Source organism: Bombina bombina, chromosome 9 (genome assembly GCF_027579735.1).
Source record: "Bombina bombina isolate aBomBom1 chromosome 9, aBomBom1.pri, whole genome shotgun sequence".
Lineage (NCBI taxonomy): Eukaryota > Metazoa > Chordata > Amphibia > Anura > Bombinatoridae > Bombina > Bombina bombina.
The window spans coordinates 133,798,759-133,870,847 of record NC_069507.1 but is presented as its reverse complement, the minus strand read 5'-3'; positions in this window follow the sequence as shown (position 1 = coordinate 133,870,847).

Below are 72,089 nucleotides of genomic sequence, written 5' to 3'. Positions count from 1 at the left end.
TACCCACAAACAGATTTGCATAAGAGGGGGCGAATTTCGCCCCCATAGCTGTTCCCTGACGCTGTAAATAATAAGCAGAATTAAAAATAAAATAGTTGTGGGTAAGTAGGAACTCCACAACCTCCAGGATGAATTGTTTGATCTCATCACTATAAGAGGTATTCCTATTTAGGAAAAATTCCAAGGCCCGGCATCCATGCACATGAGGTATAGAAGAATACAAGGATGTGGCATCAATTGTCAACCATTTATAACCTTCCTGCCATTCAAAATTTTGCAATATTTCTAAGAGATGACCTGAGTCCCTAATATAGCTATACAAATTCTTAACCAGAGGTTGCAGTATGCTATCTATCCATTCAGACATAGGCTCCAAAAGGGAGCCTATGCCTGAAATGATGGGACGTCCTTGCGGTGATGAAAGGCTCTTATGCGTTTTAGGCAGGTAATGAAATATGGGTGTAATGGCATTGGTTGATAAAAGGTATCTGGATTTTTCTATAGTGAAAATACCTAGAGACACAGCTTCTTCTAGTAGTCTCTGTAGTTGTTTTGAAAAGAGTGTGGTAGGATCTGACTCAAGTTTCCTATATGTAATACTGTCAGACAACTGTCTAGTAGCTTCTGTCATGTAGTCGGATTTATTGAGAACAACGACATTGCCACCTTTATCCGAATTACGGATGACAATGTCGTCATTCTCAGCTAAATCCCTCACAGCTTGTTGTTCTTGAATAGTTAGATTATGTTTATATCGGTAACTAGCAGAATTACATGTTTCCTCTAGTTTCAAAAGATCTTCCTCTATTCGCTTATGAAAAGAGTTGATAAAGTTCCCCCTAAAGTGTCTAGGATAAAAATTAGACTCATATTTCCTAGGAGTTGGTAGGCTCACTTGTTTAGAGTCAGTAATTTCTGCATTTAAATTATCTAAGGTTTCAATTAAGCAAATGTCTGAGAAGGAAAATAATTTATTCCAATCTACATTTTTATCAATGCTACTAGACAAGAAATTAGAGTTGGAATTGGATACATCATAGGTGGCTGTGTGCTCAGAATGAAAAAACCTTTTAAGTGTCAGTTTCCTGATAAACTTATTTACATCTATTAATGTTCTAAATGCAGAAAACTTGTGTGTCGGTGCAAATCCTAGTCCCTTTTTCAAGACCTTTTCGTGTTCCAAGGATAGCTGTGTGTTGGAGAGATTGATAACATTCAGAGTTATTTCTTCTTCCGCAATTTCTGTTGTTTCCCCATGTTGTCTTCTTTTTTTCTTTCTTGATCTTCTTGTGCGTTTCCTAAAGGGATACTTGGTTGATTGCGAGTTTTAGGGCGGGCTGCCTTATCACCATACGCTTTGTCCTTCTTGGATGTACCCTGTAAGGAGAGAGAGAGAGAAGAGGGATGGGGAGACACTGGAACAGATATGTCATCACTGGATCCCAAGGACACAGAGTCACGATCGGTAGATTCAGGTTCGGTGGATGAAAAGACCACCCTACGTTCTTTATCTTTTTTCAAAATCGGTTTAAGGGTTTTGCTGTCTTCCACATCATTCGACCGCTTCTTTGAAGGTTTCCTTTGGCGTCTGCGGAACCTTGACCAATCGTATACTCTGTTATTTTCATAGTCCTCGCGATCACGTAGAAATTTATTTCTCTTCTTTTCAGCAATTTCTGCATCTGCTTTCTTTATCTTATCTTTCATTTGTGATTTTAGTTCTGCATAGTGTTCATCGGTCTTACGTGTCTTTAGGTCTGCTTTGGTGGTCACTATTTTTTCTTTTAGATTATTTCTTTTCTGTTCTTTACTTTTAATCAGGACCCCCAACAACTTTAAAGAGCATTCATTTAAAGCTGTATTCCATTCATCCTGGAGGTCACTGTCTTCAAGGTCATAGTTTGGGTATTTCTTTATTCTGAGACCCCTGGGAATTCTTTTCACATCTATATAGTGTTTTAATGTGACAACATCCCACATAGACCGCAGATCTGACATTAATAATTTTTCCAATGTATGAAAAAGTTGTTTTAAATCACCTTCACATGTGGCATTAGCAGAACTTGAAAATATAGTATCAAATAACTGTTTTCTATTTTGAATATCAAAAAATGTAGCCAAGTTGCTACTTTCACCCTCCATGGTAATGTGTCTACTGTAGTGTAGAAAATGGAAATAACAAAAAACCTGTTGCTGCTCACACTGAACCCCTAATTTAATATTTAATATACCAGTTAGGTCTGTATAGTCACAATATCCAATAAATATGGTGTGACTTAGTTAAAAAATCAGAAAAGAGTAGATCACCCCCAGTACAATTCAAAGAGTCATCGTAGATATGAGCTGTTTGTTAATATATCAATTAGGCTAGACTGCCATTAACATGTTATTCGTTTACAAGTCTTTCTTCAACAAACAGGGAAGGGAGAGCCAAGATATAGCAAAGCCAAACGGTAAATCACAGGTATCAGTCCAGCGTTAGTAAAAAGGGAGCAAAGCAAACAAACAAACAGTCAGTTTTGCAAATAGCGCTGTTAACTTCATGCACCGTGCTTCCAGCGTTTATCAAAACTTGTAAGTTAGTATGAGACTATAAGCCAGATATGCAAAATAATTAGTAAGAGTCCAGCGTTAGTCAGAGACAAGGAAGCAGGAAGAATTAAACAGATTTGTATTTTGAAAAAAGCGCAATTTGCTTTGCGTATTTTACATCCATTAATAAAGGCTTTTAAACTTTTAAACGTTGAATGCTGTACCTGATAGTCGTCTTGACAAGTCCCACAGATGCTACGGAATGATCCTCTTGTAAAATGTCCAGGCGTCCGGTAACGAGCAAGCCCCAAAGTTTGTCCGTTGAAGCAGAGTAAAGGGAAAGCGGAGCTGCTGCAGAGTACTTCCACGTAGGACCGGGGGTGAGCGGGTCAAACAAAAAACTGGGAAGGGGTTGTGTGGAGCCAACCAAGGACGACCGCCAAAGACTCAGCAAGGAACAAAAAAATGGAAGGCTGCTGAGCAACAGGTAAAAAAAGACTTTATTCCATTAAAAATAAGGAAACACAAAATAGCAAGGAGGGTAGTTAGCCATCTAACATGTTTCGCGCTGGTGTGCGCTTACTCATAGATGCTAAATGCAAGTAAGGGAAGCTGATGCATTTAAAGGGGCAGGAACCAATAGGAGATAAATCTGTTAATTTTTGTATTACAATCAGTTTCACACATAAACTTTCTCCTTATTAATTACAATACTCAGCCCCATTAAGATGCATGAGGTTGTATACTTAAAAACAAAAACATATTACTTGTGAAAGTATAGCAATATTTGGCATGTTTAGAAAATTGCATCAATATTTACATCAAAGAATTATTACAAATTATTTAGAAAACAGTTTTTATGATAGAACAAGAAAAGGGAGAAAAAAGGGACTTAAAGATCACTATTTTTATATTGCCCAATTTGATATTAGAGCACAATTGATATTGGTCATCCTCATGTTTAAAACAGTGTAGGACCGCTGAAAACACGAAAAACATTTGAAAAATGACCATATACAACAAAAAGGGGAAGTTATAACCATATAGCATTACTTGTTCATCCATTGATGTAATTAAAGGGGTCACATAAGTGGACACAATACATGAATAAAAAGTGTGTAAAGAACATATGAAGAAAATATGCATGTATATGAAAGATACAAGATACATGTACATAAATGTCAACAGAGACTAAATTAATATGGAAATCTTTGTACATGAAATATCCACATACATGCTTCATATGTATATATTTATGTGTAAGTGTGTCACCACACATGTGATCCCATACAAAAACCTTTCTCTTGTGATCAAGTGTATATAGATTGGGGTAAATGGAACCTGTCCAAAATGTCACATAGATAAATAAACAAGTGCTGAGAACATACTAATATGAAAATATATGTATGAATATCAGTATACATTGACAAGCGTATAAACTAATCTAATCGACAAAGTATCTCATGTCCCACTCTAAGTTCATACCCAGTGGTGATTTAGATCTTAACTTATAGATCCAAAATAACTCCTTCTTATCAAGTATTTTTGACACATTACCACCACGCAGGGGAACTCTAGCTATATCTATGACCTTCATTTTAAAACTAGGTACATTAGTGAAATGAAAAAGGTTGACATGTTTCGCTACTGCAGAATCTTTATTAAAGTTTTTAACATCTCTCAAATGTTCCCTAGTACGATCTCTAAGGCTCCTAGTTGATTGACCAACATATTGGGCCCCACAAAGTTGGCAATCGAGTAGATATACTATGTAAGAGGTAAGAAAAGTGGCATAGAAGTCAATTTTAAAAGTTTCACCTGTAACTGCACTACAAAATGTGTTGGTGTAGTCCATGGTGTCACATGTTAGACAATTTTAAAGATGTGCCTTAAAATTACCTTTACCCCTGAGCCAATTAGTATCAGTCCTTGTATTGGATTTCACTAAGCTAGGTGAAAGCTTTGTGGCTAGTGTAGGTGGTGGTGGAAAAATTATTAATGTCAGATCTGCCCCTTTAAATGCATCAGCTTCCCTTACTTGCATTTAGCATCTATGAGTAAGCGCATACCAGCACGAAACTTGTTAGATGGCTAACTACCCTCCTTGCTATTTTGTGTTTCCTTATTTTTAACGGAATAAAGTCTCTTTTTACCTGTTGCTCAGCAGCCTTCCATTTTTTTGTTCCTTGCTGAGTCTTTGGCGGTCGTCCTCCGCTACTTGGTTGGCTCCACACACCCCTTCCCAGTTTTTGGTTTGACCCGCTCACCCCCGGTCCTACGCGGAAGTACTCTGCAGCAGCTCCGCTTTCCCTTCACTCCAGTTTATAATTTATCTCTCACAAGGTGGCAGACCTCAGATTTATTCATGTTGTCTTTTTTACAGCCTGATTAAAGGGACCTGACACCCAATTTTTTTTTTCCGACTTGGATAGATCATACAATTTTAAACAACTTTCCAATTTACTTCTAATTTGCTTGATTCTCCTGGTATTCTTTGTTGAAGGAGCAACAATACACTACTAGGAGTAAGCTGAAAGCCAATGGCAAGATGCATATATTTGCAGCCACCAATCAGGAGCTTCTGAACCTACCTAGGTATACTTTTCAAAAAGGGATAGTAGCTCAGTAAAAGCTGGTGACTCAAAAAGTGGAATTATAAAAATACTGTACACATTTTGTTAATAGAAGTAAATTGGAAAGTTATTTAAAATTGCATGCTTTATCTGAATCATAAAAGAAAAAAAATGTGTTTCATATCCCTTTAATGCATAGCCATATATTACCAAATATTTCACAATCACATACTGTTACCAAACACATACTATTACCAAGTATTTCATAATCACATACTGTACTATTACCAAACACATACTATTACCAAGTATTTCATAATCAAATTACTAGTTTTTCAAGCATTTTCGTTACACTCCTTTTGAAGTAGAAAAAGAAAGGATTAAAAAGCCATTTATACTTGCATACAACACTATTATAAAGATATGTTACAAGACTTAATGTGATTAAAGAATAATAGCACATTTTAAAATAAAATCTATATGTCAAACAAATGTAGATTAGACGGTCAGTATTTGAACAACCATGCTGTTATTCAAATTAAAAATATTTTATACATTTTCTTAAAGTTGGGATAAAATCATTTGTGTGAAAGTAATGTAGAAATTCAAAGAATTTGCGATATGTAATAACTCAGGGTTAATCTTGCTATTTTAATCAGTTACAGGAATACCATGTAGGAAATTCAGCAAAATATTCAAATTCAATAATGAAAATATTTGCAAATACCTAGTCATGAGCTACTGTGTGATACCTTACCGAAAGCATATAGCAACATGAAGGGATAGTTTGGATAATATAGAGTAAATTATACAATTTAAAGCCTCCAATATTTCTAAAAACATAATGGGTAGGGATGGGCGATTGTTTCTAAAAATTCAAAATTTAAAACGAATTTTGATACATTCGTTCGTTCGAATCGAATTTTGAATGTTTATATAACATTCTAACATTCTATTTTCGAATTTTCGTTTTCAAATTTTTCAATAAAATTCGAAAATATTCGTTTGAATAATAGAAACATAGAAACATAGAAACATAGATATTGACGGCAGATAAGAGCCATAGGCCCAGCAAGTCTGCCCGACCTTACCTAACAGTATAAACTTATCTAGTTCGTAGGATAGCCCTATGCTTGTCCCATGCATGTTTAAAGTACCCCACAGTGTTTGTTGCTACTACCTCTTGAGGAAGTTTATTCCATAAATCAATCACTCTTTCTGTAAAGAAGTGCTTCCTCAAATTACTCCTGAATCTACTACCCTTTAGCTTGAGCTCATGACCCCTTGTTCTTGAATTTTCCATTTTATGTAAAATACCCACAGCCTCAGTTTTACTAAACCCTTTAATGTACTTGAAAGTTGCTATCATATCACCTCTTTCCCTTCTCTCCTCTAAGCTATACATATTTAGGTCATTGAGCCTATCCTGGTAAGTTTTATTTTTTAGACCATGTACCATTTTGGTAGCCCTCCTTTGCACAGATTCAAGTTTGTTAATATCCTTCTGAAGATATGGCCTCCAGAACTGCACACAATACTCAAGATGAGGCCTAACTAATGGTCTATAAAGTGGCATAAGAACCTTACTATTTCTGCTGCAAATACCTCTACCAATACATCCAAGCATTCTGCTAGCCTTACTCGCTGCATTACTACATTGTTTACTAAGTTTTAAATCATCTGAAATAATAATTCCCAAGTCCTGTTCCTCGTCTGTAACAGTCAGTAAAGTGTCATTGAGTCTGTAATTAACATTTGGATTTTTCTTCCCTAAATGCATTATTTTACACTTTGCTGTGTTAAACTTTAGATCCCAGTCGTTTGTCCAATCCTCCAATTGTTGTATATCACTTCTCATTTTGTCTACCCCGCCTGGAACATCCACTCTGTTGCAAATTTTTGTATCATCTGCAAAGAGACATACTTTCCCCTGTAGCCCTTTGCTGATATCGCAGATAAATATGTTAAACAAAACAGGCCCCAGAACTGACCCCTGAGGAACACCACTAGTAACAGCCCCCTCTGCTGAATGAACTCCATTTACTAAGACACTTTGTTTTCTGTCCTTAAGCCAGCATTCCACCCAGTTCACAATTTTTGAATCTAGACCAAGGAGATATAGTTTGTGAATAAGTTTATTGTGTGGGACGGTGTCAAATGCTTTGCTGAAATCTAGATATTCTACATCAACTGCTCCTCCCTTGTCTAATACTTTTGTTACATAATCAAAAAAGTCAATTAGATTAGTCTGACATGATCTCCCTGAAGTAAAACCATGCTGATTTTGGTCCTCTAAATTGTTTGTCTTTATGTAAGTCATAATTCTTTCTTTTAAGAGGCTTTCCATTAATTTCCCTACTACTGAAGTTAAACTAACTGGCCTGTAGTTGCCAGATTCTTCTCTACTGCCCTTTTTATGAAGAGGTATTACATTTGCTATTCTCCAATCATCTGGGACAGCTCCTGTTAATAGTGACTGATTAAACAGATCAGTTAATGGGACAGTTAGCACTGATCGAAGTTCTTTTAAAACCCTTGGATGAATATTATCAGAACCCACTGCCTTTGTAACATTTATTTTTGATAATGCTAACAAAACCTCATCCTCTGTAAAAAGATTACTGTTAAGCTTGTTTCTATTTTGCGTAGCATCCCTTAATGTAGACATTGTATCTTCACAATCTTTAGTGAAAACAGAACAGAAGTAATTATTGAGACAGTCTGCAATCTGCTTATCTCCTTCTATTATTCTACCATCTACTGATTTCAATTTTACTAGTCCTACCTTATTTTTTCTTCTTTCACTGATATATCTAAAGAATGTTTTGTCCCCATGTTTTACTGACTGTGCTATCTTCTCTTCTGCATGAGCTTTAACCTTCCTAATTAACTGCTTAGTCTTTTTTTGTTGGAGTCTCCATATTTTCATATCATCATCTGCTTGTGTGTGTCTGTAATTTTTATAAGCTATCTTTTTTGTCTTTACAGCATGTGCTACTTCTTTGGAAAACCAAATTGGTTTCCGCTTTCTTTTACTTTTACAGACATGTCTAATACAGTGTGCGGTTGCATCTAAAATGGCACCTTTCACAAATTCCCACTGTTCTTGAACCCCTGTAATAAGAGTTTTCCCCTTTAAATAGTTTTTTAGGTATTCTCCCATTAATGAAAAATCTGCCGTCCTAAAGTCTAAAACTTTTGTTTTAGTCTGGGTGGACAGTTCCTGAACATGAATACTAAACCAAACAGATTGATGATCACTGGATCACTGTTTGTACTTATTAGATCTAATATAGCTTCCTTACGAGTTGGTTCCTTGACTAATTGTTCAAGTGATTCCCCTAGCAGAGATTCAAGAATATACCTGCTTCTAGCCGATCTAGCAGAAGGAATCTTCCAGTCTATATCTGGCAAATTAAAGTCCCCCAGTACTATAACCTTACCCTTCATGGTCATTTTGGTTATTTCATCTAATAACAGATTGTCCAGTTTTTCATCCTCCAATGGAGGCCTATATACAACCCCTATTCTAAAAACATTTTTATCTCCAATTTCCAAAGTCACCCAAATACTTTCCACCTCATCATTTGTTCCTACAATTTCAGTAACCTTTATATTTTCATTTACATACAAAGCAACTCCTCCACCTTTCTTTCCTACTCTGTTCTTTTTAAATAACCTGTATCCAGGTATGACTATGTCCCAGTCATGCAAATCATTGTACCATGTTTCTGTTATAGCTACTAAATCAAAGTTGTCCCTAGTCATTAATGAAATGAGTTCAGGTAATTTATTTCCTAAGCTGCGAGCATTTGTGCTCATGGCACGAATAATTTTTCTACTAGAATTTCTAGAATTGTTACTTGGACTAACAGTTTTGGCATGCTGTGGGGGGCAGGTGGATATATTAATGCTACCCCCCTTTATTAGTTTAAATGATTTCTAATAAAGTATTTGAACTCCTCTCCCAGATACTCTGTTCCTTTAGCATCCAAATGCAAGCCATCTCTCCTAAATAACCTAGTATCTTTCCAAACAGAGCTATAATGGCCAATAAAACCAAATCCTCGTTCCCTGTACCACTTATCTAACCAAGAATTAAATGTTGTTATTCGCTCCATCTTTCCTGCTTCCTGGTCATACACAGGTAAAATAGCAGAAAATGATAGAGTTGATGCCACAGTCTCTAAATGATTACCTAGGTCACAAAACTCTTTCTGAACAGCAGCAACATGATTACTAGCCAGATCATTTGTTCCTAAATGAACAATCACATCTAACTCACTTCCCTTTCCTGCTGCCTTAACAATTCTCAAAATACGATTCTTATCCCTGTGAGCAGTAGCTCCTGGAAGACATCTAACCTCCCTTTTTTCTCCTTTACTTTCACCTAAATACACATTCCTCAAAATAGAGTCACCCACTAACAGTCTTTTTCTCAAAAACACATCTGCAGTTCTTTCCTGTGTTATGTTACCTGGAGAATCAGGTACCAATAGATTTAAATGACCTGTTACAGCTTCAGAGGGCTCAGAAACAGCAATCTCCTCATCACAAGTGTATTCGGCAAGAGCAGCATAGGAGTTTTGCAATGGCAGAGGTTGTGGGCAATGCTTCTGGTCTACTGTTCTAATTCTTCCAGAGCCTACAGTGATCCATCTGCCTCTCCTTGCTGATCTCTGGGGTAGAGAGACTTCTTTCTGAGGCAGCTTTGTAGAGGTAACAGGTATGTTACTTACCTTAGCTTGAAGTTTAGCTATTTCCTCCCTTAACAGGGAAAACTGCTTACAAACAGGACAGCCCCTAAATCTCCAAAAAGTAGAACGATTAAAAAGTGCAAAACACCCATTGCACTGTATCTGAGACATTTTAAACTATGCAACACTTTAACAATAAGAAAAATGTAAGTATTATTTACTACTGAATAAGCCTGAATAACCCTGAATAACTCCTGAAATAACTCAAATATCCTTATGTATTTCAATGTTTAGAATGTTTAGCTATGTATTCATTCAATTTCGAAATGTAATATTCAAATTCGAATGTGACATTCGAATTCGAATGTGACATTCGAATTCGAATGTGACATTCAAATTTCAAATAGTATTTCTAGTCTACAACTGTGTTTAATAAATGTAATATTCGAAATCGAATGCTACATTCGAATTCGAATGTCACATTCGAATTTTAAATAGTATTTCTAGTCTAATACTGTGTTTTAAATGTGCTATTCGATTCGAATGTGATATTCGATTCGAATGTGACATTCAAATTCGAAATAGTATTTCTAGTCTAATACTGTGTTTAATAAATGTAATATTCGAATTTGAATGTGACATTCGATTCAAATGTGATATTTGATTCGAATGTGACATTCGAAATAGTGTTTCTAGTCTACAATTGTGTTTTATAAATATAATATTCAAATTTGAATGTGATATTCGAATGTAACATTCGAATTCAAATGTGACATTCGAATTCGAATGTGACATTCGAATTCGAATGTGACATTTGAAAACTGTAAATAACATTCGAAAATTTTAAGAATATTCGTTCTTATCAACATTCTATTATGTAAATCGAATTTCTACAATAACGTTCGTTCTAACATTCAAATTCGGATATAAACACATTCGCCCATCCCTAATAATGGGTCAAAATGTAAAAGACCCAAGAAAAATTAAAGGGACAGTCTACTTGAAAATGTTTATTGTTTTAAAAGATAGATAATCCCTTTATTACACATTTCAAAGTTTTGCATAAACATTTGTATCTAAGCCTCTGCAGACTGCCCCCTTATTCTTTTGACGGACTTGCATTTTAGACAATCAGTGCTGATTCATAAATAAATCCATTGGAGTGAGCACAAAGTAATCTATATGGCACACATGAATTAGCACTGTCTAGCTGTGAAAACTGTAAACATTGACTTAGATAAGAGGCGGCATTCAACGATTTAGAAATCAGTTTCAGCCTACCTGGGTTTAGCTTTCAACTAAGAATACCAAGAGAACATTGCAAATTTGATGATAAAAGTAAATTGCAAAGTTGTTTAAAACTGCATGTCCTATTTGAATCGTGAAAGTTTCATTTTGACTATACTGTCCCTTTAAGTAAAAAAATATAAATAACAAACTGTTTATATTAATTATGGAATGTGTTGTGTTCTCTTATGAGAATATAATGTATGTGATTCATAGCGTTTCCATTGTACATACATTAATCACACGTAATTAACAGTTTCTTAAGCTGTGATATATTTTAAATAGGTGAGAGAGAAAAAAAAGGAGGGGCAAAGTTTTTTTTGGACCTGACTGTCCCTTTAAGCAACTTTCTAATGTACTCCTATTATCAATGTTTCTTCATTCTCTTGATTTCTTTATTTGAAAAGCAGGTATGTATGCTCAGGAGCCAGACAATTTTTGGTTCAGCACCTGGGTAGCGGTTGGGGATTGGTGGCTAAATGTAGCCACCAATCAGCAAGCACTATCCAAGGTACTTAACCAAAAATGGGTCGGCTCCTAAGCTTATGTTTTGGAAAAAAAGTTACCTATTGGCTGAATTGATTCTTGCTAAAGAAGATAAAATGAAATCTTTTAGATATGTTCTTCCTATATACAGGGAGTGCAGAATTATTAGGCAAGTTGTATTTTTGAGGATTAATTTTATTATTGAACAACAACCATGTTCTCAATGAACCCAAAACACTCATTAATATCAAAGCTGAATAGTTTTGGAAGTAGATTTTAGTTTGTTTTTAGTTATAGCTATTTTAGGGGGATATATGTGTGTGCAGGTGACTATTACTGTGCATAATTATTAGGCAACTTAACAAAAAACAAATAAATACCCATTTCAATTATTTATTTTTACCAGTGAAACCAATATAACATCTCAACATTCACAAATATACATTTCTGACATTCAAAAACAAAACAAAAACAAATCAGTGACCAATATAGCCACCTTTCTTTGCAAGGACACTCAAAAGCCTGCCATCCATGGATTCTGTCAGTGTTTTGATCTGTTCACCATCAACATTGCGTGCAGCAGCAACCACAGCCTCCCAGACACTGTTCAGAGAGGTGTACTGTTTTCCCTCCTTGTAAATCTCACATTTGATGATGGACCACAGGTTCTCAATGGGGTTCAGATCAGGTGAACAAGGAGGCCATGTCATTAGATTTTCTTCTTTTATACCCTTTCCTGCCAGCCACGCTGTGGAGTACTTGGACGCGTGTGATGGAGCATTGTCCTGCATGTAAATCATGTTTTTCTTGAAGAATGCAGACTTCTTCCTGTACCACTGCTTGAAGAAGGTGTCTTCCAGAAACTGGCAGTAGGACTGGGAGTTGAGCTTGACTCCATCCTCAACCCGAAAAGGCCCCACAAGCTCATCTTTGATGATACCAGCCCAAACCAGTACTCCACCTCCACCTTGCTGGCGTCTGAGTCGGACTGGAGCTCTCTGCCCTTTACCAATCCAGCCACGGGCCCATCCATCTGGCCCATCAAGACTCACTCTCATTTCATCAGTCCATAAAACCTTAGAAAAATCAGTCTTGAGATATTTCTTGGCCCAGTCTTGACGTTTCAGCTTGTGTGTCTTGATCAGTGGTGGTCGTCTTTCAGCCTTTCTTACCTTGGCCATGTCTCTGAGTATTGCACACCTTGTGCTTTTGGGCACTCCAGTGATGTTGCAGCTCTGAAATATGGCCAAACTGGTGGCAAGTGGCATCTTGGCAGCTGCACGTTTGACTTTTCTCAGTTCATGGGCAGTTATTTTGCGCCTTGGTTTTTCCACACGCTTCTTGCGACCCTGTTGACTATTTTGAATGAAGCGCTTGATTGTTCGATGATCACGCTTCATCAGTGCTGCATCCCTCTGCAAGATATCTCACTATTTTTTACTTTTCTGAGCCTGTCAAATCCTTCTTTTGACCCATTTTGCCAAAGGAAAGGAAGTTGCCTAATAATTATGCACACCTGATATAGGGTGTTGATGTCATTAGACCACACCCCTTCTCATTACAGAGATGCACATCACCTAATATGCTTAATTGGTAGTAGGCTTTCGAGCCTATACAGCTTGGAGTAAGACAACATGCATAAAGAGGATGATGTGGTCAAAATACTCATTTGCCTAATAATTCTGCACTCCCTGTAGAACAACATATGAAACTGAAAGTAGCAAGTTAATAAATACAGTGATTCTAATAGGAAATATTATTTTTAAGATCTTGGAAATCTAAGTTTAGTCCTAGCATGAAGGAGTTTAATAAGAGTGCTAATGCAGATCAACTTAGAACAATATGACCTGATTAGACTACAAGAGAGAGGAGTCAAATGTTTTTTTGCCAAAATGGCTTAATGTAATGATCTCATTTCCAGAGAGGGCGCAGAGGCAGATAGTATTCCCATTTTGAAAGTCAGATTTTTTTCTGTATGGCAGTTTTGACAGGGAAATTTCCAGGCTTCTGTAAGGATTGGGGGGGGGGGGGGGTTCGGTAGATGAGAGGGAAGAGGTATTTTATTTAATTTTTTATTTATTTAATTAGGGGTTTATTCTCATCTCTCTCTCCTACAAGATTATATTGATATTTATTTTAGGAAGTCATTCAGCAAAAAGATTATTCTGGATAAGTATTATTGGATGCATTTGTTTCTCTCTGCCCCAATTTATTTTGTCTTGTTTTACTTATTTTCAGTCTCCATGCTGCTACTCTATGTCATATATTGTGACACAAAAGTCTGATTAAGTAATCTGTATATATTTAGGAGCTATTGTATATGGAGGGATTTCTCTTTAATGATTTTGAGTTATGAATTTTCTGTATTGCATATATTGAATAACAGAATCATGATATATGTATTATTATTATATAAGAACAAAAAAAAAGTTGTTTAAATTTCATGCTGCGGAATCTGTTGGCACTCAACAAATAACCAATAATAATAATAAAAATAATGCTAAGGGGTATATTTATTAATGTGCGAGTGGACATGATACGATGTAGCGTATCATGTCCGCCACACATGGTGCAATGCCGCCCGCTGCAGATTCGCGGCCGCTAGCATGGGGTGTCAATCAACCCGATCGTAATCGATCGGGTGGATTTCTGTCCGTGGCCTCAGAACAGGTGGACAAGTTATGGAGCAGCGTATCATGTCCGCTCGCACTTTCATAAATCGGCCCCATAGAGTTTGTCCCTCATTCCCTAACTAGTGTGTTTACAAGCATAAAAACAACAGTGCAGGAGGATTTTTTTTATTACTAAAAACAAAACAAGTTTTAAAGGAGGAGTGGCTCATGAATAAACATTTCAGTGTGTTTGTAGAACAATTGCACTAGAACTATTAGTTAACTGTGAAAGACTGATCGCATTAATATGATATCTGCCTAATAACACCTATAGTAAATGTTGTGATTAATTTAAAAGACCTAAATGAATTGAATTCTAAAAGAGGCACACTATTCAGATCTTGTAAATAAATAATTATCTGCATATATTTCTTTAGTTTGTCAATTTGCCATTTTTAGCATTCTATTTGTTTTTTTAGTCATTTTTATGATTTTGTTAATTAATAATTAAATAATTACGTTTTAAATGATTTAACAGAGTTCATATGTTTTCTTCGTGTTAATATTCATTAGATTTGGCTGAATCTGCAGTTAATGAATTCAGGGGAAATAATTATTTGTCTTGGTTTATAATCAAATTCAAATTTGATTCTGGAAAGACCAGGGTTGGGGGAGAGATTAAATACTTTTATTTTATTAAAAACATATCTGACTATTCTCAATTATCTGCAAGGAGGATTATTATTAATAATAATAATAATAATAATAATAATAATAATAATAATGTGTATTTGGTTGCTGTACTATTGGAAATATTATCTAATAGTAAAAAGTGTGTATTTTTGGAATATCACATAAGAGAACAAAAATAAAATGTCCTAATGCTTTTTTTTGTATTACTGCACTTTTGCTTGCAGAGTAACAGACTTTAATTATGTGTTTAAAGGGACAGTATACTGTAAAATGAGAATTTGCTTTTAAAGGTTTATCTGTGTATATCAAATAGCTGATTTTTTGTTTTGAAGCCACAACCTAATAAAATGGGTCGAACTTGTAGGTATAATCAGATCTAATTACTTTATCACATTGTGTACACATATATGCTTCATATCTTCTATCTGTCCATAAACCAAATATCAATACATGGAGAGAACAATGGAAAATTAAAATTGTATTACCTTTTCTCTTCTGTACCCCACTGGGAGTGTTTTTTCTTCTGCTGCCTGTGTTTACACAGCTTATCTATATCTTGGACCTAAGGCCAGAAACTTTCAGAATAAGTGGAGATACCACAGACTAATTCAGCTATTTCAAATGCTGATATAAGGGTAAATTAAATAATTGTAAACAATCTAATACACTCCAGCAGGTAAAGTGGACCATTGGAAACAAATTAAAGGGGATACTTTGTTTGGAGTAAACTGTCCCTTTAATCAGTTTGCTATATCAAGTGATAACTGCGCTCAAGTGAAATAGATACCGCAAGTACACTGTGAGCATCTAAGTGAAAGTAAAGTTATTTAGTTTTTTAGCACAAATATTGTTTGTGTGAAAATGATCAGGTTATCAGGTTATAAATACCCCCAGGAAGGAGAATTTTGACTGGAGGGGGGTTATGACCACATCCGAGGCCATGAAGCAGTGGGAGGTGGAGGTTAGTGGGTGGAGCTAAGGGGGAGCTTTTAAATAAGGGTTACAGTGGGAGCCGTTAGGCTTTTTGTAAAAGCAAGGAGAAGCAAGTAGAAGCTAGCTAAGTAGGATGGCTGAAGTTAGGGCATTGAATGAGCAAGTGAGGAGCCTGGTGGCGGTAAATGGACTCACTTGGTTGCAGAGGCAGCTTGGAGATCCAGAGGAGGAAGTCGGCATGGAAGGAAAGTTTACGGCCGTGGAGGGGCCATCACATCTGAGGGAGCATCACAGGCAGCCTGCTCGCTGCTCTCACCCGCCTGAGAGACTCAGCCCTTCACTCAGGGGGAGGTAGCAATCAGCGAGCAGAAGAAGGAGGCAGGAGCGGTACTGGCTGAAGCTGGGTGAGGTCCGGGAAGGCCTACACGCAGTGCCAGGGTGTTGGCAGTGTCTCCCGTGGAGGGCAGCTGTGGCGGTAGAGGATGTCAGCATAAAAAGCAGGCCAGGAGCTGTGACGTCGGTGCTAAGGAAGCACAAGGCAGAGGTTGCAGTGCAAAGGAAGCCGCACGGCGGAGCAGCATGTCTGAAGGGCAGCAGAGTGGTGAGAGGCAAAGGGCTGAAGGTGTGCTGGGATTTGTGGTGGGGACAGGAGTGGGGGGAGTGAGGAGTACCAACAGAGGCCTATGGTTGAGGAAGGCAGTGGTGAAGGGGATACTAGGCGAGGGGTAATGGGCAGTGGGGAAGGACAAGGGGATGGAACTGGTGTCGATAGAATTCAAAGGGGGTTGTTAGTGGGGGATCATGTAGGAAGTGCAGGAGGTAGCGGTTTTGAGGGGTTAGTGAGTGTGCTGCTGAAGGGTGTAAGGTCCTCAGTGGGGGGTGCGGTGGTTAGGGGAGCAGGGGATATTGGGAGTCAGAGACAGGGGGTAGGGGGGAGGAACAGGGTAGGAGGGAGAGAGCTTCAGGAATAGAGGCTGGTAGGGGGATTGTGTACATGTGTGGGCTGATGAGTATGTGCATGATTCTTTTACAGAGCGGGAGGAGCTGGACGGTGCCCCTGAGGATCTGAGGGGATTGCCCACAGCGCAGTCATCATTACAGGACCTGGAGGAGGACATGCTGTGGGTCAATGATTCCTATAGCAACTTCGCAGGTGAAGAGGCCATGGAGGGGCACAGAGGAATGAAAGAGCACAGTTGGTGGCTGATAGGAGGCAGGTGGAGAAGGATAAGAGCAGTACGAGGGAAGTGGCCAAAAGTTCGGCAGAGTCAAGACCAGTAGGAGGGCAGAAGAAGCAGTTGGAAAAGACAGGACACGCAGGTGAAGGTGGGGCCCCACATGGGGGGTGGGGAGATTCTGCAGGCTAAAAGGGGTACGTATGATTTGGTTGTGAGGAGTCTGAAGTAGCTGATATCTCAGTTGGAGGGGAGGGACCCCAGAGGCCAAGGGGTACAGGGGGATTTAGTGGGAGCGGGTCAAGCATGGGTCCCAGGGGCGGGGCAGGCACTGGTAGGTGCACTGATTGTTCCTGGGGGGGCTTGCGGGGGGGGAAGGACAGGGAACAGTTGCTCCTGTGGTGGAGGTTTTGAAAGTGGCGGATCAGGCGCTGAGGAGGCCCTGCTTGTGTTCGGTGGGCCCTTTATGAATACATCTTAGCAAGGAGTTGAAGGAGAAGATATGGAAGCGGGAGTTTGTGGATTTGTTTTCCTTGCTCCCGCTGGACCAGTTATTTGAAGTGAAGGAGGACCCCAAAGTGGAACCAGGGAAGAAGGAGGAAGAAAAGAGAAAGAAGAAATGGCGGAAGCTCCAAAAAAACATTTGCTAACTGTTCTAAGGCGTTCTGTATTTTAGCCAGTTTTTTTGGGGTAAAAGCATCCAGAGCAGTGCTCGGCGATGTTTTGTTATTTGGATGAGATATCTGGGGCCCATCAGACGTATGGAGGACTTGAGATATGATGAGCAGTTCCGGCAGCGGATGGCGATGGAGATGAGATGGGATGATCATGAGATGGGGGTCTGGTTGGAGCTGATGACACCGATGCGGAGCCAGTCCTTTTGGGGAGCGAGTTCAGGAGGTAGTGGAAACGTTGAAACAGGGGCAACTGCAGTGGCAATCAAGAAAGGATTATGGTTCCAGTTCAATAAAGAAACATGTAGATTTGGCACGGCATGTAAGTACAAACATGAGTGTACATGGTGTGGGGGATCACATTCAGGAACTAGATGTTTCAAATGAAACAAAGGTAACGGAAAAGGGGGGGGGGGGGCGCTTCTATGGGCTTGGACTCCGGTGAAGGTAGGAGAGATGCTCTCATGGTTAAAACAGTATGGTAGGAGGATGGGGAAGGAGGAGGATGTGGAGCTATTGCTTTTTGGGTTTAGCTCGGGTTTCCACATTCCTTTCAAGAAATCGGGGGGGTTAGGGTATTGTGGGCAATTGAGATTGACTATTGATTTCCCTCAGGTAGTCAAGGAAAACTGGACAAAGAAGTGGCGTTGGGGAGGATGGTGGGCCTATTTAGGAGCCCACCTATGGACAACCTGAGGGTCTCTCCATTGGGGGTGGTGCCAAAGAAAGTCCCTGGGCAATTCAGGATGATACATCACCTGTCTTACCCAAAAGGGTCTTCGGGGGAACGACGGGATTGAAACGTCTTTGACTGCGTGTGCGCTATGCCTCATTTGACAGAGCTGTGGAGGTGGTGAGAAAGGCGGGCAGGGGTACCTTACTGGCAAAGGTAGATGTTGAGTCGGTTGCTTCCAGTATACCCTTTATGCCATCATTTATTGGGTTGCCATTTTCAGGGAGATTATTATGTGGATCTATGCTTGCCAATGGACTGTTCCATATCATGCTCATATTTTGAAAAGTTTAGCACTTTTGTGGAATGGGTGGTTAGGGTTAAGGCAGGTAGTTCCCTAGTAGTCCATTATTTGGATGACTTTTTGTTTGTGGGGCCGGCCAGATCTGTTGAGTGTAGGGTCCTGATGGATACCTTTTTGTAGGTGGTGACCCAGTTTGGGATTCCGGTGGCACCTGAGAAGACGGAAGGTCCAGTTACATCCTTGAGCTTCCTGGGCCTTCAGATTGAGTCTGTAAACATGGATTGTCATTTGCTGTTGGATAAAGTGGAGGATCTGAGGGGGGTGATTGAGAGAGCGATAAAGAAAAAATAACGTTGAAAGAGTTGCAATCGCTGTTGGGGAAATTAAATTTTGCTTGCCGTGTGATACCGGTGGAAAGAGTGTTTGGGAGAAGATTGTCCCTGGCTACGGTGGGACTGATGGCCCCGCACCACAGGGTATGTCCATCTTAGGAGCTGAAGGAGCACCTGAGGGTTTGGCTCCTTTTTCTGGAAGACTTTAATGGGTGATCCTTTTTTCAGGAGCCTGGGGTGTCAGACGAGGAACTTCATTTATACACTGATGCATCTGGGGCCCTTGGTTTTGGTGCATATTTGGACGGCCTGTGAGTTGGGCAGAGGGGGCACTTACTAGGAATTAGGTATTCCTAGTGCTATTTCCTCTGGTGGTGGCAGTCAAGGTGTGGCCCCGTATGCTGGGAAACAAGAAAGTGACATTTCATTCGGACAATTTGGGGGTGGTGTTTGCTCTGAACAGATTGTCAGCAATTTTGTTTCCTGTGATTCGGCTCCTTCAGGTGTTTGTATTGGAATTCTTGAGGGCCAATGTGTTTTTTCGGGCAGTTCATGTCCCGGGAAAGTTGAATATATTCGCTGATACTCTTTCTCGTCTGCAGTGGAAGAGATTTTGGGAGGAAGCTCCGGATGCGGACGAGAAGGGGGCTGAGTGCCCATGGGAATTGTGGCAAATGGAATTTCTTAGGAGATTAAGGATTGCAAAGGGGGCTTTAGCCTATAATACTTGGAGGGCATACATCCCTGTGTGGATTCAATGGTTTGAGAGACTGGGGAGTCAAGGGTTAGGTATGTCACAGGTTGATAGGGTAAATTGTTTATTAGTATGGATTGTGGAGTGGGGGAAGGCAGGTATGTCCCGATCGATGATTAAAAGGCGGATGGCGGCTTTAGCCTTTTTATTTCAAGTGCTGAGATGGGGTCATTTCACTAAGGATTTTGTAGTAAAGTTTGTTGGTAAAGGGAATTTGTAAAGGGAAGAAGGCTGTGGATGCTAGGCGACCTGTGGTGTATGCGCTTCTTCAAAGGTTGGTGAAGGGTTGCCGGGGGTGTGCAAGTCAGAGTTTGAGTTTTTATTGTTCAGGGCAGCTTATGTGTTAGCCTTTTTCGGGGCTTTTAGGGTATTGGAATTGGTGGGTGTGAATAGGAGTGATGAGGGGGGAATTGGTGTGAGAGAGGTGGTGGTGAATAGTACTGAGATGCTGATTTGGCTGAGGAGGTCTAAGACAGATCAGGAGGGAAGAGGAAGGTGGATCCAGTTAGGTGCTATAGGAGAGGACTGTTGCCCAGTGGTGTCTGTGGTATTGGGGGGCCCCCTTCTGTTGCATGAGGATGGGTCGGTCCTGTCAAAATTCAAGTTTGGGGCGGTTCTAAAGAAAGTCTTGCATCTTATTGGGTTGGACCCCAGGGAGTTTGGGAGCCATTCTTTCCAAATTGGGGTGGCTACAGAGGCGTATGAGTTGGGCCTGCATGAGTCTGTGGTGAAGAATGTTGGTAGGTGGAAGTCGGGATATTATATGCGTTATGTGAGGCCAATGTTAAAAGTGTAGTAATCTGTGTTTTTTCCCAGCCCTGCCAGCTGTTGGATAATTGGACATTCTTATGTTTATTGGACCTGTAATGGGGCAGCAGTCAAGCAGAATGGGGTGCAGCTGAGTCTTTCAGGGGATCAGGTGGCAGTGAGATGGTTGGGAGTAAGGGGTTTAAGGTGGGACCAGGTGGTAGCATCGGTGATTGATTATGCTAGACTGTATGGACCTCCTGACATCCTGGTTATCCATGCGGGTGGCAACGACATAGGTTTTATGTCTTAAAATGAGCTTATTGATAGGATCCATTGGGGGATGAGGAGGCTGAAGGAGTTGTTCCCTCAATTGATCATTGTCTGGTCAGAAATTGAGACCAGATTGATTTGGAAATCCGCTTGGGATGTCAGGAGGTTGGAAGCTTCTAGTTAGAAAGTCAACTGTAAGATTGCTTGTTTTGTGGCCCAGTTAGGAGGGTTAAGTTTGAGGCAAGTTGGATTTGAGGGGGAGTCGGGAAATTGTTTCTTCCTGAAAGATGGGGTTCATTTAAATGAAATGGGGCTTCATTTATTTAATTTTAATTTAAGAGAAGGGGTACAAAAAGCCTTAGCCCGTGTGGATGGTGCTTGACCATAGGTCGTGATGGTGGCGGGTGCTGGCCTTATGAGGCAGATTTAAATTCAAGTGAGAACCTCCCTCTTTAAGAGGGAAGAGTTGATACAGGTGGGGGCATGCCTGGCATTAGCCAGTGGAAGGCACATGAGGCTATTTGGGAGGCTGCACCTTATGTTGGACAGAATTTATTATGTTTAATGGTTATATCTGTGATGTTTGATTTTAATAAATGCAGGCTTCGGCCTTTTTCACTCCACGTTGATAGTCGTGTCTTATTTAATTCTAGTACGTAATGTGACTAGTGTGTGGGTCAAAATATCCCCAGGAAGGAGAATTTTGACTGGAGGGGGGTTATGACCACATCCTAGGCCATGAAGCAGTGTGAGGTGGGAGGTGGAGGTTAGGGGGTGGAGCTAAGGGGAAGCTTTTAAATAAGGGTTACAGCGGGAGCCGTTAGGCTTTTTGTAATAGCAAGGAGAAGCTCCCTCCCTCCCTGAGTAAAGGCAGAGGTTGTTGCACCTGTGGCGGGTGCTGGCCAGACATAACCAATGATCACCCAGACACACTCACAATCCTTCCCACAAATTACCCTTGATCCCACCCCTCCAAACACAGCTCCACCCACAAAATGGTGACGGGCCCCATCCACCTCCTGAGTCCCTGATACACAATCACAAATATTGGGGGGTTATGTGAATTGTACTTTATTCTAGAAAAGATAGATTATCACTTTATCACATATTCCCTAGTTTTGCATAACCATCATATTAATATACTTTTTACCTCTGTGATTACCTTGTATCTAAGCCTCTGCAGAATGCCCCTTTCAGCCAATTTGTGTTGACTCATGCATAATGTTATCTATATGGCACACATGAATTAGCACTATCTCGCTGTGAAAATTCACTGAGATAAGAGGCGTCTTTCAAGGGCTTAGAAATCAACGCTAGATTTAGCCTTCCACAAAGAATACCAAGTGAACAAATTTCATGATAAAAGTAAATTGGAAAGTTGTTTAAAATTGCATGCCCTATCTGAATCCTGAAAGTTTAATTTTTGACTTTACTGTCCCTTTAAGTAAAAAAAAAAAAAAAAACTAATTATATTAATCATGGAATGTCTTGTATTCAGAGGTATCATTAATCCTTTGCTTTTATATCTCAGTAGAAATAACAACCTTAAAATTATTTAAAAGAAAAGTGAGGACATTGTTATAGATTGATAAAAACCATGTTATAAGCACCTGACTATTACATCCCTGCTGAGTTAAAAAAAATAACCTTATTGCTGCAGTAGCCCAAGAGAATTCTATGATATCAGTATCAGGGGGTCATACCTTTTAAATTCCTGGCACAGTTTTTTATTTATTTTTTCGTTTATTTTTTTTACAATGAGAATTCAGACACATTTATGCCAAGGTAGCACTGTGAAGAAAATGTGATCAGTAGCATATTGTGTCATAAATATTTCTGACTCACCAGGACTATTTTATATTATAAAATGGAGGATGAATAAAAGTGATTGTCTCTCTGAGCATACCAACACTAATTTCCAGATGATATCAAATTTTGTGGTCTTTTCTGAAGCCCATTAATACTGGAATTTGTGCTCAGACTTTGTTTTTCTCCTTTTTTTTCATTGCGTTAAGTAGCCAGTATTGCATAGCAGCCAACCTCTGACATTGCCCTAAAAGGGTTAATTTGTTGAGATTTAAAGGGATATGAAACCCAATGTGCTTATTTTTAAAGATTCAGATAGAGCATGCAATTTTAAGCACCTTTCTAATTTACTGCTATTATCAATTTTTGATGTTTTCATCCTTATCTAATGGATTGGTTCCCCCACTGGCGTCTAACTCGCCATGATTACCTCCCACTTGTTCTAATGAGCATGCCTGAAACCTTTCATTGTATCGCAGACCACTAGCGCGTTCACATAAGCCGCTAAGTGACTAAACAATTAATCATAAGATTCATTGCTAGTATGTATCTTTGCGGAGAAAGTTAGTTAGCGCACGTTGACTTACGCATGCGGCGGGTGGGACAGCAGAAATCAGTTGAATACAGAAACCCAGAAAAGAGCGAGTGGGCGGAGGAAAGGTAATAAAACGGTGATCAAAAATATATAAAATATAAAATTTCTAAAAAAAAAAATTTAAAATGAAGTTAGCGACTATAATCTTGGTGACTATATTATACTATAGCAATATTGTCCACTCAAAAAATGTACTTTCACTTTAAATGCAAAATTCGTTAGTATTTGTTCGTCTTCATCCCCAATTCACATTCGTAACGAAACAATTGCACCAGCCTACTGAAATGTAAGATGACCAGATTTCCCAGATCCCATTTTAGCACACCTTATAAATGTTGAGGAGGTGTTAAAAAAAACAATTAAAGCCAACAGTTAAAACTATTGCTATGATAAAAAATTAAAGTGCTCCAGCCCCAAACACATAACATCTTAGCACATGCTGTAACTGTAGCTAGTGCTACATATTTGATTTAAGTTAAAGGATACAGAGATATTAAAATATACTTAAAGGGACAGTCTAGCCAAAATTAAACTTTCATGATTCAGATAGGGCATGCCATTTTAAACAACCATCCAATTTACTTTTATCAAATTTGCGTTGTTTCTCTTAGTATTCTTAGTTGAAATTTTAAAGCTCGGTAGGCTCATATGCAAATTTCTAAGCCCTTGATGGTTGCCTCTTATGTGAATGCATTTAACAGTTTTTCACAGCTAGAGGTTGTAAGTTCATGTTTGCCATATAGATAACATTGTGCTCATACCCGTGGAGTTATTTATGAAAAGGCACTGATTGGCTAAAAAGTATGTCTGTCAAAATAACTGAAATAAGTGGGCAGTCTGCGAGGATTAGATACAAGGTAATCACAGAGGTAAAAAGTATATTAATATAACTGTGTTGATTATGCCAAATGGGGGAATCGGATTATCTATCTTTTTAGACAATAACAATTCTAGATTAGACTGTCCCTTTAAGCATGTTACAGTCTAATGTGAAACTCAGCTCAATATAGATAGATAAAACATTTAGTTTAGCTTATTGTCAGTATTGCATTCTTTTTTTTTTTGGTATTTTACACAGAAAATGGATGGCGACAAACATTTTATGGATGAAATCAATTTCTTTTATGTAGTTCATTGACCATAAAATTCAGAGGTTAGCTAATAAAACAGTGTACCCACTTGCCTGAGAAATAAGATTGCGTTTGTTTCAGTTAGACATCTCTATTTTGTTTTCATAGTCTGTCAGTCAGCAAATAATGACAGCATATGGGCAAAACGCGCTTCATTATTTCTTAATGACCTATGACAAATATATATGTGTATACAAACTGATTGCTGCTGCTCGTTTTCAAAGCAGAAGACAGCGCTGAGATTTTATAAAGCTGCTGTCACTAGATATAAATCCTTGGAGTTCTCTCTGGAGTTTGTATTTACATAACATATTCTAGAATTCTGAACTCTGTCTTTTCAGCTGTGCAAGCTTTACTATAGGAATCTGACGATTTTACAAAGAATATTTTTTTTTATTCACTGCTATTCCTGTACCCTTCCCGTGTTTTGTGATACTTGTTTTAGTATTCGATCTTAAGTGCAACCTTTCAAATTCTAATTTTCTGTTCTGTTTTGTATTTTTGTGTCACTGGGAGAATTTTACATTCACATTTTGCAGAGAGGTTGGTTTATAGACCTAGATATGAGTTTTACAGATATGTACTGTCTGTTAAAGATATATATGCGTCAGGATTAGGGATGGGCGAATGTTTCTAAAAATTTAAAATTTAAAACGAATTTTGATACATTCGTTCATTCGAATCGAATTTCGAATGTTTATATAACATTCTAACATTCTGTTTTTGAATTTTCGTTTTCAAATTTTTCAATAAAATTTGAAAATACTCGTTCGAATAATAGAATGTTTAGCTATCTATTCATTCAATTACGAAATGTAATATTCGAATTTGAATGTCACATTCGAATTTGAAATAGTATTTCTAGTCTAATACTGTGTTTTTTAATGTAATATTCAAATTCGAATGTGATATTCGATTAGAATGTGACATTCAAATTCGAAATAGTATTTCTAGTCTAATACTGTGTTTTATAAATTTAATATTCAAATTTGAATGTGATATTCGATTCGAATGTGACATTCGAATTCGAAATAGTTTTTCTAGTCTACAATTGTGTTTTACAGATGTAATATTCGAATTTGAAAGTAACATTCGAATTGGATTGTGACATTCGAATTTGAATGTGACATTCGAAAACTGTAAATAACATTCGAAAATTGAATTTTTAAGAATATTCGTTCTTATCAACATTCTACAGGGAGTGCAGAATTATTAGGCAAGTTGTATTTTTGAGGATTAATTTTATTATTGAACAACAACCATGTTCTCAATGAACCCAAAAAACTCATTAATATCAAAGCTGAATAGTTTTGGAAGTAGTTTTTAGTTTGTTTTTAGTTATAGCTATTTTAGGGGGATATCTGTGTGTGCAGGTGACTATTACTGTGCATAATTATTAGGCAACTTAACAAAAAACAAATATATACCCATTTCAATTATTTATTTTTACCAGTGAAACCAATATAACATCTCAACATTCACAAATATACATTTCTGACATTCAAAAACAAAACAAAAACAAATCAGTGACCAATATAGCCACTTTTCTTTGCAAGGACACTCAAAAGCCTGCCATCCATGGATTCTGTCAGTTTTTTGATCTGTTCACCATCAACATTGCGTGCAGCAGCAACCACAGCCTCCCAGACACTGTTCAGAGAGGTGTACTGTTTTCCCTCCTTGTAAATCTCACATTTGATAATGGACCACAGGTTCTCAATGGGGTTCAGATCAGGTGAACAAGGAGGCCATGTCATTAGATTTTCTTCTTTTATACCCTTTCTTGCCAGCCACGCTGTGGAGTACTTGGACGCGTGTGATGGAGCATTGTCCTGCATGAAAATCATGTTTTTCTTGAAGGATGCAGACTTCTTCCTGTACCACTGCTTGAAGAAGGTGTCTTCCAGAAACTGGCAGTAGGACTGGGAGTTGAGCTTGACTCCATCCTCAACCCGAAAAGGCCCCACAAGCTCATCTTTGATGATACCAGCCCAAACCAGTACTCCACCTCCACCTTGCTGGCGTCTGAGTCGGACTGGAGCTCTCTGCCCTTTACCAATCCAGCCACGGGCCCATTCATCTGGCCCATCAAGACTCACTCTCATTTCATCAGTCCATAAAACCTTAGAAAAATCAGTCTTGAGATATTTCTTGGTCCAGTCTTGACGTTTCAGCTTGTGTGTCTTGTTCAGTAGTGGTCGTCTTTCAGCCTTTCTTACCTTGGCCATGTCTCTGAGTATTGCACACCTTGTGCTTTTGGGCACTCCAGTGATGTTGCAGCTCTGAAATATGGCCAAACTGGTGGCAAGTGGCATCTTGGCAGCTGCACGCTTGACTTTTCTCAGTTCATGGGCAGTTATTTTGCACCTTGGTTTTTCCACACGCTTCTTGCGACCCTGTTGACTATTTTGAATGAAACGCTTGATTGTTCGATGATCACGCTTCAGAAGCTTTGCAATTTTAAGAGTGCTGCATCCCTCTGCAAGATATCTCACTATTTTTGACTTTTCTGAGCCTGTCAAGTCCTTCTTTTGACCCATTTTGCCAAAGGAAAGGAAGTTGCCTAATAATTATGCACACCTGATATAGGGTGTTGATGTCATTAGACCACACCCCTTCTCATTACAGAGATGCACATCACCTAATATGCTTAATTGGTAGTAGGCTTTCGAGCCTATACAGCTTGGAGTAAGACAACATGCATAAAGAGGATGATGTGGTCAAAATACTCATCTGCCTAATAATTCTGCACTCCCTGTATTATGTAAATCGAATTTCTACAATAACATTCGTTTTAACATTCGAATTCGAATATAAACACATTCGCCCATCCCTAGTCAGGATAATACGTCCTCAAAGCTCTGTTTAACTGTTTTGTGAAACAAAAAAGTGTCACAAAACACATTAAATATAGATTTGAAAGTATAGTTACACTCATAATAATACAGTCTAATAAAAAAGATTTTAAAAAAAATGGCACCAAAAAAATTAAGGTCTCAAAGATATGAGGTCATAGGTGTTATAAAAGAAATGACAGACAAAGGGGCTTTTAACATAGAGATACATACATACACATGTCTAAAAATGTATATATATATATATATATATATATATATATATATATATATATACAGTATATATGTTTATATGTGTGTACAAATATATTTATGTATTTATATGTGTATATATGTATTTACAGACATTTATAAACACATAAATACATATGTATACATATATAGACATAAATATTAATATTACAATATTGGAATTTCTTACTATCGACACCAGAAATGTCAGTAAGGCAAGAGGAATGGCCTTGTTGCTCTGTTTTATATGTTCATGAACTCATTTGGAAAACTAAACTAAAAAGTTCCAACTTCTCTGTTATCATAGTAATATAGTAGATGAGACTGAAAGAAGAAAATCCTGTGAAGACAGTAATAAAGGTACAAATCCCTGTATCTGGAATTGCAAAATTCAGATTTTTTTATTAATAATATATTTATTTAAAAATAAAAATATAAAATATTACCATTTTCCCTGCATCTTTGGTTTGTCTTTTGTGTTATAAAATGCAAATGCTAGACAATTTATTTTAAACAATAGCTATTACCTTTCTGATTACAGTGCTTTACTATCTGATGGTTCTATGTATACAAAATGATTAAAAATGATATAAATTCACCTTTAGGTTATGTATAAGCTGAACTACAACATGTAAATATTGTCTAAATTACATAAGATATTGTTGCTTACACTTGGTCCCATTACCTCTCTTTCCCAGTTGTGACTATTCAAATATTTTGAAACCCAAACCTTTTCCAGTTCTAAGCGGTTTGGATAAAGGTTTTTGTACATGTGCGTTTAAAAAGCCTACATATTTATCACAACCAATCACAGCCATGGATTCTGTTTTTAACAAATATATCTACCTTCAAAGGCAAAGCGTTCCACAGTTTATTTGCTCTCATGCTGAATTTTTATTGCTGGAGATTAAATCTCCATTCCTCAAGTTTTAAAGGGACAGTAAACACTCTTTACTGTAATTGTAAGCAACTTTCTTATTTACTCCTATTGTCATTTTTTCTTCCTTCTCTTGGTATCTTTATTTGAAAAAGCAGGGAAGTAAAATTACGAGCCAGCCCAACTTTGGTTCAGTACCTGCATAGCGCTTGCTGATTGGTGGCTAAATGTAGCCACCAATTAGCAAGCTCTATCCAGGGTGCTGAAGCAAAAATGGGCCGGCTCAGAAGCTTTACATTCCTGCTTTTTCAACTAAAGATACCCAGAGAGCGAAGAAAATTTGACAATAGGAGTAAATTATAAAGTTGCTTAAAATTGCATGCTCTGTCTGAATCATGAAAGAAAACATTTGGGTTCAGTATCCCTTTAACCCCTTAATGACCAACGACGTACAGGGTGCATCCTCCAACAAAATGTCCTTAACGACCAAGGATATACCCTGTAGGTCGTTGGTCATTGAAAGCAGTGGAAGCGATACTGATCGTTCCAGACGCTTTACTGTTATTGCAGGGATGCCTTGATATTAAGGCATCCTGCTATAACTGTTTATGATTTTGGAGGTCAAAGTTAGAAAAAGTGTGTTTTTTTCCATTGTTTCCTCATATTTTATAATTTTTTTATAGTAAATTATAGGATATGATGAAAATAATGGTATCTTTAGAAAGTTAATTTAATGGCAAGAAAAACGGTATATAATATGTGTGGGTGCAGTAAATGAATAAGAGGAAAATTACAGCTAAACACAAACACCGCAAAAATGTAAATATAGCCTTGGTCCCAAACAGACAGAAAATTTCAAAAGTGCTGTGGTCATTAAGGGGTTAATAATTTTATGTGGAATTACATTCTGCGTTCAGCATCTTTATATAAGAACTTTACACTGCTTAACATATCTACAATAGCAGCTTTCTTCAAAGTTCTTATTTCAATCCCTTATAGATGCCATCTTTATACTGGCAGCCGCCATCTTGAAACTTAGGTATTCTCACACTCTGCTTCAGAAGCAGTGCACATGCACAGATCAGTGACATTGGTTGCTTTCTGACAGCTCTATTGTGCTTTTCAGGATGGTGTGAACTATACAGAACAGGAACTTTACATTTTTGTAGTAGCTACATTTTCCTTTATCATTTTTGAGGTTTTTTTGTACATAATTTATTAAATATATCAACAGATTATAATTTTTTATTTTGCATGGTAACTGGAAAATTACAATGCAGCTGTCAAAAAGCAGACAATGTCATTGGTCTGTGCATACACAAAATGTCTCTCAAACAATGTAATGCTTAATTAAAGGGACATGAAACGATTCAGATAGAATATGCAATTTTAAACAACTTTCCAATTTACTTCTATTATCAAATTTGCATCATTCTCTTGGTATCCTTTCCTGAAGGAGCAACAGTGCATTACTGGGAGCTAGCTAAATATATCTAGTCAATCAATGATAAGAAAAAAATGTGTGTAGCCACCAATCACCAACTTGTTCCCACTAGTGTAGTATATATACATATTGTTTTTCAACAAAGGATACAAAGAGATTAAAGTAAATTTGAAAAAATAAGTGAATTTAAAAGGGTCTTAAAATGACATACTCTATCTGAATCATGCAAGTTTATTTTTGATTTTCCTATCCCTTTATGCTCCAAGATGGCTGCTACCATTGTAAAAGTAGCGGAAGAATGCAGCGTAACTGTAAAAAGCTGACAGAAAATATCACCTGAGCATCTCTATGTAAAAAAGGAGGATATTTTACCTCACAATTTCCTCAGCTCACCGGAGTAACTGCTGTGTAAAAGTTATCTTTCAGTTACTGCCCAGTTGCAGGTAAAAAGAAAAAAAAGAAAGAAATGAACAGCAGCCAATCAGCATCAACAGTGCTGAGGTCATGAACTGTTATGTGATCTCATGAGATTTCATAAGCCACGTTTGGCAAGCGCTCCAAGCGAGCGCATGGATGACGCATGTCCCAGCGTTTCCAGCGTGCTGGTAACGCTGGGACTTATTCGAGCAAGCTCAGATGCTTCTAAAGATGGCAGCCTCCATGAGCAACATGTGTATATATACAGTATATATATATATATATATATATATATATATATATATATATATATATATACATATATATATATATATATATATATATATATATATATATATATATATATATATATATATATATATATATACATATATATAGTCTTGTAAATGTGCCACAGAGGCAATGCTTCGACTATATGTTTAACACTATTTGCAGGAGATAAACACATAATTAAAAGGGAAAGTTAATACCATACATCCATGGTGTTGATAAACGAGTACAACTGGATCGGAGATAGTTTATTATGAGCACAACAGGTTCGGAGATAGTTTAATAATAAATGCATGCAGGAGTTGTAGTCTTTGGCTTCTTTGTTGCGCTGTGGAGAATTTGTACGGTCAGCGTGGTGACGGGAGATGTTGCGCTGGGAACGTTTTTTCTAAGCTCCCTTACTTGTGACGTCTCCATAGCGCCACATCATCATTGAAGCAGATGTTCTGGCGTTGGCTCTGAGCACTTGCCGAACGTGGCTATAGTAAACTTCCTTAAGCTGAATAGGCCTAGGGGAATAACATGAGTGTGCATGAGGCACACTCCCTTGCGAGTCTCAGGACAGGAAAACTGATTTGCTGCTTAAAGTCCTTTACAATGGGGTGTGAAAATTTAGGACATTTTGAGGTAAAATATCTTTCTTTTTTACATAGAGATGTTCAGGTGATATTTTCTAGTCAGCTTTTTACAGCTATGCTGCATCACTCAACTTTTGAGTATCATGTCCCTTTAAAGAGACCTGCATTCTAACAGCTAAATATCCCTTTATATAAGAAAGCTGAGCTGTATAGTAAATTAGAGTGTTTTATCTACCTTTAGATTAGAAGGTTTACATACAGGATTTATTGAAATAATGTAAGGATATGCATGTGAATCTAAATAAGCCGCATGCATAGTTGTAATATTTCATTTGGAGAAAAGGCAGTCAAAACCTCCAAATAACTGAGTCTGTAAATAGCATTGAATAGAACAGCAGGCTTTCACTGACCTATACAGGACAATATATAATTATGCAATGCTAAACATTATTCTATAACAGAAACCTCCAGTTACATTCTAAAAATACATTGTACTTTTGCCGGGCTACTGATACATCACATGGTTTAATGCTATTCATGCTAAGAGTGCTATTCCTATTAAATCTTTCTGCACCAAAGATTGACCTAATTTTGTCACATTAGCTCTGTATATAGCTTGCTTATTATTGCAACTAAAATGCATTGTGCTATATCTATTAAATACACTTGATATGCCTTTTACACAGTTGATGTGAACCCAGCCAGAAAAAAAAGAATACATTGTTCTTTGATTCTGTAAACCCACACAGGTTAGTGTCATCAGTACAGATTATAAGATTGCATTACATTCTGCATGATTTTTTGCTAGTTAGTGGATAAGAAGCATGAAACAAATATAATGAGATTTTTATGACTTAGTACCAGTAGTGAACGTCTTCAAAGCTTAATTAGATTTGTCAATTGCTGCTTCCACGTTCTCACTGTGATATAAATGATAAACTGGTCCTTGATTTTATTTGCCAAACTGGTCAACAGGTATTGCCATGCAGGCCCGAAAATTGTGTTAATTAGTATAGATTACTGCTTTAATGTGTGTTTACAAATGCATATTTGCCCAATTACACAATGAGATAGCGTGACACACTATATTGGGTCTGTTTTCCTGATCACACTATGGATAAGCATTCTTATAATATAAAGTCAAGGCCAGTGATAATATTTTCCACCTATTAGGAACATTACTAGGTTGCAAAAAAGTCCCCCCCCCCATGTGCATTTGATTTAAAGGGAAAGTCTAGTAAAAATTAAACATTCAGATAGGACATGCAATTTACTTTTAACATCAAATTTTCTTTTTTCTCTTGGTATTCTTTGTTGAAAGCTAAACCTAGGTAGCATCATATGCTAATTTATAAGCCCTTGAAGGCCTCCTCTTATCTCAGTGCATTTTGACAGTTTTCACAGCTGCTAGTTCATGTGTGCCATATAATTAACATTGTGCTCACTCCTTTGGAGTTATTGATGAGTCAGCACTGATTGGCTAAAATGCAAGTCTGTCAAAAGAACTGAGATAAGAGGGCGGTCTGTAGAGGCTTAGATTCAAGGTAATCACAGAGGTAAAAAAGTATATTAATATAACCATGTTGGTAATAAAAGGATTATCTATCTTTTTTAAACGATAACAATTCTGGAGTAGACTGTCCCTTTAACTAGTTTGTGCCAATACAGCAGTGGACTACATCTCTCCAAAAGTAACACAAAAGAACAATGTTTTTGTTCCAACAACACACAGAGTCATGATTTCACAATGTAATGTTTCAATAACTAAAGAGCAGTGATTTAAATGGGCATTGTACTATGTGTTCCCAGTGATCTATCTAATCTGCTGAAGTGTATTAAATTGTATGCAAATATGTCCTTTGCCTTTATCAGCTGCTTGCCTAAATACATTGTCCATCTAGCCCTTTTTAGCAGTAACACGTCTATGAAACAAACAAAACCCTGACTGTGCAAGTAGCACAGAGACCAGTGATTTAACCCCTGTGTGCCAGAAACAAAAAGCCAATGTTATAATCTCCTTTCTTGTCAATAGAACACATAGCTGTTGTTTAACCTACTCATTCAATAATTAGTGGTTTAACCCGTTTGTATCAGTACAAAGAATCATGCTTTTATCATATCTGACAGTAACAGAGGATTACACTGGGAACATAAAGCTTTAGCCATTTTATAACAGTAACAGAAAGCAACAGACTTGTTCCCAATTACCAATGAGCCACAGCCCACAAATTCCCTAATCTCCTAGTCCCGGAAAGCCTCAACAAAACATTGGGAGGTATGGAGCAGTGTTTTAACCCATTAATACCACAAACATAAAGTGTTAGACGTGTTTTACATACCCAGCAGGCAGCTCCAGTTCCTCTGATTCAATGAGGAAGCTTAGGAAAGGTTAGAGAGAGAATACATAAATGCATGCAAGAGTAAACTGAACACTGTGAGGCAAATTGTGGCTTGTGCACTGGAAATATAGGATAGTTACTCTTTGCTATAAAAAGATAGATAATCCCTTTATTGCTCATTCCCCAGTTTTACATAATCAACACTGTTATATTAATACACTTTTGACATCTTAAATTACATTCAGCTAGATTACGAGTTTTGCGTTATGAGTAAAAAAGCATCCTTATGCTTCATAACAATGCTTTTTCCCTAACACTGCTATTACAAGTCTTGTCAGAATAGGTGTACCACACTCCTTTTTGGCCATCACGCAACGTCAGTACCGCACTTTTAAAAAAGTCCTTTTTCAATGGGACTCCCATAGTGCCGGTATTACACGTTTTGCTGTGAGGCCAATAAGTGAGCAGTACAGCCTAAAATGAAAAAGTGAGCGGTACAGCCTAAAATGACAAGATCTGTACCACCATCTGAAGTCAGCAGTTATAAGTTTTACGCTGCAAAGCTGTAGCATAAAACTCATAACTAAACTATTAAAAAGTACACTAACACCCATAAACTATCTATTAACCCGAGGCCCTCCTGCATCGCAAATACTAAACTAAAATTATTAACCCCATATCTGCCATTCCGGACATCGCTGCCACTTAAAAAATGTATTAACCCCTATTCTGCCGCTCCCCGACATCGTCTCCACTATAATAAACCTATTAACCCCATAAACCGCCACCCTCCGGCATCGCAAACACTATTTAAAGATTATTAGCCCCTAATATGCCGTCCACCCACACAGCCGCAAAAATAAACCTATTAATGACTAAACGCAAGCCCCCCCACAACAAAATATACTAAAATAAACTATTAACCCCTAAACCTCTGGCCTCCCACATCGCTTCATAAATATAATAACCCCTAAACATAACCCTAAGCCTAAGTCTAACACTAACACCCCCTAACTTAAATATAATTAAAATAAATCTAAATTAAAGTTACAATTATTACCTAAATAATTCCTATTTAAAACTATATACTTACCTATAAAATAAAACCTAAGATAGCTACAAAATAAATAATAGTTACATTATAGCTAGCTTAGGTTTTTTTAATTTAATTTATTTTATTTTATTGTAATGTTAGGTTTAAGTTTAAATTGCAGGATAGGTTTTATTTTACTGGTAACTTTGTATTTATTTTAGCTAGGTTACGTAGCTAGTAAATAGTTAATAACTATTTACTAACTAGTTTACCTAGTTAAAATAAATACAAACTTACCTGTGAAATAAAAATAAAACCTAAGCTAACTACAATATAACTATTAGTTATATTGTAGATATCTTAGGTTTTATTTTGTAGGTAACTATTTAGTTTTAAATAGGAATTATTTAAGTAATAATTGTAAGTTTAATTTAGATTTATTTTAATTATATTTAAGATGGGGGGATTAGGGTTAGACTTAGGCTTAGGGTTACGTTAGGGGTTAATATATTAATTTAGTGTTAGTGATGTGGGAGGTCAGATGTTTTGGGGTTAATAACTTTAGTATAGTGGCGGCGACATTGGGGGCGGCAGATTAGGGGTTAATAACTGTAATGTAGGTGGTGGCAATATTGGGAGCGGCAGATTAGGGGTTAATAAGTGTATTTAGGTGGCGGCAATGTTAGTGGCAGCAGATTACGGGTTAATAAGTGTATTTAGGTGGCAGCGATATCGGGAGCGGCAGATTAGGGGTTAATAACATTATGTAGGTGGCGGAAATGTTAGGGGCAGAAGATTAGGGGTTAATAACATGATGTAGGTTGCGGCTATGTCTGGGGCAGCAGATTAGGGGTGTTTAGACGTGGTTTTTATGTTAGGGTCTTAGGTTTAAACATAACTTTTTCTTTCCCCATAGACATCAATGGGGCTGCATTACGGAGTTTTTTTTCCGCAATCTCAAGTGTTAGGCTTTTTTTTGCCAGCTCTCCCCATTGATGTCTATGGGGAAATGGTGCACGAGCAAGTCAAAACACTGCTTGTATTTGGGTGAGGTATGGAGCTCAACGCCACCATATCGCCCAAGCAAGCCGGGTTTTTAAAAACTTGTAATAGCAGCGCTATAGGGAGGTGAATTAACGACGCTTTTGTGGAGCTCATTACTTTCCCTATAGTGCTAAAAACTCGTAATCTAACTGATTGTATTTAAAGTGCCATAAAACATGTTGAGATCTTTGTATATCCTAAAAGGGCTAATTAAGTAAAAATAGTTTGCATAAAAAAAATGTTAAAAAAATTCTGGCAAGTATTTTAAAATATCTTTCAAAATTAAAGGGCCACTGTAAGTAAATATTTTCTATGCCTGTTACTAACTAACTACCCCAAATACGCTTTTTATCAATAGCATTTCATTAACATATCTCTACCGTATATCAGAAATCTTGTCTGCAAATTTAATTGTTTTCCAAACCCACTCCGTGGGTATCCTTTGCTCTGTACCAATCCGTTTACAATACCTAGGTTTCAAAATGGCGCTTTAAACACAAAGTTATTTTGAACATGCAGTGCTGAAAATAGTGGGCAGGATAACGTGACATCATCGGCGAATAAAAGATATAACTTTTAGAATGTTATGAAACTTTGTTTTGGAGAAAATATAGGTCAGTAGGTTTTAATTAATGTTTATTAACTTTAATATGTTAGTTGTTTAGCTTAAAAATGATAACAGAAAGTAATCCTTTAAGCAAACATACTTACATAGTCATGCTGTCTGGAGCAGACTGCTCCATCCCCCCCCCTTATCAATGTTTACACACAGTCATTGTATATCAACTGAGTTCCCAGCTTCTAGGCATGCTCCAGCAGATAATCTCTGTGCACTTTTGCATTCTACCAAAGCAACTGTAGATATAGATACAGTCATAGAAGGAAATGCATGGGGGTAGTTAGAGCTGTACAATTCGGAAACTTAAAAGAAAGGGTATTTTGTCTCTATCCCAACTTGTTTTATGTACCTTTGAGCCCCTGCAGACTGCCCCCTTATTTCAGTTCTTTTGACAAACATGAAAGATCCAATGTAATTTAATGTAAAAACAATGAAGAAAAAATACAAACAAACCCTACCTTAAAACAATAATTCTGTTAACAAAATATTATAGCCCTAATTGTTTATAGGGTATGACAAGAAACATGATATTTTATGCTAAATTGAAGCGTACTGAATGAAAAGTGTATATTTTATTGCTAATCACTTAGCAATGCTTCATACATGGCAGGAAAATTATTAGCCTCCTACTATAAATTTCATGAAGAGTGATTAATTAAAGGTGTCTCTGGTTTTCATGTAAATCTATATTTTAGTTTGATGCTAAATGAAACATTCAATTAAAATAGAAGATAAAGTAAATATTTTACAAATCGCAAAGTTGTTGGCAAAAAAAATAAAAATCATAGAAAGACATAGATTTCAACAGCAGATTAGAACCAAAGCTCATATATTTTTTCTGCAGCATGATACCTCATTTTTCTTTCATGATTCAGATAGAGAATACAATTTTATACAAAAGGATATTCACAGCGCAACTAATGGCTACAGTTGTTAATCGTAGGGTTTGTAGTAAATGTGGGGATAGGGAACAAGGATGATAAATAATATTATTCCCCACCGGCAAAGATAAGGTAATAAATACCAGAATGATAATGATCAAACAGTAAAATCCCGCAGTTTTAATACAAATGATCATATGGTAGTGATCAAAACCAGCTAGTTAAAGTACATCATGTGCATACAAAGGTTTGTTACCAGCTCCTTTTTGGGACAGACAGTATAACTCAGTTCCAAAAGGTAAGTCTGTAGATATGTAACAGATAGTAGAAAATCCAAACTGTCCTCCAATTCAACTTATCTGTCGGGTGTTGCCAATCTCAGAGGTGTGTCACATACTCTCTCTACTAGGGAAATCTGCAGCAAAACAAGAGAAAAAGGTGCAACCCCACATCAAGGTAGAATTACACTTTATTTGGAGCACACTCCAAATAAAAAAAACAAACAAGAGGTTAAAGGGACACTGAACCCAATTTTTTTCTTATGTAATTCAGATAGAGCATGACATTTTAAGCAACTTTCTAATTTACTCCTTATTATCAATGTTTCTTCGTTTTCTTGCTATCTTTATATGAAAAAGAAAAAGCTTTTTTCTTGGTTCAGAACTCTGGACAGCAGTTTTTGATTGGTGGATGAATTTATCCACCAATCAGCAAGGACAACCTAAGTTGTTCACCAAAAATGGGCCGGCATCTAAACTTACATTCTTGCATTTCAAATAAAGATACCAAGAGAATAAAGAACATTTGATAATAGGAGTAAATTAGAAAGTTGCTTAAAATTCCATGCTCTATCTGAATCACGAAAGAAAAAAAATTTGGGTTCAGTGTCCCTTTAAGTAAAAATCTGCAATAGAAAACACGGGATACTCTGGGTCTATACAGGCTCCTAGCTTTAACACGGGATTACCAGAATTCACCACAGCCGAAAAAGGTTCCAATCGATTAAGTCTGTAGCTATCTGCTGCAGCTCCGCCCTCAATGCGTTTCGTTTGCTCCTTGGCAAACTTTCTCAAGAGGAATTCAGCAAATACTGACAAATAGCTGTTCATACTATCTATTTACACAGAATAATATCCTCCCTATTTTGTGTGATTGGCCAATCAAATGTCCGTATTCAGACCAGCCCATCTATACATAGCATCATAGAGAGCGTTTTTTATGTGCCGTAGCGATATTATTGAGTAAATCTGAGTTGCATTGTTCAGTATTGGGCCAATCCACTATTGCTAATGAAAACAGCCCCCATTATGGCGCATCAAAAAGGGGGCGTGTATTTTAGACTGTCGTAATCTTCATTGTAAGTCTATCAGATATGATTCCACCCTCAACTGATTTCATCAGTCCACACTATGTTTACCTTCTTTGGGGACATCAGGTAGATAGTAGGTAAAATAGTCTCTAAATGGCCAAACGGATGATATTTTATTATTCTACGAAACTAAACAACACAGATTTGAATATTGAGCACATAAAACTAGAGCAAGATAGAAAATGTCACTTTTAGGCAGTTCTCATCATACAATAATTAATAATACATTATCAAATTCTGACCCTATTTTTTTATTAAAATACACTTTTTTCCCCTCTAAAAAAGTGAATTTACAAAAGACCCTTTATGTTAAAAAATCCATATGAAACCTATTGGCCCAGTACTGAACAATACAACTTGGATTTACTCGATAATACCGCTACGGCACATGAAACGCCCTCTATGATGCTAGGGTTGAGAGGGCTGGTCTGAATACGGACATTTGATTGGCCAATCACACAAAATAGGGAGGATTTTTTTCTGTATAAATAGACGGTATGAACAGCTGTTTGTCAGTATTTGCTGAATTCCTCTTGAGGAAGTTCACCAAGAAGCGAACAAAACGCGTTGAGGGTGGAGCTGCAGCAGGTAGCTGCTGACTGAATTGATTGGAACCTTTTTTGGCTGTGGCAAATTCTGGCAGTCCTGTGTTGAAGCCAGGAGCCTGTATAGACCTAGACTGAGTAGCCTGTGTTTGCTATTGCAGATTTTTACTTAAAGGGACAGTCTACACCAGAATTTTTATTGTTTTAAAAGATAGATAATCCCTTTATTACCCATTTCCCAGTTTTGCATAACTAACACATTTATAATAATATACTTTTAACCTCTGTGATTATCTTGTATCTAAGCCTCTGCAAACTGCCCCTTTTTCAGTTCTTTTGACAGACTTGCAGTCTAGCCAATCAGTGCCTGCTCCCAGATAACTTCTCGTTCACGAGCACAGTGTTATCTATATGAAATACGTGAACTAACACCCTCTAGTGGTGAAAAACTGTTAAAATGCAATCTGAAAGAGGTGGGCTTCAAGGTCTAAGAAATTAGCATATGAACCTCCTAGGTTAAGCTTTCAACTAAGAATACCAAGAGAACAAAGCAAAATTGGTGATAAAAGTAAATTGGAAAATTGTTTACAATTACATGCTCTATCTGAATCATGAAAGTTTATTTTGGCCTAGACTTTCCCTTTAACCTCTTGTGAGTGTTTTTAACCGTATGTGTGCTCCAAAGAAAGTGTAATTCTACCTTGATTTGGGGTTGCGCCTTTTTCTCTTGTTTTGCTGCAGAGCATACAATTTAAATAACATTCAAATTTACATCTATTATTTTATTTTCTTCATTCTACAAATACCCTTTGTTGAAGAAATAGCAATGCAGATGGGTGAGCCAATCACAAGATGTATATATGTGCAGCCACCAACCAGCAGCTACTGAGCCTATTTAGATATTGTTTCGACAAAGGATATCAAGAGCTTGAAGCAAATTAGATAATAGAAGTAAGTTGGAAAGTTGTTTAAAATGACACGCTCTTTCTAAATCATGAAAGAAAAAATGTGGGTTTAATGTTTCTTTAAAGGGACAGGAAACCAAAAAATGTTCTTTCATAATTTAGAAAGAGCATGCAATTTTAAACAACTTTCTAATTTCCTTCTATTATCTAATTTGTTTTATTCTCTTGATATCCTTTGATGAAAAGCATATCCAGATATGCTCAGTAGCTGCTGATTGGTGGCTGTGCATAGATTCCTTGTGTGATTGGCTCACCCATGTGCATTGCTGTTTATTCAACAAAGGATATCTAAAGAATGAAGCAAATTATATAATAAAAGTAAATTAGAATGTTATTTAAAAATGTATTCTCTACCTGAATCATGAAAGAATTTTGTTTGCGTTTAGTGTCCCTTTAAGGGATATTACATAGTAAATAAATGCTAGATATAACCATGTATTTAATGCAGAGATTATCCTGATAATAGTATCTAAATGTATGTATTACAATTGTATTATTGAATATATAAATGTAACATATCAGTTTCCATGAAACACTAGGAAATCGTTATAAAATAATGGGCGCTGCCATGTTGGAATCTAGGTTTCACCCTTATCTATTCATTATGCATGATTACAAAGTGATTTAACTGTATTTGTGCATTATGATGAGTCTTTGGTTTAGAAACAAGATTAAAGTGACATAAAACCCAAAAATGTTCTTTCATTATTCAGATAGACAATACAATTTAAAAAAAACTTTCCAATTTATTTCTATGATCAAATTTGCTTCTTCCTCATGTTATCGTTTGTTGAAGAGCTACCTAGGTAGGTAGCATTCACATGCCTAAACTACTACATGAAGCATCTCTACCAATAAAAATAATGAAAATAATTCCCTGCTTCTTTCTCACTGAACCGCCCACATTTATGCAAATTAGATCTCACTCTACCAACCACGTTGATGTAATCTCACTTTCCCGACTGTGTTATAGACTTGTAATACAAGCATAAGTATAAGGAGTGTTAGGTACCGGGAGTTCATGCAAGCAAGGTCATAAATGTTTTTCACGTGTGACTTGCAATACGGGTTCAAGCAGTAAAAATATTGCAACATCGCTATCTTGCTGTAGCACTTGCACTCCAATTGTAATCTAGGCATTAATGTTTGTAAGTACGATTCATAAAAATAGATTGCATTTAGAAAGGCATTTAATATATATGAAGATTACCCTTAAAGGGACAGCTTTAATGTATATCATAATTAAAAAAAAACTTTGTGATGCAGTTTCATTAATTTTTTTTCTGCTTTACCTGGCATTAAAAGTGATTGTAAATCCGAGCATTTAAAAACCGCTAGGATTTACCATCATTAAAAATAAACAGGACTTTCAGTGATCAGTTTGTAAAAAATTGTACTAAACTAACTCTTCCTCTGCCGCTGCCTCCTTGCTAAACTCAGTAGCAACGGCTGCCCACGGCACAACGCTCTTCTCTCAATGTGATGACGTTTCCACCTCGAAACCAATAGCTGTTCTTTTTTTTTTTTTTTTTATTCTCATTTTTTATTCCAACAAATGCAGAAAGGAGAGAAATAAATAGCAGTAAATATAGACATCTCACAATTATACTCTTTTAACATCTCGCAGGATGTTTTGATATAACATTTATACATATCCTGCAGACAGTTGTATATATTCACATAAAGACAAAAAGAAAAAAAATGGAAAAACAACTCAGCAAATATAACTACAAAAAATAGCTTTATCTAGCACATTCATTACCATGCACAAATTAGCTAGTGCATTCAGTTCCTTTTTCTGGGCACCATAATTGCTAACCTGGTATCCATAATATATATCTAAATACTGTGAGATATTTTACTTAAAGGGACATAATACTCATATGCTAAATCACTTGAAACTGAGGCAGTATAACTCTAAAAATCTGACAGGAAAATATCACCTGAGCATCTCTATGTAAAAAAGGAAGATATTTTACCTCACAATCTCCTCAGCTTAGCAGAGTAAGTTCTGTGTAAACAGTTATACTTCACCTGCTCCCAGCTGCAGGTAAAAAAAAATAAAAAAAAATGAAGAAATGAGCAGCAGCCAATCAGCATCAGCAGTACTGAGGTCATGAACTCTTACTGTGATCTCAAGAGATTTGACTTAACTGTCATGAGATTTCATAGTAAACTTCCTTTACCTGATTGGTGAAATAATATGAGAGTTCACGACTCACGAGGCTCATCCTTTCAGCTGTCCCAGGACAGACAGTCAGACACACTAAAATGCTGCTTAGAAATCCTTTACAATGGGAGGTGGCTACTGAGGAACTTTTGAGGTAAAATATCTTTCTTTTTTACATAGAGATGTTCAGGTGATATTTTCTAGTCAGCTTTTTACAGCTATGCTGCAGCACTTTAAACATTTGGGTATTATGGCCCTTTAATTAACCCTCTTACACTGTCGGAGTGTTTTTTTTTTCCTTATAAAAAAATAAAAATAACTAATAAAGAACAAAAAAACAAAAACAAAAAACAAAAACATATGACTAGCTGTGACAGTGTTCTGCATTGCTAGCACGGCTATTGGTTTAGATTTGAAAACGGTAGTGCTTCCGCACACACCCAGAGAATGAAGTCCAATCATAACGCTGAGATCCCTGTATACTCAGTGATTGGTTAATATGTGCAGGAGCACGTTAATATATGCCACTAATTTGTCACAGCAAAAGATTTAAGATAGGCAGAATTCAAGAGGTGTTTTTTTTAACCCTTTCACTACAAGGAATTTCAGAGAGAAAAAAATAGTACTTTATAATCTATATGAGACCTCTCTAAATTAATCACTATTAGGATCTCATAAGGTTGTGAACTTTTAATTTTAATGATCTATTTCTTTCTACGGATTCATTTTGATTATTAGTATGGATTTGTGCACAATCATAAATTTGAAACTTTAGAATTTTTAAATAGACAAATTGGCCAATTTTATTTCTTTATACAATTGAGCAACTGTTTTTTAAAAGAACCTGGATATTGATGTACATTGATCATTGAAGAAAATCTTCTTAATGAAGGGTTAATATCCACTTATTTGTTTATTTCAATTAAAATTAATTCATTAAAATAATAAATAGGTCACTAGAGTGTGCAGCCAATGGCTGTGTGTAACAGAACAGTGTTCAGAACTTCTTTTTCTAAAAGTAACCGAAAAGCTCACAATTTCAGAATCGAATTACAGGAAAAGGGGTCAAAAATAAATCATTATGATTTATAATTTTCAATTACATCTTAAAGTGTTAAATGTCCCTTTAATATGCTTGACGATCGTTCACAATTAATTTCTGATGCATAAATTAAAAACAGATGAATATTATGTTCCTTTAATAGCTAACACTTTTGGAGCATATTGCTCACCTGTGTGTGGTATATAGCTGTGGTTTGAGCACATCACTTACATGCCATCTAAGGTTAAAAAAGGATAGAAATCTATCAAGATCAGCCATTTTTAGAAACTCCTATGATTAATGTTATACTGGTATTGATCCAGAGAAAGACACATCAAAATCCCAAGTGAAACATTTTTCAATATTTGTCTTATAAAAGAAAAATAAATTACCTTCTCTTTGACTCTAGAACTGAGCAAATGGATTCTCTGCGGTTGTCATATTGTTTGATTCTATCTGTCATACCTGTTGAAGCAACATTTAAAAAGGAATCTATTTAGACACATATACATTTAAATGCTCAATCTGTTATCAAATTCCATTAGAATTAGTATCCCAATTTAAAGGGATATGAAACGCTAACATTTTTATGCAACTATTCCCCAAGTCTATACAAAAAGGTAATATGGTCAAATACCTTCCATTTTTTGTATTCTGTGGTTCCACCACTATTTTCTATACAAAAACTGTATCAATTTTAAAACCTACCGTGAATTAAATTTGCATAGACTAATCATGCTGTAACACAATCCCAGTGAGCGCACATGCGCTACTCAATAGTACTACTCTTGCACATGCGCAATGAGCTTTTGACCTGATTGCCGATAGTGAGCTGTTAACATGCATTTATATATTGGCACGTTTACCAAATTCCCTTTTCTGTGCCTCTTTGTATGTACAGTATCTCACAAAAGTGAGTACACCCCTCACATTTTTGTAAATATTTTATTATATCTTTTCATGTGACAACACTAAAGAAATGACGCTTTGCTACAATGAAAAGTAGTGAGTGCACAGCCTGTATAACAATGTAAATGTGCTGTCCTCTCAAAATAACTTAACACACAGCCATTAATGTCTAAAACGTTGGCAACAAAAGTGAGTACACCCCTAAGTGGAAATGTCCAAATTGGGCCCAATTAGCCATTTTTCCTCCCCAGTGTCATGTGACTCGTTAGTGTTATAAGGTCTCAGGTGTGAATGGGGAGCAGGTGTGTTAAATTTGGTGTTATCACTCACACACTCTCTCATACTGGTCACTGGAAGTTCAACATGGCACCGCATGGCAAAGAACTATCTCTACATAAAGATGGCCTAGGCTATAAGAAGATTGCCAAGACCCTGAAACTGAGCTGCAGCATGGTGGGCAAAACCATACAGTGGTTTCACATGACAGGTTCTACTCAAAAACGGCCTTGCCATGGTCGACCAAAGAAGTTGAGTGCACTTGCTCAGCGTCATATCCAGAGGTTGTCTTTGGGAAATATATGTATGAGTGCTGCCAGCATTGCTGCAGAGGTTGAAGGGGTGGGGGGTCAGCCTGTCAGTGCTCAAACCATACGCTGCACACTGCATCAAATTGGTCTGCATGACTGTCGTCCCAGAAGGAAGCCTCTTCTAAATATGATGCACAAGAAAGCCTGGAAACAGTTTGCTGAAGACAAGCAGACTAAGGACATGGATTACTGGAACCATGTCCTGTAGTACAATGAGACCAAGATAAACTTATTTGGTTCAGATGGTGTCAAGTGTGTGTGGCAGCAACCAAGTGAGGAGTACAAAGACAAGTGTGTCTTGCCTAAAGTCAAGCATGGTGGTGGGAATGTCATGGTCTGGGCCTGCATGAGTGCTGCAGGCACTGGGGAGCTACAGTTCATTGAGTGAACCATGAATGCCAACATATACTGTGACATACTGAAGCAGAGCATGATCCCCTCCCTTCGGAGATTGGGCCACAGGGCAGTATTTCAACATGATAACGACCCCAAACACACCTCCAAGATGACCACTGCCTTGCTAAAGAAGCTGAGGGTAGAGGTGATGGACTGGCCAAGCATGTCTACAGACCTAAACCCTATTGAACATCTGTGGGGCATCCTCAAATGGAAGGTGAGGGAGCACAAGGTCTCTAACATCCACCAGCTCTGTGATGTCGTCATGGAGGAGTGGAAGAGGACTCCAGTGGCAACCTGTGAAGCTCTGGTGAACTCCATGCCCAAGAAGCTTAAGACAGTGCTTGAAAATAATGGTGGCCACACAAAATATTGACACTTTGGGCCCAATTTGGACATTTCCACTTAGGGGTGTACTCACTTTTGTTGCCAATGGTTTAGACATTAATGGCTGTGTGTTGAGTTATTTTGAGGGGACAGCAAATTTACACTGTTATACAGGCTGTACACTCACTACTTTACATTGTAGCAAAGTGTAATTTCTTCAGTGTTGTCACATGAAAAGATATAATAAAATATTTACAAAAATGTGAGCGGTGTACTCACTTTTGTGAGATACAGTATATTCAAAGTTGAAATTCTAACATTAGACTACATCCTTAGATGATTGTGAGGTTGCCAACGGACCTTGTTTTAAATGGGAGATCATATAAAAATTTCAATGAGCATGTGTGATGTCTCCTAAAATTAAATGTGTGGGGGTTACTTCCCGGAGGCCCACAGGTAATTTGTGGGTGGAGCCTCAAAAGGGAAGGGGTATGACTTGGTGAATTAAGGGTGGGTATGCAACAGACGTCCACTGTTGTGAGGACACATGGGGGGGCAACCATTATGCTGAGAGGGCTAGAGCCCCTCCCCCCATGATGCCACTGCTGAACATTGATTTATTTATACTTTCCACTGCTATTAACTTGTAAAGTTGAGTGAAGTGTCCAATACATGATATATCACGCATCAAACCAGAATTGCTAGCAGCAATTACAACCACAAGTTTTGGGAAACATTCTTGCAGAACGGTTTATGGAAATATTTGTGGTTGTAAAATATTTGCATATCTGTTTTGTTGTGGTAAAGTAGTATTTATTAATAGATAAAAAATTGCCTCACCACTCTCACCAACACACATAAGGGACTCTACAAAATAGGGCATTCTAGAGGTGTAGTGTGGATTTTTAAACTACACTAAGGCCTAGAATTCATTAAGATTTCTATGGTCCTTGTGAAGTATCTTGTCTTGTTATTTCACAACTGATAAAATTATTTCATTTTAATTTTAAATTAATTTCTCTTTCACTGTTTTCAAGTATTTTTTTGTTTTTTGCATATATTAAATTTTTTATAGAAGTTGTTTGTTTTTATTTATTTATTTTGTATTTCTTTTTTTTGTTTGCCTTGTAACTTTGTGATGATGTTTTAGTGATCAAAACCATAACATACCCAGTGCTAGAAATAATAAGAGTAATATAAACCACATCTGGCAGCTTAAATGTGACTAATCCAATATATAGAAAAAACAGCTATAATACAAATCACATAAAAATAATACACATAAATGTATTATGATTAAAATATATTAGAATAAAATAAAACCTCACAAAATGTAATACAATATCTAAAATAAAATAAATAGATCCATATAATACTGACAAAAACCTCACCTCATGTTAATGAATAACATTTAAAAAGTCCCAAATCAGTCCAAATAATAATAATAATAATAATAATAATAATAATATTAAAAAAGAAGCAATATCACATGGAGGTACCCCTATTATGGTTTCACAGATCTAGGGCGCAATCCGATATACGGTGTAGTTTTCGGCGCAAGCGAGGGAACCCGTGTCGCCCGTAGTTTCACCTTTCACATCGTGGTATTACATATACCCCGCCGGCAGTTGCTAAAGTGCCATAAGTCGGATAAACTAGCTATGTCCAGAAATGAGCGTAACTACAAATTTCTGGAGTCGCCAGTGACTTACGGCACTTTAGAAACTGCCTGCGTCTAAAAAACTAACTAAAATATTAAATCTCCCGTAACTGTCTAACATGCCTCCCAGAAATAAGCCCGACACGTATACCCCTATATCCGCAATCCCCCCTCTCACTCCTAATAATAAATGTATTAACCCATAGACTGACAACCCCCCACAACGCAATAAGCCTAATTATTAACCCTTAAACCGCCATAGCCCACACCGCAATAAACCTATCCTAGTATTAACCCCTAAATCGCCACTCCCGGACCCCGCCGCCACCTACATTATATGTATTAACCCTTAAACCGCTGCTCCCGGACCCTGCCGCCACCAACATGATATGTATTAACCCCTACCGCTGCTCCCGGACCCCGCAGCCACCTACATTAAATATATTAACTTCTAATCTGACCCCCCCTACACCGCCGCCATCTATATTAAATATATTAACCTCTAATCTGACCCCCCCTACACCGCCGCCACCTACATTAAATATATTACCCCCTAAACCTAAGTCTAACCCTAACACTCCCCTAACTTAATTATTATTTAAATAAATCTAAATAATATTACTATTATTAACTAAATTATTCCTATTTAAAACTAAATACTTACCTATAAAATAAACCCTAAGATAGCTACAAAATAATTAATAATTAAATTGTAGCTATTTTAGGGTTTATATTTATTTTACAGGCAACTTTGTATTTATTTTAACTAGGTACAATAGCTATTAAATAGTTAATAACTATTTAATAGCTACCTAGTTAAAATAATTACAAAATTAACTGTAAAATAAACCCTAACCTAAGTTACAAATACACCTAACACTACACTATCAATAAATTAATTAATTAAATAAATTAATTACAATTATCTAAAATAAAATACAATTAAATAAACTATAGTACAAAAAAAACACTAAATTACAAAAAATAAAAAAATTACAAGAAGTTTAAACTAATTACACCTAATCTAAGTTCCCTAATAAAATAAAAAAGCCCCCCAAAATAATAAAATGCCCTAACCTAAACTAAATTACAAATAGCCCTTAAAAGGGCCTTTTGCGGGGCATTACCCCATTGAAGATCACCCTACCTTGAGCCGTCTTCACCCAGCCGGGCCGAAGTCTTCATCCGATCCGGGCACAAGTCTTCATCCGATCGGGGTAGAAGAGGTCCTCCATCCAGCAGAAGTCTTCATCCAAGCGGCATCTTCTATCTTCATCCTTCCGGCGAGGAGCGGCACCATCTTGAAGACATCCAGCGCGGAGCATCCTTCCTGGCCGACGGACTAATGATGAATGACGGTTCCTTTAAATTATGTCATCCAAGATGGCGTCCCTCGAATTCCAATTGGCTGATAGAATTAAGGTAGGAAAAATCTGATTGGCTGATTTAATCAGCCAATCGGATTGAAGTTCAATCCGATTGGCTGATTGGATTTTTCCTACCTTAATTCTGATTGGCTGATAGAATCCTATCAGCCAATCGGAATTCAAGGGACGCCATCTTGGATGACGTCATTTAAAGGAACCGTCATTCACCGTTAGTCCGTCTGCCAGGAAGGATGCTCCGCGCTGGATGTCTTCAAAATGGTGCCGCTGCTCGCCGGAAGGATGAAGATAGAAGATGCCGCTTGGATGAAGACTTTTGCCGGATGGAGGACCTCTTCTGCCCCGATTGAATGAAGACTTCTGCCCAGCTGGAGGACCACTTGTGCCAGGATCGGATGAAGACTTCGGCCCGACTGGGTGAAGACGGCTCAAGGTAGGGTGATCTTCAATGGGGTAGTGTTAGGTTTTTTTAAGGGGGGATCGGGTGGGTTTTAGAGTAGGGGTGTGTGGGTGGTGGGTTGTAATGTTGGGGGGGGTTGTTCTTTTTTTTACAGGTAAAAGAGCTTATTACTTTGGGGCAATGCTCCGCATTTTTTGTAATTCAGTGGGGGGTTTTGTACTATAGTTTAGTTTATTTAATTGTATTTTATTTTAGATAATTGTAGTTAATTTATTTAATTAATTTATTGATAGTGTAGTGTTAGGTGTATTTGTAACTTAGGTTAGGATTTATTTTACAGATAATTTTGTAATTATTTTAACTTGGTAGCTATTAAATAGTTATTAACTATTTAATTACTATTGTACCTAGTTAAAATAAATACAAAGTTGCCTGTAAAATAAAAATAAATCCTAAAATAACTACAATGTAATTATTAATTATATTGTAGCTATTTTAGGGTTTATTTTATAGGTAAGTATTTAGTTTTAAATAGGAATAATTTAGTTAATAATAGTAATATTATTTAGATTTATTGAAATAATAATTAAGTTATGGGGGTGTTAGGGTAAGACTTAGGTTTAGGGGTTAATAAATTTAATGTAGGTGGCGGCGGTGTAGGGGGTCAGATTAGGGGTTAATAAATTTAATGTAGGTGGCGGCGGTGTAGGGGGGTCAGATTAGGGGTTAATAAATTTAATGTAGGTGGAGGCAGTGTAGGGGGGTCAGATTAGGGGTTAATAAATTTAATGTAGGTGGCGGCGGTGTAGGGGGGTCAGATTAGGGGTTAATAAATTTAATGTAGGTGGCGGCGGGGTCTTGGAGCGGCAGTTTAGGGGTTAAACACTTTAATTAGGTGCGGCGGGGTCTGGGAGCGGCGGTTTAGGGGTTAATACCTATAATGTAGGTGGCGGTGGGCTCCGGAAGCGGCGGTTTAGGGGTTAATACACTTTATTAGGTATTGCGGTGGGGGATTGCAGTTGACAGGTAGATAGACATTGCACATGCGTTAGGTTTTTTTTGCAGGCATTTTAGGGAGTTACAGTGCTCCCATACTCAGCGCAAGGCCTGCTACGGGTGCATTTTATGGCGAGGTGAAAATGGAGTAAGATTTCTCCATTTTCGCCACGTAAGGCTTTGCGCTGGATATTGGATACCGATTTACGACGCAGTCCTATGTTAGCTTAAGGGAGTAAGAATTGCGGGCGATGGGTGAAATATGTGATACCAAATATGTGATACGTATATGTGATACCAAACCCGCTCAAAAACCGGCGTCGCCGGCTTTTGCGGGCGAAGCTGCATATCGGATGGGGCCCCTGGATCAGGACACAGAGCATTATAGACTTCACTGTCTCAACTTTTTTGTATTCGATTCTTATATAGACTGATTTGTGAGTTTTTTTGTTAGTATTATATAGATCCATATATTTTATTTGGGATATTGTATTACATTTTGTGAGGTTTTATATATAAACTTTCTGATGTATTTTAATACTAATAATAAATTGATGAGTATTATTTTTATGTGATTTGTATTATATATGTATTAGTGTTGCCAGATATCCTTCACAGTGGAACTATGCATCAAGAGGTGATAAATGATGCTCCATTGATTGTAATGGAGCGTCACATGCAAGGTGTAAATGTGACAAGGGGCAGGCAAAAAAAAAAAAAAAATCAAATTCTTAAATTTGTAAAAGCTCAAATTTAATTTAAATTTTTAAACTTTAGTTAAAATTGAGAAACTGGAAACTAGGCTAAACTAAGTATTGGTTCAATACTATATGAACATGTGACATTTTTCTGTAAGTGCAAATAATGCAGAGGACAGCACTCTGCTGATGAATGGCATTTAATAGGTTTAAATCCCTCTTGAGTCTGTGTTTTTTTATTTTTTTTAACAGTAATGTAGCAGATATCAGACTGAAATATAAACTTGCAAAGTTATTCACAGCTGATTTTGCTCATGGCTTAAGGTACTTTCAAATGAAAACCATTTACTCATAGTTTGGCTGTAAACACATTAAAACTGAATAATAATAAAATATATATACAGTATATATATATATATATATATATATATATATATATATATATATATATATATATATATATATACAGTATATATATATATATATATATATATATATATATACAGTATATATATATATATATATATATATATATATATATTTAGAACAGACCGCACTCCTGACTTTCCACAGCAAAGACCCAGGGTGCTGCAAACAGTTGGAGTGCGCTTTTCTTGCTAATATATACTGTATATATATATATATATTTTTATATATATATATATATATATATATATATATATATATATATATATATATATATATATATATATATATATATATATATATAGCTACTAAAGGACTCACCAAATGTACATATATCTGAGTAGATAGTATAATATCATTCATATCAAAACACTATAGGCAAAATATATTTTGTTTTAATAGTTATGATTCATAGCTCAAAAACAGGTATATAATGTGTCAATATCAAGCTTAAATATTTGTCTTTTTCTAAAACAATAAAAACTGATGTAAAGTGACTAGGTGTTGGTGGCTGGAAAGTTACCGAGTGGGTTAAAGAGCTATTCTTATGAAAAAAATGACATGCTGTGTTATGCGATTACTGCTTCTGTTTGGGTCAGCATTCATATCCGTTCTCTGCGGGTCCCGAGTGGTACCTTAAATATTTCATAAACACACCTCCCATTACTGATAAATATTATTAAAATTGAAAACTTTTTTTTTTTTTTTATTTGTTCCATATAACAGCATTTCAAATGTGTTACAGTATTTTGATTTTAGAAACTGTATAATCATTTGTTAAAAATCATTTTTGTAAGGCTGGTGAAAGTGTGTTTTCCAGTAAGACTGTGCCAGATGTCTTTTTCAGCTAGTGAGTAAAAATATAGCAGCATCAGTTGTGCACAAGCATACGTTGCCTAATACATTCAGTTTAATAAAAAATAGGATTTATTTAAAGGGACATGAAACTCAAAAAACTATTTCATGATTTAGGTAGAACATACCATTTTAAACAACTGTCCCGTTTACTTCTATCATCAAATTTGCTTCAATCTCTTGGTATTATTTGTGAACAGCAATGCACTACTGGTTGCTGACTGAACACATGGGTGAGACAATGCAAATCAGTATATATTTTTCAGCGACCAATCAGCAGCTAGAACCTAGGTTCTTTGCTACTCCTCATCTAACCAAGATAAACCTTTCAGCAAAGCATAACAAGAAAAGGAAGCAAATTAAATAATAGAAGTAATTTGAAAAGTTGTTTAAAATTGCATGCTCTGAGGCCCATTTATCAAGTTCCGGATGGAGCTTGAGGGCCCGTGTTTCTGGCGAGTCTTCAAACTCGCCAGAAACACAAGTTATGGAGCAGCGGTCTAAATACCGCTGCTCCATAACCCTGTCCGCCTGCTGTGATGAGGCGGACAGGAATCGCCACAATTCAACCCGATTGAGTACGATCGGGTTGATTCACACCTCCCTGCTGGCGGCCCATTGGCCGCGAGTCTGCAGGAGGCGGCATTGCACCAGCAGCTCTTGTGAGCTGCTGATGCAACGCTGAATACGGAGAGCGTATTGCTCTCCGCATTCAGCGATGTCTGTCGGACCTGATCCGCACTGTCGGTAAATCGGCCTCTCTATCTGAATCGTGTCCCTTTAACTATTTTTTTCTGAAAATCATTTTTAACGTTTTATTGCTCTTATATTACATGAATAATTGAGCATTTTGAATACAATGTCCCTTTAACCAACATAATATTTTAAGCAAACCAGTAAATCGTTATAGCTGTAAATGTGTGCAGGTTTCTTTATGTGGAACATTTAAAAAAAAAAAGTAAGAAAACAGACATTAAAATTAATTTGTTATCAGCTGTGTACCGTTTAAATTCCCTTATTTTAAGAACAAATTTTCATTACTTCTGAGTATTGTGTAAGAATAAGGCAGTTTATTTTTTTCTGCAGGATCAATATTATTGAATTTCCATTGTCTTGTACACATAAAGAATTTTTTTATAAACTTTTCTATTTAATAACCTTACGTACACAACACATATTTTATAATTGTTGTATTTTATTGATTTTTCATTATTTGTTACAATATAAAATGTTTACCATATTTATTTATTGAAATATTACTCTAAATTAATTTGAATTTTTATTTTATAGTTGTTTACAGTAGGTGTTGATAATACCATTTACTTTAAGGGACAGCAAAATCAAAATTAAACCTTCAAAATTCAGAGCATGTGATTTTAAACAACTTTCTAATTTAGGTTTGTCATCTTATTTGTTTATTCTCTTGGTACCCCTTGTTGAAAAAACATGCCTAGGTAGGCTCCGGAGAAGCAATGCTCACCAAATCTTCAATTCCACAGATTTATTGGGGCACCAAAGTGCAAAAAAAGAGAGACAAATTTTCGGACCTCTAGTCCTTAAAGTGAATGTAAACTTTGATGAAATAGTGCCCGGTTTTTAAAAATACTATTGAAAACAGGGGCACTTTCATTCATCAAAGTTTACATTCACTTTAAGTTATGTCAGACATGACTAAGGACTAGAGGTCTGAAACTTTGTCTCTCTTTTTTTGCACTTTGGTGTCCTAATAAATCTGTGGAATTGAAGATTTGGTGAGTGCTACTGTCTCATTGGACTGTGATTCATTATTGGAGGGCCGTGGTGTGGAGCCCTTGACATATTTGCACCACCTGAATGTATATCATTTATGATTTACACTTCTTTTGAACTGTGTATTCAGGAGCAGCAATTACCTACTGGGAGCTAGTTTCTGTCTGGTTGCTATATATTTATGCCTCTTGCCATTGGTTTAAATATGTATTCAGCTAGCCTGCAGTTGTGGGAGTCACATCCTCTGGGTAGGAAGGTCATGGAGCAAGCCTTGTGCACATGTGTAATGCATTTATTCAAGGCTGCTCCACTCCTACAGAGGGTGTAGGGGCAGATAAGTGGCCCTTTTAGAGCAAAGGACTATGTTGGCAGTCAAGGTAAAGGGGTGGAGGCTGCGCCGGTTGGGGCTGGGGCCGGTCTTCAAAAATTTTCAGGGCAAGCCTGATTTCCCAGTCAGGCCCTGTTTATCACTGATCTATTTCACCTGCTAGAGTGTATTAAATTAGTTACAAATAGTACCTTTGCCTTTAATTTGCCATGAGAAATAGCTATTTTCCTGTTGAAACCTCCAATGTTAAATCTGGCAGCAGTTGCTAAATCTAAGATCCCATACACTAGCTGGCAGGTTCCCTTCCTGGGAGCCTTATCTGCCCACTCTTTCATAAATGGGGCTCAAAGCATTTGTTCCTCTCATATAGCATTTTCATTGTCTATGTAGCAAGTAGTGAGCTTGTACTGCAATGCAATTGTCTATAGAAATAGTATATGTTAAGCAAACATCTTAAAATCACTAAAATCTCAACCATGTTCTGCAGGGACACCATTTTAATTTACCAATGCCAAATATTTCTACTGACTTCAAGTGGAAATGTTTTGTTTTTGTTTTTTATTACAGTAATAATTTTTTATTAGAGATATCATAGTTTATACAATGACATAGCAGACCATATATACAATAATGAAACTTTTAACAAAGTCTAAAGGTCTTCTTAGTATTATTTGAATTACCTCATTTTATACAATGATATAATTAGATACATCACATTCTATCTTTATATCATCCATTACTTCTATACTTACATCACATAGAAAAAAAAAAGAAAAAGATTATACTATTATATTATGTATACGGTAGAAGTGTACAAAAAAAAAGAAGGACCATAACAAATACAAAGAGAGACATATATCATACTAGACTATATACCATATTAATACCATTTTACTTTGTTTAACTCATAATATGAATATCTTTCCATCCAGGGAAGAAGAAAGAAAAAATAAGAGTAAAAAAAAAAAAAGAGTATAGCATATCTCTGTACTTCAAGAGTCCTCACACTAACTATACAAAATTTGGTGACGATATTTGCAAAATACAAAAAAATAGAAGAAGAAAAAAATAAACTTGTCTCTCTTCCTCTCCAATCTCCTTTTCCCCACCTCAAGCCTACTACATATTTTAGAGACGTAATTACGTAAAAAAACAGAGGTCTATTGATACTAAATCCTCTGCATTAATCTATCTACATAGTTACAGGAAGTGAACGGGGCAAGAAACTGCGTAGTATTTTCATATGTCTTGAAAAAAATAAGCAATTTATTACAATATTTTTTAATATTCTGGTTCCATTACAAGCCTGTTTCATCATTAAGCTAATTAGATTAGTATTGAGGGTTCTCTTTTATTCTTCTAGTTTTTAAGTATTAAATATCTTCCACCCACAATCACAGAATTGATAAATCGTGTATTGACATGTCTAAATATATCAAAGTCAAACAATAAGAAAATATGATGTTTCTCTAACGTGATTGAGACCTGTAGTGTTTTACTTAGCCAAAAACATATTTTTGACCAGAATTGCTGGATTATGGGGCAATTCCAAAACATATGTATTAAATTGGCATTAAAATTTGAGCACCGCGGACAATTATGAATTGTATTAGCGAACCATTTACTTAAGGTAGCAGGCACAATATATATATATATATATATATATATATATATGTTAATTTATTTAAGATGGCTTTGTTGCCAGCTTGCCGCTAGTGTAGCTCTTTCCACTTTTCGTATACTACTACTAATAGCCTTTTTATATAGCTCTGGTATATCTGATTGCCACTTAGACACTAACATTTGTAAATTTAGGTCTCCGGAGAAATTCAGTATCAATTTAAGCCAATAATTGCTTGAGTGATTACCTGCAGCATATAGAAGGCAACCCGAATATATACCAGGGTGTATCCATACATGATTTGTTTTTTTAGTTAATTCATTGAACCAGTGCCGTGTTTGTAAGTATGCATAAAATCAGAGTTAACTGGGTTGCATTGTTGCTTTAAGTCTTTAGAGAGTACTAGAGGATTCTGGATCTTTTAATTGGTAAATATATTTTAACCCTTTTTTGGCCCAAATTTTAAAAACTTAGGCCTAGATTTGGAGTTTGGCGTTAGCCGTGAAAACCAGCGTTAGAGGCTCCAAACGCTGGTTTTAGGCTACCGCCGGTATTTGGAGTCAGTGATTAAAGGGTCTAACGCTCACTTTTCAGCCGCGACTTTTCCATACCGCAGATCCCCTTACGTCAATTGCGTATCCTATCTTTTCAATGGGATCTTCCTAACGCCGGTATTTAGAGTCGTTTCTGAAGTGAGCGTTAGAGCTCTAACGACAAAACTCCAGCCGCAGAAAAATAGCAGGAGTTAAGAGCTTTCTGGGCTAACGCCGGTTCATAAAGCTCTTAACTACTGTACCCTAAAGTACACTAACACCCATAAACTACCTATGTACCCCTAATCTGCTGCCCCTAACACCGCCGACCCCTGTATTATATTTATTAACCCCTAACCTGCCCCCCTCAACGTCGCCGCCAGCTACTTACAATAATTAACCCCTAATCTGCCGACCACAAAGCGCAGCCACCTACGTTATCCTTATGTACCCCTAATCTGCTGCCCCTAACACCGCCGACCCCTATATTATATTTATTAACCCCTAACCTGCCCCCACAACGTCGCCGACACCTGCCTACACTTATTAACCCCTAATCTGCCGAGCGGACCTGAGCGCTACTATAATAAAGTTATTAACCCCTAATCCGCCTCACTAACCCTATCATAAATAGTATTAACCCCTAATCTGCCCTCCCTAATATCGCCGACACCTAACTTCAATTATTAACCCCTAATCTGACGACCGGAGCTCACCGCTATTCTAATAAATGTATTAACCCCTAAAGCTAAGCCTAACCCTAACACTAACACCCCCCTAAGTGAAATATAATTTTAATCTAACGAAATTAAATAACTCTTATTAAATAAATTATTCCTATTTAAAGCTAAATACTTACCTGTAAAATAAATCCTAATATAGCTACAATATAAATTATAATTACATTGTAGCTATTTTAGGATTAATATTTATTTTACAGGCAACTTGGTAATTATTTTAACTAGGTACAATAGCTATTAAATAGTTAAGAACTATTTAATAGTTACCTAGTTAAAATAATAACAAAATTACCTGTAAAATAAGTCCTAACCTAAGTTATAATTAAACCTAACACTACCCTATCAATAAATTAATTAAATAAAATACCTACAATTACCTACAATAAAACCCTACACTATCAATAAATAAATTAAATACAATTTCTACAAATAACTACAATTACATAAACTAACTAAAGTACAAAAAATAAAAAAGAACTAAGTTACAAAAAATAAAAAAATATTTACAAACATAAGAAAAATATTACAACAATTTGAAACTAATTACACCTACTCTAAGCCCCCTAATAAAATAACAAAGACCCCCAAAATAAAAAAATGCCCTACCCTATTCTAAATTAATAAATTTAAAAGCTCTTTTACCTTACCAGCCCTGAACAGGGCCCTTTGCGGGGCATGCCCCAAGAAAATCAGCTCTTTTGCCTGTAAAAAAAAACATACAATACCCCCCCCCCAACATTACAACCCACCACCCACATACCCCTAATCTAACCCAAACCCCCCTTAAATAAACCTAACACTAAGCCCCTGAAGATCTTCCTACCTTGTCTTCACCTCACCGGGTATCACCGATCGGTCCTGGCTCCGATATCTTCATCCAACCCAAGCGGGGGGCTAGACATCCACTGAAGAAGTCCAGAAGAGGGTCCAAAGTCTTCCTCCTATCCGGCAAGAAGAGGACATCCGGACCGGCAAACATCTTCATCCAAGCGGCATCTTCGATCTTCTTCCATCTGGTGCGGAGCGGGTCCATGTTGAAGCAGCTGACGCGGATCCATCCTCTTCTTCCGGCGTCTCCCGACGAATGACGGTTCCTTTAAGGGACGTCATCCAAGATGGCGTCCCTCGAATTCCGATTGGCTGATAGTATTCTATCAGCCAATCGGAATTAAGGTAGGAATATTCTGATTGGCTGATGGAATCAGCCAATCAGAATCAAGTTCAATCCGATTGGCTGATCCAATCAGCCAATCAGATTGAGCTCACATTCTATTGGCTGTTCCGATCAGCCAATAGAATGCAAGCTCAATCTGATTGGCTGATGTTGTACATTTGATGTTGTAATGTTGGGGGGGGGGGTATTGTATGTTTTTTTTTACAGGCAAAAGAGCTGATTTTCTTGGGGCATGCCCCGCAAAGGGCCCTGTTCAGGGCTGGTAAGGTAAAAGAGCTTTTAAATTTATTAATTTAGAATAGGGTAGGGCATTTTTTTATTTTGGGGGTCTTTGTTATTTTATTAGGGGGCTTAGAGTAGGTGTAATTAGTTTAAAATTGTTGTAATATTTTTCTTATGTTTGTAAATATTTTTTTATTTTTTGTAACTTAGTTCTTTTTTATTTTTTGTACTTTAGTTAGTTTATGTAATTGTAGTTATTTGTAGAAATTGTATTTAATTTATTTATTGATAGTGTAGTGTTAGGTTTTATTGTAGGTAATTGTAGGTATTTTATTTAATTAATTTATTGATAGGGTAGTGTTAGGTTTAATTATAACTTAGGTTAGGACTTATTTTACAGGTAATTTTGTTATTATTTTAACTAGGTAACTATTAAATAGTTCTTAACTATTTAATAGCTATTGTACCTAGTTAAAATAATTACCAAGTTGCCTGTAAAATAAATATTAATCCTAAAATAGCTACAATGTAATTATAATTTATATTGTAGCTATATAAGGATTTATTTTACAGGTAAGTATTTAGCTTTAAATAGGAATAATTTATTTAGTAAGAGTTAATTAATTTCGTTAGATTAAAATTATATTTAATTTAGGGAGGTGTTAGTGTTAGGGTTAGACTTAGCTTTAGGGGTTAATACATTTATTAGAATAGCGGTGAGCTCCGGTCGTCAGATTAGGGGTTAATAATTGAAGTTAGGTGTCGGCGATGTTAGGGAGGGCAGATTAGGGGTTAATACTATTTATGATAGGGTTAGTGAGGTGGATTAGGGGTTAATAACTTTATTATAGCTCAGGTCCGCTCGGCAGATTAGGGGTTAATAAGTGTAGGCAGGTGTCGGCGACGTTGAGGGGGGCAGATTAGGGGTTAATAAATATAATATAGGGGTCGGCGGTGTTAGGGGCAGCAGATTAGGGGTACATAAGGATAACGTAGGTGGCGGCGCTTTGCGGTCGGCAGATTAGGGGTTAATTATTGTAAGTAGCTGGCGGCAACGTTGTGGGGGGCAGGTTAGGGGTTAATAAATATAATATAGGTGTCGGCGGTGTTAGGGGCAGCAGATTAGGGGTACATAGGGATAATGTAAGTTGCGGCGGTTTACGGAGCGGCAGATTAGGGGTTAATAATAATATGCAGGGGTCAGCGATAGCGGGGGCAGCAGAATAGGGGTTAATAAGTGTAAGGTTAGGGGTGTTTAGACTCGGGGTACATGTTAGAGTGTTAGGTGCAGACGTAGGAAGTGTTTGCCCATAGGAAACAATGGGGCTGCGTTAGGAGCTGAACGCTGCTTTTTTGCAGGTGTTAGGTGTTTTTTTCAGCTCAAACAGCCCCATTATTTCCTATGGGAGAATCGTGCACGAGCACGTTTTTGAGGCTGGCCGCGTCCGTAAGCAACTCTGGTATCGAGAGTTGCATTTGCGGTAAAAATGTTCTACGCTCCTTTTTTGGAGCCTAACGCAGCATTTTTTGGGACTCTCGATACCAGAGTTAATTTTATGGTGCGGCCAGAAAAAAGCCCGCGTAGCGTTAACAGCCCATCTACCGCCAAACTCCAAATCTAGGCCTTAGTCACCTTCTGTGAGCCAATCTAGTGCCACCTTCCCCAAGCAAATATTATAGATCTACAATGAGGGAAAGGCAAACCCTCCCATATATTTTGCTTGCATTCATTTATTTAATGCTATTTTTTTACGTCCTTTCCCCATAAGAAAAACTTAAAGATTTTATGTAGTGTCACAATGTCTTTTTTTGTGCATGAGATATATAAATTTAGGAATTGCTATCATTTTAAATAGATTAATTTTGGCAGTCAAGGATAAAGGGAGTTTCGACCAATTTTCTAGATCTTTTTTTAATTTACTAATAAAAGCCATATGTCATTTAATTTTAAAGCGTTACAAAAAAAAAAGTGGTTTTGTTGTTGACCTGCTTATTTTTCTCTTCTTATCATTATTGAGGAGTTGTGATCTATCTATATTATTAAACACCATGTTGAAATCTTCAACAAGTATTAGATAAGAGTCCATAAATTCATATAATTTACTCTTGAGATCCGCCCAGAAATTCACATCTAATCTATTGGTGCCGTAGAACTTGCAAAAGATAAATACTTTATCCTTGATTAGTACTTTGATTATAATATATCTCTCATTTAGATCTATATCTTTGTGTATAATTTGATATTCAAGATTACGATGAAAGAGTATTGCCACTCCCCTTTTCCTAGATGCACATGGCGTAGCTATGACCTCCTGTACCCAATTGGATTTAAATTTTTAATATTCTACTCTGGAAAGATGCGTCTCTTGAATTAACACAATATCTGCCTGTTACTAAGATTTTAGAACCACACAACGTATTTTAAAGGCAACTGGATCAGAAGTCTTACTAAAGGTGTCATTGGAACCCCTAGCAAGTAAGGAAGGGGAAAACAAAAAGGATAAATCTCTTTGGCACAATCTACATTTGTGTATATGGCTAGGCTCTCTCAGACTTAATCTATAATGAAAGATTCAAAGTTAGTCCCAAACAAAAACTGAGTCCTGAAGATATGGGCTTATAATAAAGTGCAGCACTTTATGTCAACAAGGCCCATTTAGAATCTGTCTGGAGTAGTGACTCTACCTAAATTCCAATCTGTTTAAATGGACAGAAGTAAGATTCAAGGGCTCCTTTGGATAATTAAAATAGGACTTTTTGGTGGAGCTATCACCACTGACTCATGATTGAGTACTGATGTACATATCTTGGGTAATTATCATCTGATATATAAACTCTCCTTAAACCAGGTAAACTTGGAATGCCTTAATAAGGAGAGCCTTAACTTAAAGTACTTTGTATCTTAGGCTACTATAAGATATTCAGATGGAACAAATATACTATAAATACTGTATAGGCAAATGATTAGAGCATTAAGTATATTAAAGGTTGTATACTCTGTACAAGATATTTGTATAGTCTATACTAGACAGCAGCCTAAATAAGGAGATATCAGTATTGTTTATTCTTTTACCATGTATAGGTCGCATTTGTAAATCTTTGCCTCCTTTCTATATAGAAAGACCTCTCTATACTTATAAATTAAGTACATTTAGGTTAATCTCTCATACTACACCAGTTTTTCTTCATAACAAAATATTGATTGAGTGTTAATCTCCTGTATCTATTGCTCACAACTTTAACAAATTATATTGTTAGTTCTCAGTGTTATACATTGCTAGTCTTTTCTATTATTACGTAACTTCTGTGTTCTAATATACAGATATATGTTATATTGTTTACCTACTTTCTTAAAGAATATGTGAAGGGTATATATTAGGGATGGGCGAATGTTTCTAAAAATTCGAAATTTAAAATGAATTTTGATACATTCGTTCGTTCAAATCGAATTTCAAATGTTTATATAACATTCTAACATTCTATTTTCAAATTTTCGTTTTCTAATTTTTCAATAAAATTCGAAAATATTCATTCGAATAATAGAATGTTTAGCTATGTATTCATTCAATTTCGAAATGTAATATTAGAATTTGAATGAGACATACAAATTTGAAATAGTATTTCTAGTCTACAACTGTGTTTAATAAATGTAATATTCGAATTCGAATACTACATTCAATTTCGAATGTCACATTCTAATTTGAAATAGTATTTCTAGTCTTATACTGTGTTTTAAATGTGATATTCGATTCGAATGTGACATTCAAATTTGAAATAGTATTTCTAGTCTAATACTGTGTTTTATAAATGTAATATTCAAATTCGAATGTGACATTCGATTTGAATGTGATATTCGATTCGAATGTGACATTCGAAATAGTGTTTCTAGTCTACAATTGTCTTTTATAAATGTAATATTCAAATTCGAATGTGATATTCGGATGTAACATTCAAATTCGAATGTGACATTCAAATTCGAAATAGTATTTCTAGTCTAATACTGTGTTTTATAAATGTAATATTCAAATTCGAATGTGACATTCAATTTGAATGTGATATTCGATTCGAATGTGACATTCGAAATAGTGTTTCTAGTCTACAATTGTCTTTTATAAATGTAATATTCAAATTCGAATGTGATATTCGGATGTAACATTCAAATTCGAATGTGACATTCAAATTCGAATGTGACATTCGAATTCGAATGTGACATTCGAAAACTGTAAATAACATTCGAAAAATCGAATTTTTAAGAATATTCGTTCTTATCAACATTCTATTATGTAAATCGAATTTCTACAATAACATTCGTTCTAACATTCGAATTCGGATATAAACACATTCGCCCATCCCTAGTATATATACTGCCTAATTCTCAATAACAGTTAAAACTAAATAAACTAAAAAAGGATATATTAGTTTAAATCATATGATATCATATACTGTATTATTCTCCTCTCATAAAGAGTATCCCTGCTGTCTCTATGCTTCTAAATATCCAAGAGAAGGTTTAGTGAAACTTTCTAATTGCTAGTGGAAACTGCTATAAACAGATATATTACTCTAGGCTATTTTAACTTGAAATGTTAAGATGAATGCAATAAAGTTGTAAATTCAAAAGGTATCTGGTAGACTGATTAGTTAGGTTCCTTTAAAAAAAAATCCTTGACACATTTGTAAATTCTAAGTAATTTGCTCAACAGTTGACATTAAGTTTTTACAAACAAAAAGTTGATTTTCCATTTATTACAAGTAACTATTAAATATCTTATCTAACATTTGAATACTAAAATATTAATATTTTAATTGTGAGCCTCTTAGAAGTCTATTCAAAATCAAATACAGAGGCAAATACATTTGACAAGCATATGAAATACAGACACCTGCTATTCAAAATGATGAGTAATAGCAGGAATAACACTGGCAAATTATCACATATCTTACACTTCCCTATAAACAATCAATGCAGGCTTGTAAATGTTTCACACCTCAGGCAGCTATTCTTTTTGCAACTGCTTTTCAAAAACACATAGAGATGTTGGCCTCTACATAGTTCTGAACTCCAATATAAGCAATGGGGCAAAAGAGCCAATAATAAACACAGAAAAAAAATTCTATATTTGGTTTATGGCACCAGCAGAGATCCCCTGTAACACACATTATATATAGCTATAGCATAAATGGGAGCAGTTTAGCCTGTATTTTTTTTTTTACATATATGAAAAAATAGTTTTTACAAAAAATTATAAATTACAAATTATTATCTGTTATAATTCAGTAGCGCTGGGTAAAGGTTGGAGTGTACAACGACAAAGATTTGTGGTAAGAAACACTCTGCTCTAAAGAACTTCTGTCTACAGGTTGAGGGTCCAGAGACATAGGGTTTGGGGTAGATAGTCAAATATACAAAACTTTATTGAGAATTCCAAGCAACAAACATAGGGCTGAGTTCACAATTTGTGTGCATACACTTCTATGCATGTGAATAGTAGATCGTTATGCTTTGTTGCATATAGTTTTAAGTGTATAGGGACGTATTGTAGCAAAATAGGTCTGTACTTATGAGGAATTTTTATAATTTAGTTGAAAGTAAATGGAAATCATTATTAAATGTAGTATTAGAATGTTACATTCTACATTGAAATGTTACATGATTTTATATAGAAACATTTAAATGACAGAAATGATATCAAGGGGAACATTTGTTCTATACTTTGAATTTCAAAATTCTAAGTCACCCGCCCCCACTAATTAGACAGTCAAGTCCAAAAAAAACTTTCATGATTCGAATAGGGCATGTCATTTTAAACAACTTTCCAATTTACTTTTATCACCAATTTTGCTTTGTTCTCTTGGTATTCTTAGTTGAAAGCTAAACCTAGGAGGTTCTTATGTTAATTTCTTTTGACAGTTTTTTACCACTAGAGGGTGTTAGTTCATGTGTTTCATATAGATAACATTGAGCTCATGCACGTAAATTTACAGAGGAGTGAGCACCGATTGGCTAAAATGCAAGTCTGTTCAAAGAACTGAAATAAGGGGGCAGTCTGCAAAGGCTTAGATACAAGGTTATCACAGAGGCAAAACGTGTATTATTATAACTGTTGCTAATGCAAAACTGGAGAATGGGTAATTAAGGGATTATCTATCTTTTAAAACAACACAAATTCTGGTGTTGACTGTCCTTTTAAACTAACATACAGCATGCAGTACTAAGACCGAGTTGGTGATTGGTGGCTACAAAGAAATATGCCTGCAGTCATTGGCTCTCCAGATATCTTCAGCTAGCTCCCTATAGTGAATTTGCTTTTATGGAGCTGATTTTAACTATGTGTTTAATCCCTTTCTAGGGGTTATAACAACGGAGCAGTCACAATGATTTAGACAAACTTATCACATAATATATCTACAAATATCCTCATAGAGTTGCCCCTAAAGGATTGTAATTGATTCCATAGTTATATGCAAGCAAAAGTAGACATTACCTTTTCTTTTCTTTTTTTTGTCATTTAGTATGTTTATTGATCTGCAATACTAAATGCAAACAGTGATTGGTTAAAAAAAGAAAACTAGTACATGGAGGAACAAATTGAAAGAAAACAAATTCTATATCAGCTATCCTTTAATTCATGGTTCTTCACACCACGGGTCGGGACCCATTACTTGGTTGCAACACTATGTTTACTGGGTTGCGACTTGTGTGTGTGCTGTGTGTGTGTGTTTTATATGACTGTGCGTAGTGTGTGTGTTGTATGAGAGTATGTGTGTTATATGAAAGTGTTTGGTGTGTTTCTGTGTGTTTATATGACTGTGTGCGTTCTATGAGAGTATGTGTGGTGTGTGTGTGTGTTGTATGAGAGTGTGTGTGTTGTAAAAGAGTGTGTGTGTGTGTTGTATGAGAGTGTGTGTGGTTTGTGTATATGCTGTATGACAGTGTTTGGTGTGTGTTTTATATGACTGTATGTGGTGTGGTGTGTGTGTGTTGAATGAGAGTGTGTGTGGTGTGTGTGTTGTATGAGAGTGTGTGTGTTGTATGAGTGTGTGTGTTATTTCACAACACTTTCAGGTTTGACTACAATCAGGAATAAAGTATGCATCCATTTTAATCACTGTGTTTATATGACTGTGTGTGTTCTATGACAGTATGTGTGGTGTGTGTGTGTGTGTTGTATGAGAGTTTGTGTGTTGTAAGAGAGTGTGTGTGATGTGTGTGTTTTGTAAGAGAGTGTTTGTGGTGTGTGTGTTGTATGAGAGTGTGTGTGGTTTGTGTATGTGCTGTATGAGAGTGTTTGGTATGTATTTTATAGGACTGTATGTGGTGTAGTGTGTGTGTTTGGTGTGTGTTGTATGAGAGTGTGTGTGGTGTGTGTGTGTTGTATGAGAGTGTGTATGGTTTGTGTATGTGCTGTATGAGAGTGTTTGGTGTGTGTTTTATAGGACTGTATGTGGTGTGGTGTTGTGTGTGTGTTGAATGAGAGTGTGTGTGGTATATGTGTGTTGTATGAGTGTGTGTGTTATTTTACAACACTTTCAGGTTTGACTACAATCAGGTATAAAGTATGCAATCCAATCAGCTACTTCAGCTACCACACTTAGGAATTTGGATCTGTTAAAGTAACTAACATTGGAAGGAATCAATTTCCTCACTTTCACCTTGCTTTTCATCACCCATTTTTTAGTTTTGATTGACTTATTTTTGTTCTTCACTAACATTTGTTGATCAACTTTTTGAACACTTTTTTGGATTATATATATTATTTTTTTTATGTTATTGCATATTGTGTATTTTATTTAATTATATCTTAACCTCACTGGATTAAGTAGCTAGCATTTTTATATCCATTTGCACTCACTCACTATTTGATCGTGTCTATGCAATTATTTTGCTACCCCCCCTTTTTTTTGCACTGCAGTGCATTTTTCTATTTTTTGGAACACTATTTTGGAACACTATTTTTGAACACTATTGTTTGTATTATTGTTTATTAATTTTTTGCTTGATGCACTTGTTATACAGGGAGTGCAGAATTATTAGGCAAATGAGTATTTTGACCACATCATCCTCTTTATGCATGTTGTCTTACTCCAAGCTGTATAGGCTCGAAAGCCTACTACCAATTAAGCATATTAGGTGATGTGCATCTCGGTAATGAGAAGGGGTGTGGTCTAATGACATCAACACCCTATATCAGGTGTGCATAATTATTAGGCAACTTCCTTTCCTTTGGCAAAATGGGTCAAAAGAAGGACTTGACAGGCTCAGAAAAATCAAAAATAGTGAGATATCTTGCAGAGGGATGCAGCACTCTTAAAATTGCAAAGCTTCTGAAGCGTGGTCATCGAACAATCAAGCGTTTCATTCAAAATAGTCAACAGGGTCACAAGAAGCATGTGGAAAAACCAAGGCGCAAAATAACTGCCCATGAACTGAGAAAAGTCAAGCATGCAGCTGCCAAGATGCCACTTGCCACCAGTTTGGCCATATTTCAGAGCTGCAACATCACTGGAGTGCCCAAAAGCACAAGGTGTGCAATACTCAGAGACATGGCCAAGGTAAGAAAGGCTGAAAGACGACCACCACTGAACAAGACACACAAGCTGAAACGTTAAGACTGGGCCAAGAAATATCTCAAGACTGATTTTTCTAAGGTTTTATGGACTGATGAAATGAGAGTGAGTCTTGATGGGCCAGATGGATGGGCCCGTGGCTGGATTGGTAAAGGGCAGAGAGCTCCAGTCCGACTCAGATGCCAGCAAGGTGGAGGTGGAGTACTGGTTTGGGCTGGTATCATCAAAGATGAGCTTGTGGGGCCTTTTCGGGTTGAGGATGGAGTCAAGCTCAACTCCCAGTCCTACTGCCAGTTTCTGGAAGACACCTTCTTCAAGCAGTGGTACAGGAAGAAGTCTGCATCCTTCAAGAAAAACATGATTTCATGCAGGACAATGCTCCATCACACGCGTCCAAGTACTCCACAGCGTGGCTGGCAAGAAAGGGTATAAAAGAAGATCTAATGACATGGCCTCCTTGTTCACCTGATCTGAACCCCATTGAGAACCTGTGGTCCATCATCAAATGTGAGATTTATAAGGAGGGAAAACAGTACACCTCTCTGAACAGTGTCTGGGAGGCTGAGGTTGCTGCTGCACGCAATGTTGATGGTGAACAGATCAAAACACTGACAGAATCCATGGATGGCAGGCTTTTGAGTGTCCTTGCAAAGAAAGGTGGCTATATTGGTCACTGATTTGTTTTTGTTTTGTTTTTGAATGTCAGAAATGTATATTTGTGAATGTTGAGATGTTATATTGGTTTCACTGGTAAAAATAAATAATTGAAATGGGTATATATTTGTTTTTTGTTAAGTTGCCTAATAATTATGCACAGTAATAGTCACCTGCACACACAGATATCCCCCTAAAATAGCTATAACTAAAAACAAACTAAAAACTACTTCCAAAACTATTCAGCTTTGATATTAATGAGTTTTTTGGGTTCATTGAGAACATGGTTGTTTTTCAATAATAAAATTAATCCTCAAAAATACAACTTGCCTAATAATTCTGCACTCCCTGTAGTTGTACTTAGGCTAATTCTGTTTTATTAGTATACACTCTTATTCTGGTGTACCACTCACACTGATCACCTGTTATTACCTCTGTTTTTATTGTAATTATCAGCTTTGGCCCTTTGAGCCGCTTCTGTAAGATATTCCTGTATTTGTAATTTATATGTGCTTTTTACATTTTTTATATATAGTCTTTTATTACTGATGCTTTTTAACATGGTTCATTAAATAATCTTCTTTTATCTCTCTGTGAGTATATTTATCCCTTGGCCTCTTGTTGGCGCTGTATTCACTTCTTACTACTAAGTGTTATTATGGCACTAGGTCTTGGGGAAAAAGTTTGAAGAACCCTGCTTTAATACATGTACAGTATATAAGGTGCTTTAATTTGTGGCAACTATTGTATTTTGTAAATACTATACCTGGAGAAATTACTGTTTCTTGATCCTTAGAATTACATTATTAGAATGGATATTGCAGAGATAAGAGAGCCAATTGCTGATGATTATAGTCAACAAATTTATCAGTTCTCTTAAAAGCATAAGGGAGTGTTTGAAGAACATATATTCTCTTTGGAAATGCATATGAGCACCATAAAACAACTGCCAAAGGAAACATAAAATAGATGACATATTACCAGTCCAGGGATATAATATTAAATTATTAATGGGGTTTATAGCTATTTTAAAGGCATCAAATAACATAATTGCATCCTGTTTAAATGTTGGTGCCAGCACAAAGCTGTTCCAAATTGTAAATTTGCAATAGACTTGTGTTTAATAAGACGTTATTAAATAACAGAGCAAGGTTATATGTCTTATTTGTTGGCCAAAGGTTTTACCCTAAACTTAAAGGAAAATGAAACAAGCAACAATATGTACTTTAATTACTTTACCTGCAAATGTATACTACAGTGCCTCGCCATTAAGCCTTTCTTTTAAGTTTCCCAATTGTACAGCTCTAGCTCCCGTACACAATTCTTTCTATGGCTCCATCTATATCCACCTTTGATTTAGTGGAATGCAAGACCTTAATGATTATTATCTGCTGGATCATGCCTAGAAGCAAATAAGCACAATGCCTGTGTTTCTGATGCTAAACACTGATAAGGGGGGTGGATCAGACGACTCCAGACAGCATGGCTATGTAACTCATTTTGCTTATTTTAAAAAATTATTTTAAAATACTTGCCAGCAATTTTTAAACAATTTTATGCAAACTATTTTTTACTTAATTTGCCTTTTTAGGATATGCACAGATCTCAACATGTTTTATGGCACGGTAAGGGGAATTTCAAATAAAGATAGCAAGAGAACAAAGACAAATTGATAATAGGCGTAAATGAGAAAGTTGCTTAAAATTGCATGCTCTATCTGAATCACAAAAGATAGATTCAGTGTCCCTTTAATGTATTTAAAATGTACTTGGTAGATTGTTGAATATTAATATTTATTGTGCAGAAAAAACAAAACAACCACCACAGAAGGCAGAGGTTTGCCGGTAGCACATTTGTCTCAATTAAACATGATTCCTAAACCATAATTGTACTATAATGATGTAATTGCCTTTCTAACCTTATCTCTTTAGAGGTATAATCTGAAATATAGCATTAGGATCGCCAGTGATCTCAGCAGTGGGGAGGAAGAGTGTATTGAAAGCATGTTTACAAAACATAGAATGTGTGTTCACTAAATATAAAAATGGTTTCTGTGTAGTAACAGTATATATATATATATATATATATATATATATATATATATATATATATATATATATATATATATATATATATATATATATATAAATATATATATATATATATATATATATATATATATATATATATATATATATATATATATATACTGTATATATAGTGACCATATTGCCGCTTTAAAAAGGGAAACATATGAAAAATACATATATCATGGTTCTTATACAAGCCATTTCTTTAAACTGTCCCTTTTTAAAGCGGCAATATGGTCACTATATATATATATATATATATATATATATATATATATATATATATATATGCATACATATGTAAACTAAGTTTCACTGTAAAGTCAGTAGATTTCTTACCATTGGAAATCTTGCCACTGAAAATCTGGCAAATGTGATATGAGTGAAAAGGTGAACCTAAGATGGTGGATATTCCTTTTAAAAATGCCCGGCGATGTTTCCCCATTAAAATACAGGTTACTCCTGTGGAATGCTTATATATTCACTATGTATGGGATCAACATTGTCAATAAAGAACAAAAAAAACACCTTACTAATAAACCTATAGTAGCTGTATTATATGTATGTATTTGACTTTAATATGTTTGTAACACGTTCAGTAAAGTGTGAACTTATTTTGGCTATAAAAGTAGAATATTAAAAAAACAGTCAATTCCAAAAAACACGTTTTCCACAAAAAGTTAAAAAAACAACAAAACTTTGGTAAAATGAAAATGCTACCGCTACTATTGTCTATGGAATATTAAAACCCAAATATTAAATCTTTTTACTAAAAAAAAAAAAAAAAAACATGCCATTAATTTAAATCACAAAAAGAGTTTACATACATAGTATAACATTTTACAATATAATGCATATATATTAAGCAGCGCTGCTTCATAAATTCTGTTTCCGGCGAGCCTTCAGGCTTGATAAATATGCCCCAGTGTATACACATATACAATATACCCACAATCCCTATAGGTGTATTGTTTGTCTCCTAGTTCCACTACTGTGTTGTAACAAAAGGGTTTGAGGTTTTTTGACACATGTATATTGTATTGCCTTTCAGTGCTGTGTAAAGGTATCATTTACAATACACTTTCAATTCTCCTACAGAGAAGTATAGTAAAACGCTTCTTGGCGAGACTGACGATTCCAGCCCTTTATAACATTTCACAGCCAATCTTTATCAAAAGACGGATCCATTTTTAAAATATTGCCATTATAATGATACTTTTAATATCAGGGCTTTAGAGAGACTCTAGGGAACCTGTCCACCTGCATTTATTATTTCACAAGCAGAAACTTGTGCAGTGCATCTCCCTGCTCTCACACGATTGGTTGCCTGTCAATCATCCAGGATCAATTAGTTTAGGGTGATTTAATGCTGCAACTTTAGACAACTTCTTATGATCGGTTTGCTGGCTTGCATGTGCTCAGATCACATCTGCCTCTACAGCTTGATATCTTCTGTCTATATTCTGCTAAACAAGAATGCTAATACAGTAAGCTGTCTGCACACAATATAAAGCACGCCATTTCCCTATTACAAATATTATGTTGTTTGGGAATAAATGACACACAAATTAAAATAAACAAACACACAAATCTTATGATCAAGTATTTTAATGCTCTATGAACAGAGCAGCTATGATTGCCACCTGGTCTCAGAGCAGAAGAAATATGATTCAAAAAGGGAGCGGAGATCCACATTATGCCCTTCCTGGCCTGATTGGTTGTGGGTGACTGTACAAGCTTGGACAACGTAATGTAGATTTATTTAAAGGGACAGTCAACTCAATTTTTTTTATTCTTTAAAAAGATAGATAATCTCTTTATTACCCATTCCCCAGTTTTGCACAGAAAACATGGTCATTTTAATATACTTTTTACCCCTGTGATTACCTTGTATCTAATCCTCTTCTGACAGCCCCTGATCACATGACATTTTATTTATTATCTATTGACTTGCATTTAAGCTAATTAGTGCTGTGTCATCCACAACCCACAGGCGTGAGCACAATGTTATCTGTATGGCTCACATGAACTAGTAGTCTCCTGTTGTGTAAAGCTAATAAAAAGCATGTGATTAAGAGGCTGTCTGTAGTGGCTTAGAAGCAGGCAGAAATTTAGAGATTTAAATCAAATAAAGTATATATAAAGTATATTAATATAACAATGTTGGTTGTGCAAAGCTGGGGAATGGGTAGTAAAGGCGTTATCTATCTTTTTAAACAATCACAATTTTTGTGTTGACTGTCCCTTTAACTCTGCAAAACAGAGGCGCAACATTAATGACCTAATTGTAGTATATAAAGATTCAATATTAAACCAATTTATTAGTCAAAAACTCAGCATTTGCCACTTCATTTAAAGCGGTGGTGCATTATTTAATGTAAAGTAAAATCGAGCTCGTTATCAGCACTACACCAGTCTTTTAACAGGAGTCCATAGATGACGCCAGAACTCCCACCCCCTTTGTTATTATGAATCTGCACAGATCTGTCTGTTTGGGGGGTAAGCAAAATCTTTCAATATCTATCGCTGTAGTAAAAAATAAAACAACCACAGCTCAAGCGAATAGTGGGTGTGGCCCTACTTTTTTCACAGAGGTGTGTCCACTACACTCAACTCACTCCCATTTATAGCAATTCATCAACATAGGGGAGCCCACCTTCTACTAAAACAAGCTGTATACTCCCCTAGTGTATTCATTCAGTATGTACATTGTTGTACAAAGAACTTCTGCACAATATATATATATTATCATTCTTTTTCTTCAATAGATACGTCTCCTATTACTCATAAAATCT